This window comes from Daktulosphaira vitifoliae, unplaced genomic scaffold, assembly GCF_025091365.1.
Source record: "Daktulosphaira vitifoliae isolate Bord-2020 unplaced genomic scaffold, ASM2509136v1 Scaffold_1, whole genome shotgun sequence".
Classification (NCBI taxonomy): Eukaryota; Metazoa; Arthropoda; class Insecta; order Hemiptera; family Phylloxeridae; genus Daktulosphaira; species Daktulosphaira vitifoliae.
This window is the reverse complement of record NW_026099572.1, coordinates 25,477,575-25,549,663: the sequence shown is the minus strand read 5'-3', so window position 1 is coordinate 25,549,663 and position 72,089 is coordinate 25,477,575. Positions and strand designations below refer to the sequence as shown.

General features: G+C 25.5%; 5 protein-coding genes across 7 annotated transcripts in view; 3 read left to right on the top strand and 2 right to left on the bottom strand.

The window, feature by feature from the left end:
- LOC126893935 (ralBP1-associated Eps domain-containing protein 1) overlaps window positions 1-1,301 on the top strand; it is a 5,086-nt gene extending 3,785 nt beyond the window's left edge. The window contains exons 8-12 of one of the 2 annotated variants that reach the window (XM_050664498.1): window positions 1-80; window positions 146-213; window positions 300-411; window positions 507-594; window positions 1,027-1,301. The exon at window positions 1-80 is cut by the window's left edge and continues 39 nt beyond it. In XM_050664498.1, the coding sequence (XP_050520455.1) occupies window positions 1-80; window positions 146-213; window positions 300-411; window positions 507-594; window positions 1,027-1,162 (484 nt within the window). In that variant the 3' untranslated portion in view covers window positions 1,163-1,301. The remainder of the gene's footprint in view (window positions 81-145; window positions 214-299; window positions 412-506; window positions 595-1,026) is intronic. The other variant, XM_050664499.1, reaches the window with a different exon arrangement.
- Window positions 1,302-3,312: 2,011 nt separating this feature from the next.
- Window positions 3,313-10,619, top strand: LOC126893940 (protein XRP2-like). Its single transcript, XM_050664504.1, has 8 exons — window positions 3,313-3,894; window positions 3,946-4,155; window positions 4,215-4,387; window positions 7,086-7,224; window positions 7,973-8,108; window positions 8,177-8,329; window positions 8,415-8,541; window positions 8,662-10,619. The coding sequence occupies exons 1-7, from the start codon at window positions 3,833-3,835 to the stop codon at window positions 8,520-8,522; spliced, it is 981 nt and encodes a 326-aa protein (XP_050520461.1). The 5' UTR covers window positions 3,313-3,832; the 3' UTR covers window positions 8,523-8,541; window positions 8,662-10,619.
- Window positions 10,620-14,947: 4,328 nt separating this feature from the next.
- Window positions 14,948-17,278, bottom strand: LOC126893947 (vesicle transport through interaction with t-SNAREs homolog 1A). The gene is made up of 7 exons (XM_050664517.1): window positions 17,139-17,278; window positions 16,647-16,722; window positions 16,494-16,582; window positions 16,361-16,419; window positions 15,678-15,822; window positions 15,412-15,614; window positions 14,948-15,352 (listed from the first exon to the last, which is right to left on the bottom strand). Exons 2-7 carry the CDS (start codon window positions 16,652-16,654, stop codon window positions 15,203-15,205), a joined length of 654 nt encoding a protein of 217 aa, XP_050520474.1. The 5' UTR covers window positions 16,655-16,722; window positions 17,139-17,278; the 3' UTR covers window positions 14,948-15,202.
- A 2,260-nt stretch (window positions 17,279-19,538) lies between these two features.
- Window positions 19,539-57,343, bottom strand: LOC126893932 (tyrosine-protein kinase Dnt-like). 2 transcript variants are annotated; one of them, XM_050664494.1, is made up of 12 exons: window positions 57,126-57,343; window positions 56,821-56,941; window positions 47,311-47,438; window positions 33,659-33,926; window positions 32,243-32,591; window positions 31,667-31,934; window positions 27,353-27,536; window positions 25,009-25,171; window positions 23,887-24,036; window positions 23,659-23,818; window positions 20,239-20,375; window positions 19,539-20,129 (listed from the first exon to the last, which is right to left on the bottom strand). In XM_050664494.1, exons 2-12 carry the CDS (start codon window positions 56,915-56,917, stop codon window positions 20,018-20,020), a joined length of 2,016 nt encoding a protein of 671 aa, XP_050520451.1. In that variant the 5' UTR covers window positions 56,918-56,941; window positions 57,126-57,343; the 3' UTR covers window positions 19,539-20,017. The 2 variants fall into 2 exon arrangements, with proteins under 2 accessions (XP_050520451.1, XP_050520450.1); XM_050664493.1 differs by having other exon boundaries at window positions 19,540-20,129; window positions 56,821-56,939; window positions 57,123-57,343.
- A 14,546-nt stretch (window positions 57,344-71,889) lies between these two features.
- Window positions 71,890-72,089, top strand: part of LOC126893516 (STE20-related kinase adapter protein alpha) — a 4,667-nt gene continuing 4,467 nt past the window's right edge. Inside the window, exon 1 of the mRNA XM_050663808.1 lies at window positions 71,890-71,984. The gene's annotated coding sequence lies outside the window, so the exon portion shown is untranslated. The remainder of the gene's footprint in view (window positions 71,985-72,089) is intronic.

Genomic DNA, 72,089 nt, shown 5'->3' with positions numbered 1-72,089 from the left:
AAAAGAACCTCCTCCTCCACCACCACCACGACCACACCGAGCACATATACGTAGTTCCTCTCTTGATCTCAATAAATTTGGTAGTTTTACAATTATTTATTATTAAAAAGTGTTTCAATTTAAATATTATTCAAATTAAATTCAGGAAAAATTGGAGCAGTTAATCATACTCAAGAACCACCAGTTGTCCCGCCTAGAATAACTCCTAGTCCAGTGAGTAATATGGATTAAATTATAATTAATTGCTTATAAATTTATCATTTTAATCAAGTTTTTTATATAATATTATTACTTTTTAGAACACAAATAGTGAAATAAATGGATTAAGACAAAAAAATGATAAAACAGATTCTGGCCAATTTGCTGACTTTGCTCAGTGTCCTGGAGCTTTTCAAGTTTATAAAAAGCCACGTAAGCTATATAACTCTTATAATAGTTCTTATTTTAGAACATGACTATTATAAAAGTATTAAATTTATTTGTGATTTATTTAAAAACTTTTGTAGTTTCTGAATTTCAAAGTAATGATAATTCATCTACAAATGGATTGGAAGTCTTAGGTTCTCGGACTTTGGAAAATAATATGTTTAACAAGTAATAAATAATATTTATGTCATATAGGTCTATGCATGGTGTTCAAATGTAGAAAAAAGGGTTTCCATTGTACTCAACAGTTTAACGGTTTCATTATTTATTGAACACTCCTTATATTTAGTGTTGAATACAGATATATTTTCTAATATGGGTACCCAAAAACAAATGTTTATGTAGGGTAATGGTAAAATTACCTAGTAGATGGTTATTTAACAATTTAATGCTAATTTTTATGAATTATTATCTGAAATTTTTTGTTAAATTTAAGATAGTAAAAGATAGCATTTATGATAAAAATTAAAAAAAAAAAGCAAATTTATAACCCCTATCATACTTCTTTAGAAAACATATAGTTATCCGTATTTACTGGATCTCTGACATAAACAGATTAATTAGATTGTATTATATTACTAAATATTTCATTTACTGTAGGTTAGAAGAGAGAAATGCACATTTGCGTTTAGTTTGTCAAGAACTACAACAGCAGTTGAACGACCTACGAGAAGAACGTGCTGGATTACAATTACTTTTAGATACAGCTCATAAATCATCACCTCCCTCTTATTAACTGGGTATTTTTATTGCTAGTTAACTGTCAACACAACTTTCTTTGAGTAATTATTAAGATAATTTTCTAATTAAATATGTAATGTAACACCCATCAAAATATTTTTTCATATCATTAAAGATACTCGTTTTATTTATTATTATTGATATTTTATTGTTAAATATTACAAAATATTATTATTTATCAGAATTTGTTGATTGATGTTTACAACATTCAACTATATTTAATTATTTTTATTTTACCATTTCCATTCTATAATATTAGAATTAAAATTGCTGTTGAGTTTTAAATGTGATAGACAAAATTTCTCTATTTTATTTAAAATAGTATTTTATTATTAAATTAAGTTTATCATATAAAATTTTGATTAATTTTATCTTATACCTTAGCAAATATTTAGGGTGTCCAAGTATACTGTTTCTATAAATTTATAATAAAATTGATAAATTGTTATATGAGAGAACCATGAGCTATTATAAAAATAAGAATGGATTTTTAAAAATGAAATTCTCAAAAGTCAATTTATGAAAATAGAATAGGTTAAATTTTTAACAATTGATGCATATGGATTTTCAGAAAAAATGTCTGAAAATTTTTTTTTAATTAAATTTTTCAAACTTTATTATAATAAACTCGAATTTCAAAAAAAAAAAAAAAAATGATTATTTTAATATATTTACTCTTTGGTATAACTGATTCAGTTATATAAGTGGTTAATAAGGTAAAATTATTTTTAAATAGCTGTTAAAATTGTATTACATATTTTTATCAATGTAAAATAAATTTAAAATGTTATTATATATAACTCGCTATTTAACAACATTAAAAAACGTAAGCATATCAATCAATATTAATTAACAAAAATAGTACCATATAATAAAATGAGATAAACATTATATTTTAAATAATATAAGCTATATTTTTAAGTAGTGTAATAAAACTTAAGGGTAAAAGGATAAAAATGTATATAAAAGTTTTATTTTCGTATTATAAATAGTTGCAAAACAATGATTACTGGAAAATAGTTAATAAAATTGTTATTATATTATATTTTATTGGTTTTATTAGACAAAAGTAGTAAATTTAAAATATGTTCATAGGCGTCTACAAGGGAAACAAAGGAGGCAGTTTCATCCCTTGACTGCTTGGTTAATGTTCATAATTGTTGTGTATTGTAATGTTTTGCAAAATAATTTTGTTTTTTCAATTAAAACAAAAAAATTTTATTTTTATTAAATTATATTATGAATTCCAAAATTAAGAGCATCATTTTTATAGATTAAAATGACATGTATGTTTATTTTTTATTTATTTATTTTAGAGACACTTAATTTTATTAATTTATAACTACCAAAAAATCTATAATTTATCTTTTTTTTTTTTGAAATGTCAATGACAATTATTAAAATAACATTTTTGAGGATACTAATTGTATTTTCATTCTACGCTAATAAACACTANAAAATAACATTTTTGAGGATACTAATTGTATTTTCATTCTACGCTAATAAACACTATATATGTATATGACAATTATTGGGGAGCTAATTTGTTAACTGAGGCAGTTCAGATCCTTATTGCTCGATGGATGTCCAATAGAACGCAGTTCATCACTCACTTCAACACTGGGTCTGCTAAGTGTACAGTGAAACCTAAATATTTAAAATAATATATTTTATTTCCCCTTCACAATAAAAAAATTCGGCAGATGCCTTTGAACATATTAGTTACTAATCATTATCATTTAAATAATTTTCCGAAGATATTTAAAACTATTTTATGTAGATAACCCCTAATAATTTCTTGGAAATTGGAATCGTTGCAAGGCCGACGATAAAAACTTTTTTAGGGGATGAGGTGGAAATATTTCCGATTAAAATAACAATTTTTAAGATTATAAAAATTTACATATAATTATATTATATTATATCATTCTTATATTCACATATGAGAATTTTTTTGGAATGTCATGCTTTGGTTAAGATATATGGTGTTCAAATTACTAATTATCAATTTAAAATCTTCTTAATTCAATTTTTAAAAGGTAAATTGATTAGTAAATTTAAAATTATAATACTATCACTATGTAATTAACAAAAAATGTATACATTTTAGATTTAATTTTTGTATGTCAATTGACATATAAAAATTAGTGAACGCTTTTCATAGACATCGAAAAAATCTTTGTAAAATATTAATTTGAAAGTATTATTATTATTTTCTGTACTCGGTATTATTTCATAAAAAATTGAATACAGATGAAGGATCGATACAAATGACGGATTTTCCATAAAATAAAATAAAACCACATAGCCATATTTTTGGTGATTTTCTCATATTAACTTATTGAAAAAACGCTTATTTTTAAATATTTGTATTATACATTAATTAAAAAAATACCTAACCAGTTATTTAAAATATTCAGAATTCTTAGATGCATATATAAAATAAAGGTATTTTTATAGTTATTTTCAAATTGCTCATTTGGCTACCACTCTGTTTATGGTTATAGAGCTATTACAGGCTCACACCACCCTAGTTTAATATATTCCAAGGGTTGTCTAGGCAACTAGTGTTTATAAAAAAATGTTTTGCATTTAGTATCACTAATGTCATTAAACATTTGTGAGTAATGGCTACAAGCTATCTTTTTATTATAAATTTATTATAATGGGATGTTTTTTCTGTAAGACGAAAACTTTCAAAGAACCAAATAAAAAAATGTATTCATGGTAAGTCAATGTTCAATTCATAGAAGAATTTATGTGCAATTTTATTTTTAGGACGGAGCGAAAGCATTTGAATCCAACAGATTACATTATTGAAAATTTATCCGGAGGCACTGTTTGTAAGCCACCTGGTTCGATAGGAGGCCAACAATTTGTTATACGTAATTGTGAAGACACTAATGTATTTTTACTAGATCATTCAGATTCAATAATTGTTGACGACTGTCAAGGATGTACTCTTATACTAGGTCCAACAAAGCAGAGGTTTACAAGAATATTAAGAGTGTATAAATAATTATTTTAGAAATTAAATCATTTTTTAGTGTATTTATTCGGGATACCAGCAATATAAATGTAATTGTCGCCTGTGGACAATTTAGAGTGCGAGATTGCTCATCATTGAAAGTATCATTATTTTGTTCAACCCAGCCAATTATAGAGTCCAGTCATGAAATGAATTTTAGCTGTTACCAGTTATTTTATAATCAATTAGATGGTAAATTTATTGTTAAATTAAAATTGGATGCGTTAGGCAAGAGTTTGGTTGTGTTCAATATTATTGTGCATAAAAGTAATATATGAAACTACCTAACTTGTTCCTAAACACAATATTGAGATAAAGCTATCACAATCTAGATTAGAAAGATTTTTTTGGAGGTCGCATTTTTCAAAACATCCAGGCCTGGATTATACCTATTTGGGGCACCGAGACAAATTTTTTAATTTGAAAAAAAGTTTTCATACAAACTAAACAATGTTTTTATTGTTTGTTTAATACAAATAAAAATTGCAGGTGATACACACATTAATAATATTAATATAAATAACAATTTTTTAAAGTTATTTTACTAATTAGGTGGAATACAGAACTAAATTATTAGCTTCGATGCGAAGCTGAGAAGGTTTTGGTTTTACTATGATGTGTTTTTTTTTTTTTTTTGTGTCTGTTACCACTTTTTCTCAGCTCTCACCGAACGGATTTCTTTCAACGATACGTCAATAGATCACAAATAGTATCTAGTCGATGACATTACCCTTCAAAATTGAAAAAATTTCCCTCGTTCCCCGTAAATGGGGGAAACCTCCAAAAAAATTACAAATTTAAAAATCGCTAATTTTCGAAATTTTTTCAATTTTTTTTACTAAAAACTGCCGTAACTTTTTCAAAAATGAACGTATGAATAAAATTTTTTTTTATAGATGCTTGATGTCTTTACCTATCATTTGGTATATTTTTTTTGTAAATTTGACCTTTTTTCTGCCCACAGGGGGGGATTTAAAATGACAACTTTTTCACAAAAAATTAACTTTTTCAACTTAACTTTTGAAGTGTTCCGGAAGGTCTGACACTTTTATATATATCTTAAATTAAAACTAATGTAATATACTTTAATTTGAAAAAAAAAATTTGATCTCTGGACTTGTCTTCGTGGTGAAAGTTGACATCAAAGTTAATAAAAAATTACGATTTTTGTAAAATAATTTTTTTTTAATTTTTAACTTAATAATTTAATAATTGTGACTGTTGCCACTTTTTCTCAGCTCTCACCGAACCGATTTTTTTTAATGATACGTCAAAAGATCACAAATCGTATCTAGTCGAAGACATTACCCTCAAAAATTGAAAAAATTTCCCTCGTTTCCCCTAAATGGGGGAAATCTTCAAAAAAAATTACAAATTTAAAAATCGCTAATTTTCGAAATTTTTTCAATTTTTTTTACTTAAAACTGCCATAACTTTTTCAAAAATGCACAAATTAATATAATTTTTTTTTATATAAATGCATAATCTTTACCTACCATTTGATGTATTTTTTTTTATAAATTTCACTCTTTACCTGCCCACAGGGAGGGATTCAAAATGACAACTTTTTCACAAAAAATTAACTTTTGAAAGTGTTCCGGAAATACTGACACTTTTATATATATCTTAAATTAAAGCTAATATAATTATGGAAAAAAAAATTTCGAACTTTATTTTGTCTTCATGGTGAAAATGGCTACCAAATGCTATTTTCGTCTGAAAATTCTCAGTTTTTTTTTTTATATTTTTAACTTTATAATGCTATAACTTATTGAAAAGTGTATGGATCAACACAATTTTTTTTATGAGAAATAATATTTTTTAATAAACCCTTTTTCATTCGACATACTTTATCTTAATCGAGATATTAATAAGGAACCAGCAGATCAAGTAGCTTTTGGAATAAAACACCAATTTTTTTAAAATTAAACACTATCTAAAGATTTGCATCGAAGCGTTTATTTTTGATAGTGATTTTAATCACTGTCAGATATCATTATACTTGATCCAACTATACCACGTCACCACTGTGCCGCGACCCCCCTGTGCTGGGTTTTTTTTTTTATTTTTATAATGCTATAACATATTGAAAAGTGTATGGATCAACATAATTTTTTTATGAGAAATAATATTTTTTAATAATCCCTTTTTCATTCGACATACTTTATCTTAATCAGGATTTTAATAAGGAACGAGCAGATCATGTAGCTTTTGGAATAATCCACCAATTTTTTAAAATTATCTAAATTATCTAAAGATTTGCATCGAAGCTTTTTTTTTTTATATTGATTTTAATCACTGTCAGATATAATTATACTTGATCCAACTATGTTACGTCACCACTGTGCCGCCACCCCCCTGTGTTGGGTTTTTTTCTTTGTAGGAACCTATTTCTCGCTGGCATTTTTTTCCACCTGTTTATCTGGGCCTGAAAATCTCCATTCATAATTAATTGTGTAATGTAGGCTGAGATTCAGATTTATTCAAGTCCTTCTTTAAACCAAGTATGGTTTTTGAAGGTGGTTTTTTAAAATAATTTAGTCGATAAGTATAATAAAATAAATAAATACACCACTACTTAACAAATAGAGCTTGTGGTTTAATTTGAATCATTATTTTTTTTAACGCTTCATAAGTCCATTTAGAGCTGCAGCGTCCTCCCCCAAAGAAGGAGATTTCTTAACTTTAATACTCCTGGGTGGGTTGTTAATTTGTCACCGGAAAGAAGGATGGCGATTCCAATAACGGAACTGATCTTTCGCTTGGCAAATGAAGCCACCTTTGACCTAGTTTCGAACCCGAGGCAGTGCGTGTCAAGCATTACCGCAATACCGACTAGGCCAAATCATCTTTCTTAATTTTAATTAATATTTTTATATTGCCAAATTAGATCATTTCAAAAGAGCTAATCTAAATATATGGAATAACTATTGGAGGATGATTTTTGATTATACATGGAATGAAGGAAACAATTGGACAGTCAGTGATATTCCTATTAGTGTGAAATTTCCAGAAGAGTTAATTTGCAAGTAGGTTAACTTAAAATGATTAAGTAATTATCTTGCGATTTTTTATGACGATGGAGGCTTTAAACGAACTTTTTTGTTAATGCCAAATATAATTCGTATAGAATCTTGATAATATCTTTCTATTAATATGAATGATATTGATGTTGAGTGATTTTAATAGTTGTATAATTTAGTTTTTAATAGTATGTCTAATAGTTCATTTTGAAAAATTTATTGCTACGATAATACGCTTCCTTATCATCCAGAGTTGTCCTAAAGTCAAAATTTGAGGAGGGGATGAAACATTTTTTGTTGAAGAAATATTTTTTTTAATTTTTATTTTTGTAGCATCTTTATATAATTAAATATTGCTGACTTATAGAATATTGTTTAGTGAAGGCTCTCATATTATTTACTTGAGACAACTATATAACCATTGATATTATACTTTTTGACAATTCATTAAAAAAATTTAGAAGTATTTATATGTTACACATTTTTTATGCTTTCACCTCTTTAGGTTAAAGTCAATATTACTTTTTGTATCCTTTTTATTTTTTTTTTGTGATATGATTTTAATTTTGTATGGCTGTTAGGGAAAGCCTTAAATATTTTAACTTCCTAAACACGTCATTGAGTATTTATGAATTTTAATTAAAATGTTTCGATTAAAACTACAAAAAAAAAAAAAAGCAATACTATTAATATTTTCTCAGCTATGTATTGAGACTAACAAAAATTTTAATAAAATTAATTTTTTTATACTAAGGTATGGCATTACATGTGAATCATACAGATCAACTGTACCACTTACAAGATGCGAAGTAACTAGCGGAGAGAACTGTTTTATTGCATTTGATCATAGTAACGAAGCGCTACGATTTGTTCAAGCTTTAAAATCACATGTAATTTAACTGTTATAGTTTATCTAATGAATTTAAGCATTATAATTTTAATGCTATATATGCTACAGGAAACAAACTTAGAATTAATTAAATGCAAGTATTGGAATGGAAATGATGCTAAGGAATTTCAAAAGCAAAATAACTTATTTAATAATAGAATAAAAGACGTTTTTATAGGTGTACATATTCAAGGAAAATATGCTACAAGCAAATGTTCTGCAGTAAGTATGAATTACATGAAAAAATTTAATAAAATTAAGTGAAAGATGCATTTATTTATTTTTTAATATGTACTATATGTTATAGATATTACAAAATGATTTTCCTCAATTTTCTTCATACATTAGCAAATCTGAACAAGAAACAGAGAGAATAATAAACAATTTTTTTGTTTTGGCCGATAATGAGTTTTAATATATTTTTATATTTACAAGTACTTTAGTATGATGCTTATACATTAGGGTGGTTCTTAAAATTAATGTAGTAAAATTTAAAAATTATACAATCTCAATTAGTTCCAATACTTATAAAAATGAGGTACGCAATGTTTCAGGTAAATTAGAAAAGATTAACCTGTGCCACAAAAGGCCTAAAGTTTGAAAACTCAAAAATTTTGGATAACCGTTCATTTTTCATTGTTTTTTTAGTTCAGCACGTGAAATAATGTATTCACAACAAAATTGTAAGAACAAAAGTTGTTTAAAATAATATTTTACACAAATTATATTCTGAACAATTTTTTGATTTACATATTGTATATATGAAAAATCAATATATATAATTTTGTTGTTAAAAACTCACAAAATAAAGTGAATGTTCGTTGTAGTTTTTCAACTCGTGGTAATTTTCGTAATTCATCATAACAGAAATGTATAATCTTGAATAAACTATTATCAAACCATCAAGTCACAATTTATTACAAGAATGACTTAAAGGACGATAAAGTCTTAATCAAAACACATTACTAAAATTTGTCCTAACTATACATTTTTCAGGTTATTGTTTTCATTAGTTCTATTGTGTCCGTATGATCATTTTTAGATCGTATACATTTAGTGTTTATAATAATTTTGATATTTTAACAATTTTTGAATACATATTAAAATGGCTTCACGGAAAACTTTACGAAAAGATACATTTATATTTTTGATTGGTTTCCCGTCAAACCAAATTATTGGTAGTAAATTGCCGTCAATAAGACAAGTACTATCGGTTTTTTTTTTTAACATTTGTTTGACATTGCTCAAGTTGATGCCCTTAATTTAATGTCATTACAAGAAGATAGAGATTTTTTATTAATGCAATGATAAAAAAGACATCCTGGTATTATGTTAGGAGTTGATTTGAATATTGCACAAAAAGAAAAAAGAGCCAATGAAAGGTTAAAGATGTCCGAAAAAAAACGTAAAAGAAGTTATAACGAGATACAGTCATTGAGTAAGTTTAATATTATTTTAGAATCATTATTTAATAATTAAGTATGTATTTAAATGCGCAAGTAGAAATGTGTTCATCATCATAGTCTGACGTTGCTGAAAATAATTTTAACAAGCCTGGACCGTCTAAAATGTACGTTAAACAACCAACTAGAGGAAGAATTGATTTTGAAAAGGTACTTGCGTGTTATTAGAAAATTACTTAGAACGTAATATTTTGTACTTACCATGTCGACACCACATCTACGAGCTAGTATTAAAATGTGTTTTTGAAGTTAAATTACGTCTAACATCTGGTCCTGATGTACCAATATTTAAACGCTTTCAACAAAATTGAAGAAATATAGATACTAACAAATTTGAGCCAGATATAATGAACGACATTATAAAAAAAACATTAAATGATGTATGTACTGTTGTAACTATCTTCGCAAATAACTATTTGCTTATTAAACAACTCGGAGAGGATTACAGAGAGTTTTTAGAACTAACAATTATTTTTCTTGGTGGAGTTTCCTTTAGAGTTCCGGGAGCTATCTATCATGTTAGTTGGATGACAAAAGCTTTATATTGCTTAAAAATATTTATATTCCGAAACCAATTTAATTTAACCTAAAAAGAAGAAATGTCAATAGCTAGTATTTGTATATTTATTATTAGATTATACGTAAAGAGCTTGGTTTAATGCACCATACCAAGATTTAAATTTTTTAAAAGATTTGGTAAATTATCAGTCAATAGATAAAAATATATCATAAGTTACAGTTAAAAAAATGTGTGGTCATTTGTGGTATCTATCGCCACAGAATAGGGTATTATCACTTTTTGATACTAATGTTCCATTTGATACAAAGTGAAAAATTATAGCTGCTCAAAAAATCCATACAGATGATGATGTACCAGAAAAATATTTATTGAATACAATAGAAGCTACTGGAATATTAAATAAAAATCTTGAAGATTTTATTTATGGAAAATCAATGCAATTTTTCAAACGTTTTAATATAGATACTAGTTTTCTGATCATTGACCCATCATTATGGAGCACTGATGAAAATTTGAAGATATCGATAGACCATATTAATAGCATTAATGTAGTAAATGATATAGCTGAAAGGGGTGTTAAACTAATGGAGGAGTTTAATACAAAAATAACAAACGATGAAAAACAAAAACAATATTTGCTTCAAGTAATAAATGATTACCGCAGTAAATATCCAGATTTCAAAAAGAGCACTCTTTTAGATAATTAGTTGAATGATTAATTTTTTGTTTTCATGCTTGATGTGTTTTAGTAAATTTTTTAAAAAAAGTTTTTCGTATTTTAAAATTAACATTGAATTCACTTTATTTTGTGAGTTTTTAACAACAAAATTATATATATTGACTTTTTATACATAAACAATATGTAAATCAAAAAATTGTTCAGAATATAATTTGTGTAAAATATTATTTTAAACAACTTTTGTTCTTACAATTTTGTTGTGAATACATTATTTCACGTGCTGAACTAAAAAAACAATGAAAAATGAACGGTTATCCAAAATTTTTGAGTTTTCAAACTTTAGGCCTTTTGTGGCACAGGTTAATCTTTTCTAATTTACCTGAAACATTGCGTACCTCATTTTTATAAGTATTGGAACTAATTGAGATTGTATAATTTTAGAAAAGTTAAGATTTTAAAATAATCCCTATTCACTAAAACCACCCTACTATACATATATATATTTGTTTAAAAAATATGGAATATATTTGTCTTTTTTTTAATAATAATAGTCTTTAAAACTAAGAAATATAAGCCATATGATATGAGACTGAAAAACTTAATATAACTTTAAATTAATTGAAAAATGTGTGTATTTATAATTTACACTTATTATATTTTTAATCACTAGGTCTCCACATTTAGAAGCATGCTCAAGAATAGTGTTTAATACAGAACTAGTAATACTGATCATAATACTGCTACCCGGTACTTTAGAAGAAGGCTAGATCTTCTTTTAATTACTTTTAAGCGTCTATGCGAAGCTGTGACAGTATTAATTTTACTATGTGTTTTTAGCTTCGATGCGAAGCTGAGAAGGTATTGGTTTTACTATGATGTGTTTTTTTTTTTTTTTTTTTTTTTTTGTGTCTGTTACCACTTTTTCTTAGCTCTCACCGAACGGATTTCTTTCAACTATACGTCAATAGATCACAAATCGTATCTAGTCGAAGACATTACCCTTCAAAATTGAAAAAATTTCCCTCGTTCCCTGTAAATGGGGGAAATCTCCAAAAAAATTACAAATTTAAAAATCGCTAATTTTCGAAATTCTTTTTACTTAAAACTGCCATAATTTTTTCAAAAATGACCAAATCAATATAATTTTTTTTATATATGCATGATGTATTTACTTTTCGTTTCGTATATTTTTTTTATAAATCTGACCCTTTACCTGCCCACAGAAGGGGGTTTAAAATGACAATTTTTTACAAAAAATTAACTTAACTTTTGTGTTCCGGAAAGTCTGACACTTCTATATAATATATTATATCTTAAATTAAATCTAATGTAATATACTTTATCATGGAAAAAAAAAATTCGGACTTTATTTTGTCTTTTTGGTGAAAATAGTTACCGAATACTATTTTTGTGTGAAAATTCTCAATTTTATATTTTACACTTTAAACTTTAATAATAAATTATAGCATTAGCTATAACTTATTGAAAAGTGTATGGATCAATACAATTTTTTTATGAGAAATAATATTTATATCCCTTTTTCATTCGACATACTTTTTTTAAAAAATAACACCATTTTCCTTTATATATTATAAATATATATATATTTATTCATATATTACACTTATAAATCATAAAACTTGTAATCAGGATATAAATAAGGAAATAGGAGATCATGTAGCTTTTGGTATAATCTACCATTTTTTTAAAATTAAACATCTACAGATTTGCATCGAAGCGTCTTTTATGATAGTGATTTTAATCACTGTCAGATATCATTATACTTGACCCGACTATGGCACGTCACAACTGTGCCGCACCCCCCTGTGCTGTGATTTTTATTTAGTTATCATTAGAGAATAAAAAATTTTTCGAGTCTAGTTTTTGGTCTGATAAATTTTTACTAGGAGGTACACTTTTTTTTTTTTATATAAGTTTATATGAAATTTTCTAAAACTTCTTTTTTATAAATTAAAATGAAACTCTTAAAAATTGTCACCCTAAAAAGGGGCGACTAGTGTAAAATTTGTACACGATCTTACAGTTTTATAAATAGGCACACTTCTAACGTTATTTCTAACAATTAGAAAAATAAAATCTACATTCGAATTGGATAGTTGAACTCAGTTTCTACAAATATTTTTTGAATATTTCTTTGTCCATATTTTCATTGAAACAGTTTATGATAGTAATGTTAATTTTTGTCAGATTTCAATCTACTTTGGTTCTATTTCCTCGCCCTCAATATTTCGAAAAACAAAAATAATTTTGATGAAAAGTAATAATTGTTTAGTTGATTATCTGCACTAAATAGTCTAATAAGTCCAATTACTGAACTGATCTTTCGTGCACCAAATAAAGATATCCGTTACCGGGTCACGAACACATAACAGTGGACGTCAGGAATTAGTATGTCACCGATTATGATATTCTGTCATTCTTATATATACAGAGTAATTATTTAAGGATATGACATTCATTTTCTCAGAAACTATTGATAATTTTTAATTCTTGTAAAGGAAAATATTGTTCGAGTCAAAAAACTTTACAGTAATTTGTAGTTAAATAATTTTTTTTTTATCATTTAATTCCTTTTGAAGGGTCCGTTGATATTTTAATATTTATTTGTTCTTGGAACAACGCTCGAATAGAGCTGAACTAACCTTAGTGTATGTAGTTAAAACGGAATATGGCGGAGATGGAAGGTGATAGAAGTTAAATAACTCGAACACTTGACTTTTTTATAAATACTAAAATGTTGATATTTTATAGTTGTAGAATAAAAAATATAATTAAGATATATATAGTAAATAGAAAAACTTTCATTATTATTACAAATTAAATTACAATATAGATTACTAGACTCCCAACTTTACAATAATAAACACTACTAGACTTAAGTTTTTATTTTTCAATGTACATCGCTAGACTGAATTTATATTAAAAAATAAAATATCCTCCCGTAATCTCACTCACATATATGTTACATGTGGAAGCGCTTATCAATAAAACATTATAATATACATTAATTCTATAAAGCTTATAGTGGTGACTATAACATCTTTTTTATTTCTATGGCTTCTCAATTTTTTTCATAGAATCCATAGAAATACAAAAAAAATGAGAAGCCATAGAGATGCAAAAAATTAAGAATCCATAGAAATGCAAAAAAAATGAGAATCCATAGAAATGTAAAAAAAAAAAAAAAATGAGAAACCATAAAAATGCAAAAAATTGAGAAGCATAGAAATACAAAATATTGAGAAGTCATAGAAATACGAAGAAAGGATTCCTGAAACGAGTTCTTGTATAAACTACTTTTTTAAAGAAAGGAACAAAAAATCTGAACGAATTCCTTTCATTATAATCATAATTAAAATTTACAATTTCTGTAAATTTTAGAGTTTCTAAATTTTTTTTCGTAATTTCTAGTTGTTATAAATTATAATGTACTTTTATGTTAATAGTTATCATTTCTTTTTAAATTAAAATCTGATGACCCTAATTATATATATTATTATATAATTTTATTAACAATTTCTAATTTTAATATAATTACTCTAATATTAATAAAGTTTTCAATGATATTAACTTATGAATACGATATCATCATAGGGTTGATTTTTAAATACTCTGTTTAAAATACCAAAAATATCAAATGTTACATTATGGACGTTTAAAAAGGTTTTTTTAAAACATGTTTCTCAACAACCCCGATTATTCTTGTATAATATTTGATTACTTTTTTTTTTCGTATAGCCTGTAGTTACATCATAAAATAGCTAAATTATAGTACGCTATTATGATTTTTGCTTTAAAATTTATCATAATAACTTAATTAATATTTTAGGATGGTAACGCGCAGTCATATATACTTAATTGATAACATAGTCAATAATTGATTTTAAGAACCAAGTTTTAGTACTTCATTTTCTTCGTCAGAAATAGGCCTGAACCCCGGTTCTTAAAAAGGTGTCGTAAATTTTAAAAACTAGTTCAATAGAACCAGAATTCCTAATTCAAATACATAGGGCGGGAACATGGGTCTTATCAAAAATACAGATCACTTTTATTTTTTGTGTGCTTGTGTAATCAATAACTTAAGTTAAAAATTTAAATAAATAACAATATATTCTATTAATATTATAAATAAAAACATGATTTTACAATAAATCAGATACAACATAAAATTACACATCACATTTCTTTACAGTGTTTAACTGTAAATTTCTAAATATTATTCATTGTTTCATTTTTTTTTTTTAATATTATAATAATTTCATAGGGATATTGAGTTAGCATAAATAATTAACATCAACAGGCAAATTATTTGTAAAAAGACACATATAAAATTTAAAAACACATACAAATCATTTGTAAAACAAATTGGTAAACGAGTATGCAATTAAAATTTAATATTAAATAGGAATGTATTAAAGGAATGAATGGTAAAAGGCGAAAATTATAAGGCAGCAAAATGTAGCCATAACACTAAACAGTATTATTTTATGTTGTCTAGAACGGACTATTATGGCATTTATCAAGCGAGTGCTTCTTCCTAGCTCAGCATTTGCACCTCTAAGCTGTATTACATAAAACATATCATAGTGATGTTAAATAATAATAAAATAAAATCATATACCCTATTAAAAGAATTTTGTAAAGTTTCTCTTTGATGTCCCAAATCTGATAATATGTGAGTTCCAATTTCTTCGGTTTCTAAAGTCAAACGATAAGTGTTATCTAACTGTATACCTGCACGGTTTAAACGTTCTGATGTGTATAATAGTCTTTGTTTTTGTTCAGAAGAAATATCTCCATTTTCAATAAAATTATTTTCATCTTCTAAAATGAGTAAAAACATTTTAAAAATATATTTAAAAAAAATTGATGATTTGTATTAAGTACCTAGATCAACATTAACAACACATTTAGCCCTTGCAAAATCCTTTGCAAGTCTATGAAGTTCAGCTCTGTAACTTGCTACCCTATTGTGTAATTTAACTCGAACTGATACATCAGACTCTTTAACAGATAAGTCCATTTGCTCCAACTGTTAAAATATAATCATTGAAGATAATGTAATAATAACAAATACAGTATACAATGTGTCTTAAATCTAACTGACAGCTCTTATAACTTTTAATTCAATTGTCATTTTGATGAGATTATTTTTAAATAGTTATTGCCTTCTTAGACAATATTTAAAGCATATATTTTTATTATTTATCAGAAAAAAATGTATTCTTTTAATTTTAAATAGCCAATTTTTAGCCCTATTCTTACAAATAATTTTGATAGGCTGTTAAGAATTCTAGAATAAGTGCTCATTGGGTACAAACATTTTAATACAAAGAGTAAGTATATTGTGAGGGTAAGTGCAACTCGTACTAGTATACATATACTTCACCCGTATCTACTCGATATATTTAAATTGCTATCGTTCTATTAAATATTTTTGTAAGAAAAGGGCTTTTGCAAAATTAAAAAAATATATATTAACAGTATGATAATTATACAAAAGCTATAAATATCATTAATTGGATATATAATCCAACTTAATCTTATAAAGGGCAAAAGTTTTTACTTACTAAATCATGGACTTCATCTAAATTACGTTCAATTTCTTTAATAAAGTTATTTTTATCAACTATCAAAAACAAGTAAAAAAAATTCAACAGGTTTGTATAATGACAACTATGAAATAATAAATAATTTACTTACTACCAGAAATGTGACTAAGTCTACTTATTTTAGAAGTAATCTCAGCGCTTGTCACACCAAATTGTTGTTCATAATCAGCTAATAAATTACTAGAAATTAAAATTATAAAAATTATAAATCTATAAACATTTGGTAAAATATACAATTATATACTTTTCCATATTTAATGTTTTAATCCAGTTTTCTCCTTATTAAACCATATTCATAAATTTTGAAGAATTTGAGTTACCTTTAAAAATTATAATAATTTAAACTTATTTATTTATACAGACATATAAATAATTGTATCACATTGATATTATTATTTAATTATTAAATTTGCAATAGAATGTTATAAATATTTTTTCTTTTAATAATACATTTTTATAAGAATAGGGTATGCGAAATTAATTAGCTTAATATTAAACAGTACTTGAACAGTTTTACTTTAAAATATTTCATATATTTTATTAAGTTAAAAGATTAAGTAAAATAGCTGTGAGAACAATAAATAAATATTTATCATTTAATTATTATGAGGGTCAAAAGTTAATTTTCCCAAGAAAATATTAGCTATTTTTATTTTTAGGAAATCATTGAGATAAATATAAGGAAAAATACTCAATAAATGACAATTAATAAAAATACTAAATGAATTTAACATACTTAAATTTACAAAAAAATATTAATACATCTTAATTTTATTTATCAGTATATTATGAATAAAATTTAGTCACTAACAGAAGTCAGCGACAAGACAGCTGCTTCACAAGTTTTAAAAGCTTACATTATAACTAAACACATAATAATTAATGATAACAACAATTTAGTAAATGACTGTAAAGAATATGATAAGGTACAGAATATTGACGATGACCGAATTTTCGATACATAGACGCTATCTAGTTATAAAAAAATAAACAATTGGTGAAATTTATTTCAAAAATGGGTAAAATTAACTTTTTATTTTAATTTTATGGTTAAAATAATTTTTTTCATCGGTTCTTCAATATTAGGAACAAATGCATTTTACCACCTCATCGAGTTTTTTCATTTTTTTTTTTTTAAAACGTATTTTTCAATGCTTTTTTCAAAAGTGTGAAAAAATTGGTTCAAAAGTTATAGCTTTTTAAAGTTGAAACGTTAAAAACTAAAAATAGCTCAAAAATTGTTTTTTTTTTGTTAATTTTTGGGATTTTTTCTCATGATACTATTGTGAAACTATAATGACGTAATTATTACATAATATCCTCATTCTAAAAATCCTAAAACCAGAATTATCTTTAAAAATAAGGATTTTCCATATTTTTTTTTCAAAACTACGCACATCAAATTTACGCAATACGAAATAAAAATAACAAGAAACTCAATTAATTCAATTTGAGCAAAAAAAAAAAAAAAAGACCACGATGTGGTGTTTTACATAGAATTGTTAATTCAATAAAATAAAAGTTTTTACTGTTTATTATGTACACCAATTAACACTTGTTGTAAACAAAAAAAAAATACTATTACATTAGATATTGTTGATATTAGTTAAGTTGTTGAGGTATCAAAATATACTTACTAATATCTTAATGTTATAATGTTGAGTTATACAAACCCATTTAAATATAAGTTGTGGTCACCTACGCCTGCCGGCTCCGGTGACCGATTCGAGCTCCTACGGGACTCTCGTGGGATGGGTGCTCACGCCCCCAAACCCCCAGAGGATAGAAGTCAAGCCCAAACCCAACCTATTTAAACCCATTCGACTGAAATTCTCAGTGACCCAACAAGTATAAAACCTTGATGTTAAAATGGTGATATAATATTGAAAAAATAGATCAAAAAAAATTAAATTTATTTACTTCAACACTACCTTAACACGTTTAATGTACTCATAAATACTCTTAAATTTACTATTCCTCGGTAACTACATCATCGAGAATACTTTTTATAGTTAATTAATGAAAATTATCAAAAAAAAACAGCAGTATATAACAAAATTTGTATATGATTATTGAAATCTTTGAAAGCTCATAACTTTTAAACTAGACTTCGCCGACAAAAAAATTTTATATATTCTTAGTCGGTATGAAAAACTAAATAGATTTAAAAAAAAAAAATTGAAAAATCTCGATGGGGTGGTAAAATGCATTTAAGCCCAATATTATATATTATAGATAATTACGTTTAATTTTATTGTGTTAGCTTTATTTTCTATTTTTAGGTAAATTGAAAATGTATACATTGAAAAAGGGACATTGAGAGTAAATGATTTTCCTCTATCTCATTATTAATTGAAAAGATCAAATATTAAGTGCAGAGGTAATTTTTGTAAACACAGATCGACATATTAAACACAGTAATTATAGTTGAAAAATGTCTTATATCTTGTATCAATCTTAAATTAATTAGATCAACATACTTTGAGGAGATCTTATTAAGGTTGGGTTTGACTTACCCCCAATTTTTAAAATGTTAACTTAGCAATTTTTTTAGTTAGTCGGTAAATATTATAAATTTTAAGATTTTTTAAGCGAAGAGTAAAAATAAAGGTTTTCCATAAATGAATTATTATTAAATCAAGCATTGCTTCATAAATATTCGCTCAATAATTGCTGATACTAAAATATATATTTCATTGAGTAACATTATCAAAGTTTTATCGTTGATAGGTTAAACAAAAATAATTCACTTTCGTTTTGTAGGAGCTCTGTTACCATCATTGTTATAGACACGTCCGCATTTTTTGATAAAATTCTAAATTACAATGTCGCGCCAAAATTTTATACCAGGCATAATGTATTTTATAACACACAATAAGTATTATAGAACTTATTTTTTTACAAATACCAAATTTTAATACAAGGAATTCATAAGGATAGATGTGTGTGATCTTACGTTTGTTTTCGAAAGGTGTCCAGCGACTTATCACCTTTGTAATTTCAGGGCGTTATTTATACAGTCATATATACATATATTATATATTTTTGTGAATATTTTTTATTTATCGATTTAAATAGATATATAAATATAAATATATATATATAGATAACAAAAGTTAACAAAAAAAACACAAACGTATCGACCAGTTAAGGCGAACGTCGGAAACGGAACAGAACGCATCATTAGTAATTCATAGTCGGCGGCGATCTTGTCATGGTGTCAAGGGCAGGGAGACACCCGATGACACCATTTGTCATATTAAAATAAGTGGACGGCTGATATCGGCTGTGTCAATGTTAACGAAGAAAAAAATTGTTTCTAGCTCCTTCTTTAAAATGCATATAATAATAAGCTATGTTTTGAAAACATAATTATTCAATTATAAAAAATTAATAATATTTTAGAGACAAAAAACATTAAACGTAAGAATATAATAACTATTAAATATTGAATAACATTACTACGTTATGTATTTTACATATCCATATTTCATGCAAGATTTTATTAATTCACTGTATGAAATAAATATGGTTATATTATAAATGTATAATAAATAAATTAAATAATCATAACAGATATAAAATATTAAGGAAATACAATATTCCTTAATGAATTCATATAAATTGATTAAGAGTTTTATGAAAATCTTGCAAATACGTCAATACTTGAGCGGAGGACGGCCTTTCTTCTGGATTAGGTAACCAACAGCAAGTCATCATGCCAAATCTATAACATTATTAATTAATACAATTATAATAATATTTTTTTATATTTGACACAAAGTCAAGGTTTTTCATAAATATTTGCATAAATTTTTGTTGGCTTATTAACTTACAGATCATCTGGGCAGTTTATTGGTTGAGAAAGTCTATAACCTTCTTGAAGGTAATGACTGAGATCATACGGATCAATATCACCATATGGCTGAGTTCCGAGACATACGAGTTCCCAAAGTAGAACACCAAATGACCACTAAAATATTTTACACAAAATTTTCAATAAATCAAATTACAATTTAAATTACTAATAATAAACGGGAATGTCATTTGTTGTATGAATAAGAGAGTGCATCAGTAAAATTTTTGATAACACATGGTGACAACATTCGTTTTCTATATAAACTGTATTTTCAAATAGTCCACGATAATCAAAAGTGATAACACTACTTTGATAATTGAGGATGTCTAATGAAATTATCAACATGCATTTTTCAAGGGAGTCAAATCCCCCGACAAATTACGGCATTGATTGGTATTGTTTAGGACGAATAGATTTCCTAATTATTGTTATTATTTTTTGTTTTACATCCTCTTGTAAACTATGCTTGTACTAGAGAGGACGGGAATACCTACATAGCTCAGCACAACAGAAATGAACCCCAGGTTAATACCCAGGTTTGTACAAAGTGCCACATTACGATATATACTATTCGATAGTTTAAAATATTCAAAAATACCTATCACTACTACAGAGTCTAAAGACTCAGAAATGTTAATATATAAAAATACCAGTTAATTTGAGCAAGACAATAAAATTTGAAATATAGAAAATTCAAGTGCTAAATAACTGCTAAAAATTTTAAGAAGATTTATTTATTTTGAGCTTTAGCATAATATACAGTGTGAATACATCATATTAATGAACAAGCAAGTGCGTGATAAACTCCATTAATTCATTTATGTGTAATAACATACAAGTTAAAGTAAAAACATTCGTGTTTTGTGTAATATTCAGAAATTAAAATAATTTCTGTTAGCGTGCACACAAAACAGAGTTTTACAATTTATTATACAGAGTTTTTTGTATTATATTAAATTAATGACGTATTTGAAAATATAACATTTACCATAAAATATCATTAAGTATGTTTGATAATGTAACGTAAAAAATATTAGCTTGAATTTAAATCGTCTTTAAATTCATTATCTACATTGTTAATTAAAAAAATGAGTTAAAAATATACATAGTGTTCAATAAGTAAGAAAACAAGTAAATTGTTACAAACAATGAGAACAATTAAAACCCGTTCCCTTACTTACTGAACACTCTATATACTATTTTAAAAAGGTATAATTTATAATTATTAGTTTTATTTTGTTAGCTTATTAATTATAATTAAAGGGCTTGATATATACTTATAAATAATTTTAAATGTTCGGAATTTGCATAATGTATAACAACTCGGACTTGAAATTTAACTAATCTATAGCAATAGACGTGTAGGGTATTCAGTATTAAGTAAAAAAGGTTAATATTGTTACCATTGTTTGTATGAATAGACCTGTTTCCTTATTTTTGAAATACTATGTATATTAATCAAATATATAAAAATTAATGAATTTTCTAATAAATAAATATGCTAAATTATTTATTATAATATAAATAGGGGTAGTCAATTTTTTTGAGAGGGCTAAATTTAATCTTCCCTCCCAAAAAATAATTTTTATATAATTAATATAGCTTACATATGGTAATTTATTTCAGAAATAAGTGAAATATTCGTAATGTAAGAATAATTTGTAAATTTGTTTAACTTTTATTTCATATAATACTTTATTTATAAAAACTAAAACATTTTTTGTGTCCACTCCCTTCTTCTTCTTCTTCTTCCTCGCCTTAATCCCAGCTACGTGGGGTCTGCCACCCTTATCCTAAACTTCCACTTGACACGATCTCCCACATAATTTACGCTCACATTAGCTGTCCTCAAATCGCATTCGACAGCATCCCTCCATCTCTTTTTTGGTCTTCCTCTACCTCTTCTTCCTTCAACATTTATTTCTATAACTGTTCTTACAGTTTCTGATTCTTCTCTCCTCATAACATGACCAAACCATCTAAGTCTATTTTCTCTCATCTTATCCACGATTAACCCTACACATATAATCCATCTTATATGTTCGTTCCTTATACTATCTTTTCTAGTCACTCCACTCATCCATCTAAGTATTCTCATCTCCGCTACAATCATTCTCTGCTCTACTTTCTTGTCGACCGCCCAACACGCTGAACCATACATCATAGCTGGTCTCAATACATTCTTGTAGAATTTACCTTTCAACCTCATTGGAATTCTTTTATCGCATACGACGCCAGACGCTTCTCTCCACTTCAATCACCCGCACTTAATTCTGTGTCTTACATCTTCGTCAATACCACCACACCAAATTTTCATACTATGACACATAAGCTTTATGCCTCTATAATTTACACACTCCTGTATGTCTCCTTTACCTTTAAATATCGGCACCATAATACTATTCCTCTATTAATTTGGTATTTTCTCTTCTAATAAGATTTTATTTAAAAGTTCCTTCAACCACCTTATGCCAACACAGCCTAATATTTTCTATACTTCTACTGGCACTTCATCTGGTCCTACTGCTTTAATCTTTTTCATTGATGCCACAGCCTCCCATACCTCTTTCTCACTAATTAAATCTACCAGTCCCTCATTCTACGAGATATACTCTAATGTCTCTTTTGGGTACTCCTCATTCAATCATTTTTCAAAATACTCTTTCCACCTTTTTTCACATCATCATCACTCGAGAGTACCTTATATCAACACTTTTTATACACCTTATATAATGATAATCTTTAGACCTTTTCTCTCTTATCTTTGCAAGTCTATAGATTTCTTTCTCGCCTTCCTTTGTTCCTTGCATATCATACAACTCATCATACCTCTTAAACTTCGCCTTATTTACTGCACACTTGGCTTCTTTACACAAACGTTTATACTCCATCCAGTCTTCTCTCCTTTTGCTCTTCTGTCATACTTTGAACTGCTTTTTCTTACTTTCTATGATTTTTTGAAGGTCCTCATCTCACCACCAGGTTTCCTTGTTTCCTGGCATTCTACTCCTACTCTTACCAACAATGTTCTTTGCAGTATTTTTTACACAACTAGCAAATCTTGCTAGTGTTGGGAAATCTTTTTGTGTCCACTCCCAACTAGAAAACTTTGACTACGTGTATTTCCGTTTATACATTTTACTTTACAGCCAAGGGTAGCAAATAAGTAAGGTTATTTAACAAATAAGTTAAAAGAATAAGGACAAAGCCCTGTAAGGTCTTATTCTGCTTTACTAATTTGTAGATAACAAATTTAAATGAGAGGCAAAAATCTAATCTTGGTCAATTGAAAACTACAAACATTTTAAATATAAATTAATAATGATAATTTTTATTTTTAAGTATTTCTCAGCTGTGTTTCTACTCCAACCTAAATATAAAAATAATCATAACTTACAACATCTGACGCTCCGTTGTATGTGCGTAATAAGATACTTTCTAATGCCATCCATTTAATAGGTCGATTTTCATTATCGTCCAAACATGAGTAGTCTTCTGGAAATAAGTCTCTTGATAAACCACTATCAGAAAGCTTAACTCTTAATTTTTCGTCAACTCTAGAGCGTAAAATATATTTTGGTAAGTAAAAATATTTTAATACGACATGACATATTTTTGTACATACACACAATTTCTGGCAGATATGTCTCTATGGCATATCCCTTGGCTGTGTAAGTATACACAACCTAAACAAAGTTGAACTCCCATATCAACGATATCTTGAGTGGTAAGACTATAATAATCATTAGATTTTCTTTTACAGTCATAAAGAAATCTAATATGTAATAAAAAAAACATATTAAAAACAATTTTTTAAATTATTTATACATTTAGTTTAGTAAATCTAAACATAGCATAGACAATTTTTATGTAAAATAAAATAATACTTTAAGGGGTTAAGGATAGTCAGAGGCATGAAAAAATGAGTATTTTAAGTAGGATTTTTTGACAGTAGTTTAATTTATTTTGTATAACAAATAATACAAAGTTGTTATAATCTTTTAACTTTATTTGATAAAAATCAAAAAAAAATTATTTTTAATTATTATTAAGTAATGACTAATATTAAAAGAAATTATTTAAAATACTCATTTTTCAGTCTTTTGACTATGTTTAACACATTAAAAGATTTCGTGTTCTTAGATCCTCCTATAAACACAAATAACGTACTAATTTAAAAGATTGCTATAACAATCTAATAACTCATATTATGTAATATGAGAAAATTTGAACATTTACTTTAGTATCGGTAATTACATGAAAAACTTATTTCACATAGAGTTATAACAAGAGCCGGTGCTTGGAGTCTTAGAGCTAGATGTAAAATTCGTTTATGTTTATTTTAAATTTTTATTGAAAGAGCAGTTTATTGACTTTTATAGCAAGTCTTTCAATTGTATTTAAAACAATTTTTTAAACATAAAAAATGGGTATCGTCAAATGGAGCAACATGAGATGATGGTTAAACTTGGGCCAGTTCAATTTACTAACACTGTAGGTGTTAGTAAAATGATTACAAGTGTTGTTAAGAAACACAAAATATTTATTCACAAAAATTAAGTTATGCCATCTGTAAAATATTTAACTGGACACAAGTTATCCCACTTGATGGTATTAAATATTAATAAGAACAACTAAAACCTATTTTTATTTTGTACTTGAAAAAGTAAGAATTCTACATTTTACAAAATAAGCAATTACTACGTTTCAGTTTGAGTCTACAAAATAAACATTTACTGAAACTTACTTTTTTAAGTTTCCTTTATTACTGAAGGGATACAATACTGAAGGAGGTTTATCAGCAAATTGACAAACGGCAATTGGCTGTAAGATGTTTAAATGTCCAGATATACCATGTAACATCAAACTTTCAGATAGGAATATAGTCACTTGTTGAGATGCAGCATCACCTACATTATAAAGATAATAGTTTAAAGTTTTTAAGTAAATATTTTTTAGGAGATCTACCTAGCTCAGTCGTTAACGCGTTATGTCTCGATACGAACTGAGATTTGATTCTATTGCGCTGGGTTATGTAGATTTTCCCGTCCTCTCTGGCGCAAGCAATAACTTTTAGAGAGGACGTTAAATACGATTAAACATGATTTAATTTTAAAATTTAAATCCCATATATAATATTTTTTATAAATCATAAAACGTGTAAAATCAAAATAATCCATAGTTTCCATAATTAGTTATCTAGATTTCCATAATATCAAGTTGTTAAATATTTTGGATGTAAATTAGGTCAGACAAATTCTACCCGGTTCATATACAAAGTGTTTAATAACTAAGGTAACAGGTAATGTTACATTAATAATGGAAAAAACAAAACATTTTTATTTATCTTTAAACATTCTGTATAATATTATTATTATCTTATTTCAATGTTTTATTATCTTATTGCATAATAAAACATAAAAAAATTACTTAACGATGTTCGATTTTCGTTTTTTTTTTGTCAATGAAAAACTTGATGACATTATTGTGGTAAAATAATTTTTGATGATGAGAAAAACATTTTTAGTACTTTGAGAGCGTTTAAAAATGATAGAAAAAACGATAATTGCCACCAGCGTTCTTTAATTTAAAATCTAAAATTTGTATCTGGCTTGCCCGCAGACATTCTAAAGATATCCTGAAATCTGTGGGATTTTATTCGAGATTTTTTTTTAAGCCCATTCACATATTTTTTGTTTGGACATTATTTTTTGTAGCGTATCCCAATATTTGTGATATATATTTTTAATAAACACAAAATTATTTTAAACATTTTATTTGTATATCTGTTTTGCTAAAGAGTGAATCCATGTCAAATTATCCAAAAGTGGTTGCATATTTGATTTTTTTTTCTTCAGGGTTTATTCTTTATATTTTATTTATATGAATATAAAAAATGTATAAATATAAAAATTTTTAAAAACAGTCACAACGTTAAAAAAAACACAGTTTATTCAATATTAATTTAAATTTTAGAATTGACCTTATTATAACTAAAAGTTTATAGGAGCATTATTTCTGTTGGGGGACCTAATTTCAAAAATTTTTTTTTTTAATTTTTTAGTTATATATTTATTTAATCCACTATAAAAATTTGAAGTTTGAGCAAAAATCTAACATGTAAATACAGCGTTAAAAAATCAGAAAAAAGCCGCTAAAACTCAAAAAACTTAATGATAGTTATTTGAAGTTTTCAAACCATGTTTTTTATATTATTATATATTTAATATATTACAATACAATGTAATTATTATATATATTATAATTATTCAATACAATATTATAGTTGCAAAATAAAAAATTGATTAATTAGATTGTTATGACAATATTATAAAACATTGTAATGAATAATATTAGTTTTATCTAGTAGTTATAATATTATATATTCATAAATATCAGTTAATGATGTTTTAAAGCTTCTTTTGGTATTATTATTAATTGGTACAAATCTGGATTTTTCATGTAGAGTAACTCATTTTCACCATAAAACATAATAAAGTTCAACATTTTTTTTTTTTATTGAAGTATATTGCATGTGCTTTATTTTAAGATATATATAAAAATCAATATTACCGGAACATTTTCAAAAAATTAAGTTTTAAAAGTTCTAGTTTCTATTCGCATGTTTATAGTTTTAACATCCCCTGTATAAAAGGAAACGGTCGGATTCCAAAAAAAAGTATTTCGGTTGAAAGGTGTATATAAAAAGTATTTATAAAAAAACCTAGCTCAGTGGGGACGTGGCGTAGTTGGATCCAGTATAGATGATACCTGACAGTGATTAAAATCACTATCATAAAAAGCGCTTCGTTGTAAATCTGTAAATAGTGTTTAATTTAAAAAAATTAATGGATTATTGCTACATGATGTCCTATTTCCTTATTATATTATTTATAATATATAAATATATAAAGGGAAATGGTCCGATTTAAAAAAAAAGTATGTCGAATAAAAGAGGTATATATTAAAAATCATCAACTATTAAACAAGACCCTAACAATTGGAAAAATAAGTTTTGTTGAAATTTAGTTCTTCAATAAGAATAATCTTATATCAGTTATTCGTATTATTAACATGACATAAATATTTACCAGTAACTGTTTTGACAAATACTTCTTGAGAACAACCTTTATCGATTTGATAAGTTCCTTGGTACACCTTACTAAATGCACCTTCTAATAATAGTTTTTCTAATTTAACTGGAGCACTATGTGAACTTAATGACAAAATTCGTTCCTCTAAGTTATCACATATTCTACGGTCATTAACTGCCATCTAAAAATAATACATTTTAATTAAAAAAATATTAAATATAACTCATCATATCAAATTTAATTTAAGAAATTTTGCTAATTCTTCTTTTATCGCCGTTCATATATCGCATTCAATAATTTTTTTTGTATTCCTTTGAGCTCAAACATGGTTTATATTTATTAGTTTTATATGTATCTACATTTATGTAATAACATTCCTCCATCTCTTTTTTGGTCTTTCTCTACCTCTTTTTGCCACAACATTCATTTTAGCTTCGATGCGAAGCTAAGAAGGTATTGGTTTTACTAAGATGTGTTTTTTTTTTTTTTTTTTTTCTGTTACCACTTTTTCTCAGCTCTCACCGAACCAATTTCTTTCAAGGATACGTCATAAGATCACAAATCGTATCTAGTCGAAGACATTACCTAAAAATTTAAAAAAATTTCCCTCGTTCCCCGTAAATGGGGAAATCTCCAAAAAAATTACAAATTTAAAAATCGCTAACTTTTGAAATTCTTTTTACTTAAAACTGCCATAATTTTTTCAAAATTGACCAAATCAATATAATTTTTTTTATATATGCATGATGTGTTTACCTTTCGTTTCGTATATTTCTTTTATAAATCTGACCCTTTACCTGCCCACAGAGGGGGATTTAAAATGACAACTTTTTCACAAAAAATTAATTTTTTCAACATAAATTTTGAAAGTGTTCCGGAAAGTCTGGCACTTTTATATATATCTTAAATTAAAGTTAATGTAATTTACTTTATTATGCGAAAAAAAATGTCTGACTTTATTTTGTCTTCACGGTGAAAATGTCTACCGGATGCTATTATTGTGTGAAAATTCTCGATTTTATTTTTTACATTTTTAACTTTATAATGCTATAACATATTGAAAAGTGTATGGATCAACATAATTTTTTTATGAGAAATAATATTTTTTAATAATCCCTTTTTCATTTGATTTAATCAGGATATTAATAAGGAACTAGCAGATCATGTAGCTTTTGGAATAATCCACCAATTTTCTAAAATTAAACACTATCTAAAGATTTGCATCGAAGCGTTTTTTTTTGATAGTGATTTTAATCACTGTCAGATATCATTATACTTGATCCAACTATGCCACGTCACCACTGTGCCGCGACTCCCCTGTGCTGGGGTCTTTTTAGAATAAATTGAATGTATATTAATAACGTTAAAATTTTAAAAACAAGCTTAATTTAACATATACAAATTATTAATACTAATTTTAGAAATAATTTCATTACTAAACAAAATCGAGTATTAATAATCAGCTTAAAACTTAAGACATAATTTTATACAAAAATATTTGAAATTAAATTTAAGTAAAATAAATATTTCATCTCTTTGAAATATTTCAAGTATTCTTTTTCTTTTATTCAATCATAAGATTGGTTTGTAGAAATTGTTAACTTATTTTCTATTTCTATAAGTGATCACACGTTTAACTTTTAAGTACACCTGTAGATTAAGTTACTTAGTGCTTATGCAGAGGCTTAATTGTAACAGGTGTTTTGATTTTATTATTATAAAATACAGTTTACAATATGTGTATATATATATTTTTTTTTTCTAATTCTTTCTTTNTTCGTTAAATTATAGTTTTAATCTGCCATTTTCACTTATTATGTTTTACAAGTATGCAAAATCTTCTATCTTTTCTATTTCTTGATTATTTTTAGATGTATTCATACTCTAATATTATCGTTCCTGCTTTATACTAGAAATGAAGTCTCTAATAGATTTACTTATAGGTATAGTTCAATAATTTGTTTTTTCCCATTCAATTTAGTATCGTTTGCAATTCTTCTTCATTTCAGTATACATAGTACAACACTTTTTCTTTGTCAAAAATAAACAATATGTGTATATATATATATTTTTTTTCTAATTCTTTCTTTATTAAACTTCAAAGTCAAAATCTTTATTAATTCAAGGTCAAAACTTTAGAAAAGAATAAACATTACTTTAGTGTTTAAAAAAATTTTAGTCCAAGATAACACAAAGTCTATGAATACTAGTTTTTCAAACTTCATTTTTAGAAAGTTAAACATATGTTTATATATTAAAATACCGGTAAATTTCTTGGTATAGGAAATTTATTAAACACATTTAAATACACTATAATAGAATAAAATTTAACACTATCTAAAGATTTGCATCGAAGCGTTTTTTTTTATAGTGATTTTAATCACTGTCAGATATCATTATACTAAACTCAACCAACTATGCCACGTCACCACTGTGCTGCGACCCCCTGTGCTGGGTTTTTTATAACTGTTCTTACAGCGTTCTATTCCTCTTTTCTGTGTATATGACCAAACCATTTAAGTCTATTATCTCTCATCATATCCATTATTGACACTAAACCTATTCTCTCTCTTATATGTTCATCCCTTATCCTATTTTACTCCAGTCATACACTATTTTCTTGTCAACCGCTCAAACACTTTGAACTATTAACATAGCTGGCCTCACTACAGTCTTGTAGAACTTACCTTTCAGCCTAATTGAAATTCTCTTATCGTATAACACACCAGACGTTTCTTTCCACTTAAATTTATTTAGTCAAAAATCACATATACGTATTCAGACAATTATGTTACCTTCATCAAAGCTAAACACATAAATTCATTAAATATTAACTTAGATTATTTTTATTGATTCACTAACCTGCATAATACTTTTTACAAAATAATAATATTTTATATTCAAAAATTGTATAATACCCAATCACTTTTTATATGATGTTATGAATCGCGTGATTTGCCAATCAGTCTATTGTCAGTGTTTTGACTCATAGGGTTCATATATAATATAAATATCAAAATACTACGTGTAGAAGTCTTATATAAGGCATGTCAATGTGTATATTTTTTAAGATTATTGAAGATTAATTAAAACATTACGCATAACATAATCTTTTTTAAATGGCAAAATACATTAGGAGTATAGTATAATGTCGCTGTTTGATTTTTATTAATAAAATAATAGACACAAAAAGAAAAAGTATTCAAACAAACAAAAGCTTTATTATAAATTTATTTTAACTAACTGACAGGTAATCGTAGAGATATTTGGGGTGTCCCGCAACGTTCATAATAAATCTGTCATATTACAACATTGAACAGGAAATTGGCATCCAACACATAATTTATCACAGGTTTATACGGTGATAGTTAGGGTGTTTAGGCAGGTTTCAACATTGATACTATTAGTAAAGCAGGGATAATGTAATGTTTTATAATTCTTATTCATTATTTACGAGTTGATTTTTATGCCAGACACCATTAACAGGTTTTTTTTAACTTTTTCCTCAATAGCTTTTTTTAAGTGTGTATTCACAAAGTGAACAAACAAAATATTTTTGATGATGTATTGAAATTCTTGCTATTTTCTTTATAGTATCTTGATGACTTGTCACAAAAAAAAAGAAAAATTGATTGATTGAAGGATACAAGTCCGTTGACTTGCAATATTTAATGACCCTAATAAACGTGACGATAGATGAAAACCTTTTATTTTATCCACATTACTTGATTTTACTGTTTGGCAAAGTTCCACTCTTAAAGTTCGGCTAAACACAAAAAAAAATGTACCAAGACATTGATTCCAAACATTACCAATTGAGGGGTAGTCATGTTTCTAATCTGATTAAATGGCTCGATGCCCATTTTATGGGTGGGAATCGATTACGGTCTTTGTAGATGATTTATCTGTGGTAATGTTCTTAAATCACGTGAAACGATTTTGCGTAATGATTGTGTCGTTCATGAAATTATGAGCTTCCAGCTAATATAACCACTGCAGTTTATTATTGATTTTTGGCTTAACACGATTCGATAATGTAGGCGGACGTAGAATGGTTGTGGACGGTACAATTGAAGAGGGTGTTGTAAGGTCGCAGAATTAATTTACATGTCTGATTACAGCTTAGAGGGTAATTAACAACAAAATCTAAATCTCCGGAACCGGAATTGTAAATTAAATTACGATTAACTGTGAATTACAATTTGTTGGTAGATTACAATTCATAAAAATATTTTAATTATAGTAATTAACTATTTTTTTAGTATAATTTTCTAATATTCAGTAAGTATTAGATGATTTAAAAGTTCTCACCAGTGGTGTACATGCATAATACGATATCTTTGAAGGTGTTGGTGATGTTGGTTTTGAATAAACATGATAAATGTTCCCAGCAGAGGCTACGTAACTTGTAGCATATGGCGATACATGACTATTGTTGGAGCTCATAGTTTTCACCGTAGTACAGTTTCCTTTTTTGACACTTTGAATAGTTGCATAAGTATCATTAGTGCTTGATACTGAATTGGTACGGACTAACATATTTGGATTAGCTATATATGCTGCACTGGTGTAGCTTGTACTGAAAAAAGAATAACATTTTTTATACATTTGGTACAAAAGTCTAATGTTATTACAATATTGGCAATTAATTCAAAGAAAATGATTTACTTCGAAAGAGCGAAATTTTTATGCGGTTGTGCATTTTGAACATAATAACAAGAAAATATATTAAAAATTATAAAAAAAAAGTAAGGGTGGGGCAAATTGATAAATCTTAGCTTAAATTAGGTTATTTTTAAACAATATATTATATATATATTCTTTATTTAACTTCTGAATTAGTTTTTAAATATATTTGATAGTATTGTAAGCAAAAACAAAACTTACTGGAATGATTCTTTTGATTTAGGTCTTAATAATAATTTGTTCGAGTGTCTGTAAATTAATCCAGAAGTAACTGCTATTAGTGTTATGATTAGTGCGGAACCACAACCTAAAGCAAAGTAAAAAGCTCCATTAGTTGAAATTAATTCTTCGGGAGTTTCACGCTCTTGGAGCTTTATAGTATTTCTTGTTGTTAAAGAAGATATTCCAGCTGCATAATGTGATAAATTTGAGTTGGTTGAAGAGGATGTAACTATATGCTGTTTTTGACCAAAAGAAATGTGTTTATGTTGTTGGTCATGTTTTGAGGGTATATAATCGACACGATTTGTATCCAATGATTCATCTTTACCTTAAATTAATATTTCAAAATAGATTTCAAATATTTCTTATAAAATAGGGTGACTTTACCAATAAATGAACAGTAAAGAGGTTTTCATCTTTTTAAGTTTTTTTTTTTATATCTTGAACTTAAATCGTTCATAAATATTTGTTCACTAGAAAATTCACTATAGTAATAATATAAAAATATTTAAAGTTAATTAACATAAACATTTAAACTAATTATATTGAAAATTGGAATTTTCCAGTGAATAAATATTTAATGGGCTTAAATGGAATTAATTTAAATATTTCTTTGTAATAAACACTACTAACAACAATTACTATGATAACATTAGACAACTTTTAAGTTAATAAATCAGTGGTGTTCATTTATCCATAATATTTATTCATTGATAATGTTACCCTAGAATTGATTTGGTGAACCTTCATGATTAACCTATCTCAAAGAACTATACAATAATTGTAAAAAAGTTAAATTAATTGTATATAGTCAATCGGTGTGAGTTTTGTTGAAAATTAAAATGAAATTTTAAACGTAAAAAAAAAATGCTTTCAGTGTTGTAACAAGAATATTTTCCGGGGTTTGGCTGCAGCCCCTTAGAATGGTTACGTTACTGACATTATATGATATAAAATAGTTTTATTTGGTTTATATAAATCTAATAGTTTATTAGAATAAATAGAATAACATTAGATTTATGTAATTAAACCTTAAATAATCCTAAAACTTTTAGTGATACTAATTTTTATGATTTATGCTTTCAAAGTTACTTAAAATAAAATGAACGAGTTCAAACACGGATGTTCAAACTCTTGTAATTAATTCGTTAAAATTTCGTTGATCATATATAAAGTATGAAAGGGTGGATTAATTATTAACGAACAAAATGCTCGTGTACTTTGCTAGTCTAACTATTATCATCAGTAAATATATATACATCAAAGGTATGTTCAAGGCATGTTAATTTGAAATGCAAATCGGTTGAAAGTGCATTTATAATATGAATTGGGACTGTATTTGATATGAAAAGAGAATCAATTAGAACTTAAACTATATTATAGTATATGAAGTACCGATAAAAGTATCTAACAGCATATCATTGGTTTTCAAACAAATTTTCACACGCTTAAAGATTAAAGAGACGTCATTGTGTTTTGGATTAACTGCAGTAATGTTAATAACAAGTTGAATGCGGACTTCTGCGCTTACTACACCAGTACACAACAATTTAAGATGAAATGACTCAACGTGTGAAGGCACCCAACCTGACTGTGGGATATCTAATTCTGGTTTCTTCATTGCAATACCATTATTGGATTCTACGTCCCAAGAATATGGTAGCTGAAAAAATAAAGTTTCTAAAATAAGAAGTATTATAGTAATGAAAAAAATTATTAATAAATATGATTAATAATAATTTAATATAATACATTAAATTGCACCTAGTCGTTTATCTAGCTCATAACTACAAAAACAGAAGCTATATGGAGGCTGACCATCCACTTTAATTTTTTAGAGGTCACAAAATAGGTAAATTTTCAATAAAGTTTCGATTTTTTTTTCAAAACATAATATATGTTTATAAAAAAAATTAAACTACAAAATTTTAAGTAGCCCTTTATCTAAAAATACAAAGTATATAGTAGTTTGTTTTCAGTTCATCCACTTCAAAAAAATGAAATGATACTTCAATACAAAAACTAGAAAAATTATTATGTTTTATAGTCTGGCCTTTATTTAAAAATTGACACAGGAAGCAATTGCTTCTGGTAGCATTATTTTAGGAATGGTAGAATTTAAATGGTCAATAATGTAAACATACTTGCAAAAAACAATAAGTGAAATGAAAAATAAAAAATTGTTAACATGTTTTTATTTAACTTTTTAATTAATATTAAAAAACAGTTGAATTTACTATTTTTAATTTTTTTTATATTTCATTGAAATTAATTTTTAATCTTAATTATATTCATCAGCGTTACATGAGATAATTATGATAGATATGTGCGTAGTTGATGAGATCTTAAAAAAAATTAGCTGAAATAAAAAATTCAATAAAATAATAATATAATATAAACAAAATTTTAGGGAGGGGCTAAAGCAATATCCTCCCACTTTTTTTAACTCCACCTGTAGTGTACGAGAATTGTAAATGTTGCCAGTTGGTACATTTTATAAATATGCGTCTGCTTGTAGTGAGACACCTATAACACCGAGATCCATAGGATGCAACATAATTTTTTTAATGAATCATCATATCTTATTACTGTTTTCAAGTATAATAATTTTATAAATTTCTGTTTAAAATTTCAAATTTGAATTATAAAACATTCTCTTTTAGATAATAATAATCCCCAAACAAAGATTTGTTCCGTGATATCTTGTTTTAATAAATAAAGATGAATGAAATATCTGTCAATATTCATTGCAATAGTGAATTTTTCCGCGTAAAACTAATGTAAAAAAAAAAAAATTAGAATAAATAAGGCAATAACTATCTGTTTACAATAATTAGAGTAATTTTTTTAAGGAAAAATAAGCGTCAGTTATCTTTAATAAGAAAAAAATATTTTTTAACAATTTTTTTTTTTTTATTAAAAGGTAAACTAATTGTTTTTTATACACGTCACCGATTTTAATAAAATGAAATCATATAGAACACTATTTACTATTAAATAATAGTGTATTCAGAATTTATCATAGGATGAGGGGCTATAATCAATTTTGATAATTTTCTATCTAAAATTTCCTAATATTACCATAGAAGCCTTTTTAGCCCCCGAAATGGAAATAATTTATAACGAATAAACAAATTAAAAAAAATTATTTATTAAACATTAATATTTTTTAAAAACTGAAAATGATAATTTCGTTTTATCTATTTGTGAATATTTTAGTCGTAATAAATAGAATAAGCTTTTTGTAAGTTATTTCTTTATAACTAATTTATTGACGAATACATAGCGATATTTATTGAAATTATGAAATGTGTATCACATCTGCGTATAATTTATAATACATGTATATTAACATGTATATTAACATGTATAGACACCACGTTATTGTATATTATTATTATCAATAGGTAGTGGAAACCATCTGAATCTGGTACATCAAGATTTTTTTATCCAAAACTAATACCCTAGCTAATAGCGATTACAAAAAGCTTCGTAGCTTCATAAACTCTGAATTGTGGGTCCATATATTTATTTGTATATATTTGTGCGTACTGAGATTTCCGACCCTGTTTTTGACACATATGTCACACTACACAAACAGGAGTCGGCAAATCCTGGGCTTATAACCTCCCTTTGATACAACAATCACTCTATACTCCTAATACCACCTTGATGCCTAACTATATATTTCACATTTGAAATATTTCCCTCACCTTTTTCAAAACAAACCTTTATGTAAATAAAATTCAGTTTCTTGCATTGGCCATACAAATCTTATTTCACAGTTACACTTAAAACAATACTAACTCTCTTACTCAAAATCATTACTGGTATTATTTTAAAGAAATAAGTTTCAATTTTATATATTCTTTCAAAGATTAGTTATAAATAATATCATATTTTAAAATTTTATTTTTTATTTTTTAAATATTCAAAAAATTATTATTTGATTGATAATATATTTCTTCTCGTAATCAAAAATTATGTTAATGAAAACTTTTCATGATATGTGGTAAATGTAACTTTAGTAGTATTGATAAAAATATAAATAAGCTACTGATAATTCTTTTGAATAACTAAAACTATTTAAAAACTAGAGGATAAATCTCAAGAGATTTAAGTAGTAAAAGAACTGACCGATAACCTTAACAACAATATCGAAGAGGAAAATTAACATTCAACTAAAATTTTCCAAATAACTTATATTGAATAATTCTGTTAAACTAGGTTGATATACTTGTAACTAGTATTGTGTTATTTTTGAAGTTTGGATCAAACGAAAAAAAAAATTAAATTATAAAAATTTTAATTAATAACACTGGGTTATGACATTAGTTATTAATATTAAAGAGTTTTTGAAAGTTATGTTAAGTAAAATTAATATAACACGTTAATTATCTATTAAAAATTCAAAAATATATATATTAACTCAAAAAGTTGTTAAGAAAACTAAAGTATATTTTTCTGGACACTAAAAATGAACTCTTTAATGTGTTTTTTATATATTATTTCTTTGGCGTAGAGTAGAATAAATTTGGAGGTGAATACGAAGCCTCAACTTAAGATAGTTTAGAATTTTAATTGTGTATTTGAGAAAAACCTTTACATTATACTTAGCATTATTTAATCAAGAAGTATATAAAAATAAAATACTCAACGAATTACAATTGTCGATTGATTATTTAAATATATCTATTGTTCATTGAAATTATTGAGGTTTTGTATGTAATTAATTGGATGCTTAGAGTTATGTTTGCCAAAGTCAATAGTATACTTGAGCGGTTACTACGAAACAGATTGTTTCTCTGGGCTCTTAACGCTTATTCTGTTAACATGGTTTTCTACTCATGGTTTTTGCCGTCATTTCTTATCTTGTTTTACACTGTCACCCGAGGCTATTGTATCAACTTTTCTGTATTGTGAAGTGTAGACATTATAAGGGGTAAAATGTTCTTATTTGAAGGATAGGCGATAGAGTTTCCAATGTAAAATTAGTAGTCAGTAACGACAGTAGTGTAGCATTTTCCGACCGCAGTTCAAAGGCGGGTTAATGGCATTAAATTACCTGGCTGCAAAATTGCGGTTTTAGGCTTATAGAAACGAGAACGGGTGGTATGTTTCTAAGGCATATCAGAGGGAGCTTAACCAGGTAATAATAGACGTGAAAGTTATTTTTTCTGCGTTAAAGTTGTCACGCGATTCATCGTGATTTTTGGCAATTCGACAAAATTTAATTGACTACCACTACTCTTCCGACGGTTCGTATTTGTAATAAAAATTCAGTTTTTATACAACCCATATAATCATAACCGGAACCGGATGTAGTACAACTAATTAGTTTCATAATTGTGCACCTGTTGTTATTGCTATTATTACACAAAACATACCGATGTATATTCGTATTGTAAGTATTAAACATTCATTGACACATTATTTTACAATTAGCGTTTTTAAATTTATAATAACTTGTGTAAAGATCTAGAGTTGGGGATGGAGTCAAACTACTTATTTGTGGATAGTAGTTTAGTGTTTAGTGTAATTTAATTTGTTTTATGTGAAATTTCATTATAATTTTTATGTCTACATCGCCTGTAAATGTAAGCTGAGTCTTTATTTGTAATAGCTTAACTAATAACTTAGAGAAAAAAACCAGTATGTGTTACGAGAACGCGCGAATAAAGTGAAACTTCTTTCAAAGTCTTCAACTGATTAAATATTAGGTTTATATTGGAATAAAATCAAAAAATACATCTAAAAATTTTATTTTCAATTGTCATTAATTTAATTATAATTTTTTTATTTCATTTTTACGAAAGATGTAGCAAGCTTATGATAATTGAAATAACTAAGATTTCGATTGGACGTTAAGAAGATATAACATAAAAATTGCATCTATTGTTGTTTTTTACATTTTTTTACATGCAATCAAAATTATTTAAAACTAATTTTTTAAATACATTTTAAATAAGTTTACTTTAATTTTCGAAAATACAGTGTTAAATTACAATATAAAATATAATTCATTACTTACTATTATTAATTTGATTCATAGCAATTACTTATATTATATATATTTAACTATTTATTTATATAAAAAAATCAAATATCCATAAATTTAATTTTAATATATATTAATAATAATAAATATAAAAATAAATCAATAAAATCAAATGACAATATAAAATATAATTTATTATTTATAATATTACTACTATAAATATAAGTAATATTTATATTAATCCTTAATTATTTTTACTTTTTATTTAAATAATATTAATATTAAAATAAGTAAACAATCAATAACAAATAATTAATAAAAATAATGATCAAATATATATTTTATATCACTTTATATATAAATAATAAATATTATTTAGATAAATTATTTATTTAAATATAAATATAATTGAGAATAAATAAAGTATATATAATAAATATTTTTTATATTTGATAATTATTTTTGTTAATTATTTGTTATTGACAAATTCCTTATTTCATAATTAATATAAATTTTTATTTATAATATAGTATTATAAATAATAAATAATAAATTATATTTTTTATTTTTGTTTAATTATATTTATTTAATTTTTAATCTATTCTAATTATAAAATATTGTCACGTTTATGACGGTCGATTATGATGTCTGTGATGCTGACCATAAAGTGCCCTATGTAAAGTTTTATTTAAAAAAAAACCCAGGACAGTGGGATCGCGGCACAGTGGGGACGGGACATAATTGGCTCAAGAATAATGATATCTTGCAGTTATTAAAATCACTATCATAAAAAACGCTTCCATACAAATGTGTAGATAATATTTAATTTTAAAAAAATTTATGGATTATTCCAAAAGTTATATGATCTCCTATTTCCTTATTTTAAGTTTTATGATTTATAAATGTAATATATGTTTTATTTAAAAAAAAAAGTATGTTAAATAAAAGAGGTTTATAAATAGTATTTATTATAAAAAATTGTATTGATCCATATATATATGTATTTTTAAAAAGTTAGAACATTATAAAATCAAAAATATAAAATAGAATTTTTTTACAAAAATTGTTTTTTTTTATTAACTTTGATGTCCGTTTTCATCATGAAAACAAAATAAAGTCTGAAAATTTTTTTTTCCCATAATAAAATATATAACATAAGCTTTAATTTAAGATATATATAAAAGTGTCAGTATTTCCAGAACACTTTCAAAAATTAAGTTCAAAAAGTTCTACGTTCTTTATGCATTTTTAAGTTTTGAAACCCCTCTGTATTAAGGGAAATGGTCTAATTTAAAAAAAAAGGATGTCGAATAAAAGAAGTATATAAATAATACTTCTCATGATAAATTGTATTGATCCATACATTTTTGAAAGAGTTATGGCAGTTTTAAGTAAAAAAATGAAAAAAATTAGCGATTTTTAAATTTGTTTTTTTTTTGGAAATTTCCCCCATTTACAGGGAACTAGGGAAATTTTTTCAATGTTTGAGGGTAATGTCTTCGACTAGATATGATTTGTGATCTTTTGACGTATTGTTGAATGAAATCGGTTCGGTGAGAGCTGAGATAAAGTGATAACAGACACAAAAATAAACACATCATAGTAAAATTAATACCTTCTCATAGCATCGAAGCTAAAAAAAATCCATAAAATTTTCAAAAAACTATATAAATATAAAGTCGAAAACTTTAACCGAGAAATAGCATATTTGTCCATTGTGTGGCAGATGAAGTTTCAGTTTTATAAAAAAATTATATTTAATGTATCTATTAAAAAATTTTTTGTTCTTATTTATATATTTTTCCAAAAGTTATGGCAGTTTTAAGTAAAAAAGTTGAAAAAACGTGGAAAATTATCGATTTTTAAATTTGTTATTTTTTGAGGATTCCCCTCTTTTACAGAGAACGAAGAAATTTTTATCAATTTTTGAGGGTTATGTCTTCGACTAGATACGATTTGTGATCATTTGAAATATTGTTTACCAAAATCGGTCTAGTAAGAAAAAGTTGCAAAATTATAAATAAGAGCCATTGCAATGGTATTCTAAGTAAATAACAGGAAAATATTTTTATGTGGCTTAAAGATAGTTACACAATAAATTAACATTAGAGATAGTTTATCAAAGTGTAAGGGTTGTATGTAAATGGTATGATAAGGGTAGGCTTTGAACTAAAACTATTGATACACGTTGTTGTAAAACGTGTTCAACATTGTATGAGCATCCACAAATAATTAAATATATATATATATATATAATTAAATTACAATATAAATATAATTGTAACTCAAATTAGCATAAAGTATTATATTATGACAATACATGCAAATTCATTGATGTTGCAATCATGACGTTTGCTATAAAATATGTTATACTAATCCAATTTTTAATCAAAAGGTTGTTATTTATTCGATTATTTTAAATATATATGAATATTCCATAATTATAAGCACAGGCATAATTAAGTGTAATAAGGTGCCTCATTCTCATAAAATTTAGAAAATTATACATTTTGTTAAATAAAAAAAAAGTAGAGGAGGGGAAAAGTTAGTTAGAATCTTCAAAATTTCTTTTCTAGTTGCGTCTATGATTGTAAGGAATTTTTAAGATTATTGTATTTATTTGTATAATAAATTCATAAACTAGACTAAATTTTCAAAAACAATCTGTAATACCAATCAACTTTGAATAAATACAAATTAAAAAAAAATATTTTGATTATTGCTTAAGAAGTAAAATTACTTTCCAATAATGATTTTCTTTAATATTTAAAATATTAGCTTGGCCTTTAATGCTTTAGGTTACTGTTCAAAGTATTGAATAATATATCTGAATGATTTTGAACTTTAGCACATAAACTTTATAATTTTCAAATAATTTTATCAAATTAAAAAATGATTTAAAAATATTAGAATCATATTTTTTATTATATCTTTTTATTAATAAAAAAAATTTGATTTTAACTTAGTTTAAAAACGCATAAATTATTTTAAAAATTTACAACGAAATATAAATGTATCAAAAGTTATAAAGTTTCCAGATAGATCTGTTCCACTGTGTATATTAGTTTAACTTAACTCAATTTAATTAATTCATTTGTTTAGTTTTATAATGACTTATATTATAACTAACTTATTAAATTTTTATAAATCCAAATATTCCAGTCCAATTATCAAAACTATTAAATTTTCCCATATAGTGAAAAATGAAAATATTAAAACTGTTTATTTTTCTAATGTGTATAGATTATTTTGATTAAAAATAATGCAATCTTTATAATGCTAATCAAAAATAAATAAATACACAAGTACTGTTGAGGATTCTCCCAGCGTTAACATTTTCGTTTTTTCACACTCAAACTACAAAATAATTATATTCTGAATCGTTTATTACAAAAAGTAATCCTCTTTCAATTTATATGGTCCAACAGGCATACACAATACAATCAAATTATTTTTCTTTCTTTTTTCTCCCTGTCTGTTTATCTCTAGATATAAGTACAAATGATAATAGTTATTCTCTTTTTAGGGTCCCACTTTTTATAGTTAAGAGTTTTTATCTTTATTATTTTTTTTTTTTTTGAATCTCCAGTTCAAAAAATAACGGTTATATAAAAGTAGTCTGGACAAATTAATATCGACGTGCGAATGAAAGGGAGATTGTCTGTCTGGCTTGGGTGTTTCGGTTGCTTTCAGAAAATTTAATCTGTTTTTATATAAATGTTACTTCAATTGAATGTAATCTTCACTGACTTAGGCATCAAAGAGATCTTTTTTAATGAGAATTAATTAAAATACACTAACAAAATACACGAGTTCGCAGTACTAAATTTTGTCAAAAAATGTACCTAAGCCCAGTTAAATTTCATTGTACAATGATACTCTCTTAAATAGGTGTATATGAAGGTGTTTCTTCACATGATTGTTTTTTATTGCAAATAAAAGACTGGTATTTTACTCACATAAATGGTTAGAAGGTATTCTAGAAATGCCTTTATCCCTTTTAGGGCCTAAAGCATCATTGGAAATACGGAATGCGGCTGTAGAAGCTGATATTTTTCAATTTTGAAGTTATAAACGGGTATATTGAAAGGGATACGATGTAAATTGGCTGTTGTAGTTCAATGAAATATCAAGCGATAGTTTATCCAGACGAGAAATTCCAAAAATGCTGAAGGGTCCAAACTTCTAGTCAACATTTTATTGAGAGAAAAAACTCACTCTTTAATTTGAAATCGTAACAAAAATGTCAAATAAATAGTGTACACAGTCTTTTGGCTAAGGATTTTAGATAGACAAAAAATATCTACGCTATAATTTTCTTGATTTATCAAGAAAATCAATTAATTTATGGCCCACTGAAAGAGATTATTGCTATCTTCGGTATTATTAAAACCAAATTAATGATGAATTTGTATTTTAAAACCAAATCTTTAAACAATTTTAAAGTCAAAACAGTTGATCGGATAAAAAAATTGTAAGAACAAAATTGTTTTTTCTATCATATCATCAAATGAAAAATAGAAGTTTCCATTAAAAAAAAATTTTATCCTTTAAGGATGGAAAACAAATTATTTAACTACAAATTATTGTGGAGTTATTTGATTCAAGCAATATTTTTCTTTATAAAAATTTTAAATGTTCAATATTTTCAGATAATGAATGTTTTATCTTTAATGAATCTCTCTGTGTATATATTGATTTTTAGTTCATGTTATGGATGAAAGATAATTGTTTTCTCTAAAGAGTTTCGAGTTTTTGGCACTTCGGTCAACTGCACTTGCCAAATTCCGATTACAATAAAAGTTTTTACTTTATTTTAGTTTGTTTAAAATACACACGCCCTTTATTACTTTAAATAATATCTGTGTTAGGTTGTCACAAAAAGCAAAATTTTTATGAAATATTCTATAAATTAGAGATTCAATCATTGGAAAATTTAAATTTTCCTACAATCATAAATGATTCACATTTTTTTCGTATATTTTAAAAATATTTTAAAGAAATAAATTGAATTGTAATTAAAGTTTTCTGTTACTTTTATGATTAAGTGTAAAGTGGATCAAATCAATCGGATTTCAGAGACCAGCAACTAGTCTTTGACTAAAAAATTTTACTTTACAATTAATAATAAAATATTTTTATGTAGTTTTAAAAATTTGTCTTATTTTATTTTAAAGCTGATTTATTAAAAAACACTTATTCCTGTTTTAAGTAATCATTATATACTTCAAAGCCGATGGAAGGGCAAACTCACCTATGCACTTGCGTTTAATAGCATCACACAAGCGTAAATGAAAAAAGGTCTTTATTACTAAAAAAAATTAAAAAAGACTCAACAAGAACGTTATTGCATTGAGCTCCATAATATCTAGTACTGGCAATCTATAGTTAAATAAAATGACTATTTAAACTGTTAAAGCTCCGCAGGATAGAGTAGTGTATAAATACAGCGTATTTGTAAATTGATTATGGAGAAATTACAAAAAAAAAATTTAACAGATAAGATGTCATAAAAAATTTATATTTTTTCCTATTATTTAATCAAAAAAAAAAAAACAATTTTATATTAAAACTATAACAAAAATTTTCTACTCAAAAAGCCACGAAAAAAATACTAAAAAATTCCGGATACGTATTTCGGGAACAATGTTACCATTATCAACGCTAAACATATACACAAAATCGAATTAAATATTTTAGTTTAATTTCTAAATTAATTTTTTTTTGTAAATTACCCAAAAATTGAGATTTTGATTTGAACTTAAATTTATATTGTTTAGAATAATTTATTTTGAAGGTTTATTTCAAGTTCAAAAATAGTTTTCGTTGCATTAATAATAATAATATTGATAAATAAAGAAATGAAAGGCGGTACCCAAACCGACTGTTTTTTGGTCAAAATAACTTTTCAAGATTATGTGTCCAACAGTATGACAAAACTATTGATGTGATAAGAATTTTGATAAAGATCTAAATTCAGCATCATGTCATTAAAGTATCATTCGGGGCACTCTTTTGAAATTTAAATTATTTTGACCCTGATAGTATCGATTACATTTATCAATATTTACAATTTATGCAAAAAAATGTATTCATATTTTTTGGTGGTCTTGAAATGTGTGGCGCCTTAAGGCACTTACTCCTGATGACCCCACTAGTCCCACAAGGTAAGTGTGTTATCTGCATTTGCTATTTTTAGTTCGGGCACAAGTTCGGGGCGTCCGAGCCCGTTGCTCCAGGCCCTGTGTTTCAAGAGGCCCCATACATAACAGTTACGTAGTTGAGATTTTGTCTCCGAGGATGATATACAAAAGAAAATGTTGACTACCTCTACAAAATACTAAAAACTGATCTTCACTATGAAATCATTTTTATTGGAGAAATCTACTAAACTTCAACCCATGCCCTCTGGCACAAGTGGTTTAATTATGATTTACCTAACCTAACGCAGGCATTGTCTATTTTTTATTGGCCATCGAATTGCGTAAGGCGATACCGACTGCTAAAAATAGTTACAGATGAAATATATATTTGATATTGTGACTATATTTAATATTTGCTTTTGTCTAATGACTGATAAGCATTTCAAGTTTCAGTCGGTGTTTTACTTTTAAATAAAGTAACCAATCATAATTTGCAATATGTTTTATGCAATATTTGTGACTTTTTCTTTAGGATTATTTGAATAACTAAGAAACTAAATGTCATATGACAAATTTTCTAACTCTATTGTTTTAAATGTAAAAAAATTCAAAATGCTGTTAATATTTTTTTTCAAACTCGTAAAAAATTATACTAAAAACAATGTATAAAAGTAAACTGGGGATATTTCATTTTTTTGCCTTCATGCATTTTTTTCATTGTTATACTCATGTCTGTTGTTTTTTATGTAAAAAATATCATAAAATTGATATTTTTTAATTTCTTACAAAATCATCAACTTAGTGTTAGTGACATACATTAAGTCGTATTTCACTACTCATAAGTAATGATTGAAAAGAGTTTTGTATGAAATAAACTTAATGCACTCTTATATGAGTATATTATATATATATATATATATATTACTTACTCTTATATATATATTACTCAAAAATAAATTTTTTTCTCACAAATCACTCATTAAAAATAAATTCTAATATAAAGATCACTGTTTGCATTTTTTACAGACTATATTGAACATTAGTATTTCATCCAAATATTACAACAAATATAAATATTTCTTTATATTCAATAATTGACTGCAATGAGAATTCAATATTTTCATTGACAAAAACAATGTAAATTATTAGTATTAACGAGTTATTAACGAAGTTATTATTTATTACTATTTTTTAACGACGAACTATGAATCAGTATTGTTACGAGGGATATTATATTTTACTTTATTAAATTTATATAGATAGTTCTTTTTTGTAAACCATCCATCTCTTCATTTTCGCAATAGCATAATTTTAAAAGTATGATAATGTGGAAATGCTTTCCCTTCCAAGTATATATATAAAATCAATGGCGATTGTGGCGTCACATAGAGCACGAGGGGTGTCTGTAGGCGCCAGAAAACCCTGTGTTCGATAATACGAAACTACTCTTGTCCACATCTCCCCCATTGTCGTTCAACATCTGAACTAGTGCGGACAAGAGTGTTTTGCTGGTGTGTGTAATAAATCTTTTATTCAACCGGCAATGACTAGGACCCTAGATTTAGTCATAGAATATTTTTCTAAGGGCGTCTTCTTTATTCAGGATGACTGGTCAGAAACTAAATACTTGTTTTCTAAAACCTCGTTTAGTTACACAGTCATCATCTTTTATGAAAAAAAAAAAATTATGCACCGATGAAAGCGTTATTAATTGAAGTAAAATAAAGTTAACTTAACATGATATGTTAATTCGATACAATGATGATAAAACTTGTCATTGTTTTTTTTTTTTACTTAAAATTTTAACAGTTTTAAGGAATGAATTAATAAATCATAAAACTAGTAAAAAGGATATAATTAAGGAAATAGGAGTTGATGTTGTTGTTGGTATAATCCAACAATTCTTTCCAAAAATTAAACACAAGATATCTATTATATTCTAGATGACGTTTTCCATAAAAGTAACGAAACATACAATTACTTTATTTTACTAATTTGTCCATAAAAATTACAAAACTAAATTATTAAATTTCATACTATATTTGATTGCTATAATAAATACTTATTCATATGTTATACTAATAAATTATACAACTTGTAAACAGGGTATAAATAAGGAAATTGGAGATCATATTACTTTTGGAATATCCACCAATTTCTTAAAATTAAACACTATATACTGATTTGCATCGAAGTATTTTTTATGATAGTAATTTTAATCAATGTCAGATATTATCAATACTTATCTTAACTATACTATAACCCCAGTATGCAATTTTTTTCATTTTTATGTTTACACTAATATTATTATTATAATTATTTAAATAATGTTTTTTAAAAAAAATATCTAATCAGATGTTGCATTAAATTACAAATGAAGCTATTTAACTGTCAAATAAAAAAAATATTCATAAAAATTAGAGCAGCAAACGTTAAAACAGTAATAATGTAATGTCATGGACGAAAATAAAGTGTTGTCGTCACTTAGGTACGCTTCAATGCAAATTTACAAACTTCCAGTAGTCATATGACAGTTTGCGTTTAAACGGTAAAGTGAAAGGATCGAATGAACGGGTCTTCCCTTCAAGAGAAAAGTTTTTGGGTTTTGCTTGTTGAACGCGCTACGTGATTTTCATGTCAAAATAATACCGATTATCCTACCCTCTCTTGTTTCTCAAGATTTAGTTTAACGTCACGCCCAATTACTTGTGTAGTCACCTACATGAAATAACACCTACTGATAAAATTTGAAGACTTATTCAAACTTAACCTTTTATACATACTTTAAAATAATTAAATTTAAATAATGCAAGTATAATATTAGTAATGCGTCGAAAAAATTGAGTACAAAGCTGTATAATGAATGCTAGAAATCAAAATAAAGAAACATTTTTAAAATAACTCACTGAGTGTCGAGTAAGTGATTGCCAACAAAACTCGAGTTCATTAATACTAGCTGATACAGGCACTTCAAAATTCATAGCATAAGTATTAACTACCCCATCACGTACATAATATAACTCTGCTGATAAACCTGGAAGTAAAAAAATATATTATATAGAAATTCAATTATAAACCCGAAAAATATTATACTAATCATAAAATATTGAAAACATAATATCGCACTATGGTACTTTAAAATTAAACATATAATGTGAGTAGGTTCGAACAATGATGTTCTATCTCGAAAGAAATCTGAAGTCTAAATATGTTACTTAATATCCAAGGTTCATTGTTCGCCTAATATATCGCACTGTAAGTACTCTGTATAATAAATCAAAATGTAACATACTAATCATGGAACGAATTTCTAATTTTTTGTTTTTGATAAATGGTATTATTTAGTATTATGGATTCAATTTTATAGATACGGCATAATGTGCTATTGATTTATAAGGAGCGTTATTTTTATCATAAGAAAACATATTAATTAACATGTATAATAAGTATATCAAAATTTGTCAATTTTGAGTTACTACACTAGAGTACTCACAGTGTGATGTGTGCACTCATCATGACTTACTCGATAAATGTATACAATTTAATTAAAAATTATAAGCAATGTACTAAATATTTCTTGTTAAGAAAGTTTTTTTCTGTCATCGTTTTATAAAATAAATTAAATAACTAACATATTTCAAAAAAGGATTACAGTTTTCGTATTGATTTTGAAATGTCAATTATTATCAGAGAAATCGTATCAGCAAAATTATAAAACAATTATCACAATTTTTTTTGTTAATTATTAATTATAAAATAAAAATAATAGTTTATTTTTTATATTTATATATTATACATAAATGTAGATACACAAATAAAAATTTATGGAACATAACTGATAATTGAAATTATTTCTAGTTATAGAAAAAGGTTTCAAGTTATTTACAAAAACTTAAACACTGTTTTTTATACAAGCGTAACTAAACCAAATTTTCTATTATATTAAAAATATTAATTTATATTAAATTTTTAACACATAGATGTCTGTGATTATCCGGCAAAATACAACTTTTTTTATATTATTCTAAAATTTACTATTTTTTAACAATGATATAAAATATAAATTAAATCAATATTTGTATGACTGAGCTAAGAAATGTGTTTTCATTTTTTGCCGGAAATAATTTTGAATTAGAGAGTGCTAAAGCCCTTTTAACACCTACTGAGTTGTGCCTATAAGTAAGAAATATAATATGAACTCAAGTAAAATAAAGTATAATGTGAACTATTTAAAGCAATGAAGATAAGATACATAATTGTATGTAACTAATCATTTATCATAGTGATTTTCTATTTAAATTAAATTTCTGATCGCTGATTTAATATAATTAAGTCTTAACTGCTCTTATTTAATTTAAATTAATGATTCTAGAACTCAGGTGGCTTTTAGGGATTCCCCTCGGAATCTAAATCGACATGGCTGGTATCATTAATCTTTGTCACTTATTTATGTATAAAAAAATAATTGTAATAGTACACATGATTTTAAAATAATTTTTAATTAAGTTTGTAAAAGACTACAGTGTTCCCAATAAACAATGGTATAGTAAGAGGGTAGATAAAAGGACATAGTTCCTTTCAAAACTTTAAGTAACTTCAAAAAGATTGTTATGATAATAGCTTATGAAAATTGTCTTAAATTATAATATTTAACTAATTTTAAAGTGTTATAAATATTTTATTAATTTACAACTCAAAATAAGTATGCTAAACTTAAAATGATTCCAATAAACCTCTATTTGTAAAAAAATATCATCAGACTGCTTTCCCGGAAATATTTTCTGGCTACATTAATCATAGAATCTACTCAATTTTTACTAACGATATGTTATTATATATAAATTACTTGTCAATATTTTTTCATCAAAATATAGAATGAATTCAGTTTGAATTGTAATTTTCCACAATTGTATTATTGAAAAGGTTTTATTCATTATTAATGAAAGGTAATGTAGGTTATTATAACTCTTTTACAATATTATATTATAAATAAATACTTTTTTTTTTTATAAATGTTTTTCTTTCTTTGAAGTCAAAATCATTTAAAGACTATTAGTTGTAGCTGAATTAAAATAAACAAAAAAATTCTATTTGATAAAATTCCACGTATACAAAGAATCTAAATAGTTACAAATGGAAAAACTGAACAAAGAGGAGTTTATTCCGAATACACAAAATTATAAAACGTTATATTTTTGTGATTTTAGAATTTATATTATTAATACAAAAGCTTTAGAAGTTATTGTATATAGCACAAAATAAAGGTCTTTTGCAATTACTGTGGTTTACCAAATTAATTATATTTCCCAGATACGACTGAAACAGCAAGGGGTCGATTTTTTTGCAGCAATGATGAATTTGTCGTGTTTTTAATGGCTTCTGTGGACCACTGTTTTTAATTGCACCACCAACTGTTTTACTTTAGTCCCTATTATTTTCCCAAATTTTAATATAACCGATACAGGTTTAAAATAACAATCACACTACAAGTAGAGCAGTAATAAAAGTATTTAAAACTCATTATTATAATGATAAAATCGAATTTTTAAATGATTTATGCTTAAAATGATATTTTACTTTAGAAGTATTTTTTGACTATAAATTTGATCAACCCGCTCAGATGATGCACCAGAACAAAGTTAGAGGAAAATTATGTCTAGAAATTTTCCCCAGCAAATTAATAAAAAATAGACAAGACATCATAAAGCTATAAAATGTTTGTAATTTTTTATCATTATGCTTGTTAACATATTTTACTGTTCAAATCATATAATAAAATCAGGATATAAATTCATTAAATAAATTAATCAAATTGACTACAAGAGAAGTAATTAAATTTAATCATAGTAGAATTACGTATATCTAGTTTTCTTGATTTTATATTGTAATTATTTCTAAGAATGAGAACGTTATAGTGCGATTATTTTATAGTATTTATTCTCCTACAGATTGTTTTAATATTTATATAATATGATAAATAGTTTAACAACCATTAAAAGATGTTTAGTTAAGAAAGTGTTAATGCAAGGTAAGTAATTTAATGATTTATACATCTAATATATAGATATTCACAAGTTTAATTATACGTTTTTCACAAATATTTCTTTATTTGTTGTTTTTCGTGGTATTAGTACATAGATTATTTCTATAAAAACGTAAATTATAGAAGTACTAGCAGTTAAACAATATTAATAAAACGAATAACCCCTCCAGTGACTATTGCAACAATGCCATGTCGATATTTCATTTGGATGGTCTAACGATCTTTATTTTTGGCTGAACATATCACAATTTATAGTTCTTACACACATAGGATATTATGGTAGTTTTATTTTTTATTCCTTCGTATTGTAAAGAATTCTATAATCGCTATTCGATTACAAAGAGTGTCTCGCCATAATTTGTCATCTTTAATAACTTGACCCATCAAATATTTTGCGCTACTTTTTTTGGAAAATAATTTTTAAAGATTTAACTATATTAAAAGCATATAATGTATGTAATATATAACTTGCATTTAATAAGAAAAACATTAAAATAATTTTTTTTTTCAAATATTCAAATTAGCTATTTTTTAACATTTTATTTTCTTATTAAAATATGATGTTTCGATGACAACTTTAGAATAATTACTTATTAATGAGTATATATAGGTATGGATATGATATCAAACTTAATTCATCAATAAATACTTTGAAAACATTAAAAATGAATGATTTTAATTGTCAATATTGAGAATATGGAATAACTAACTGTTTAATTAATAAATTAGAATTTTTTTTTAATTTTTGAGGGTGATATCTTCAACTAGATTGAAAATATCCTAGTTTCAATACGCATGTTTAAAGTTTTGATCCCTCTTGTATAAAGGGGTATGATCCGATTTACACTAAAAGCGTGTCAGATGAAAGGGGTATAGAAAAATGTATTATAAAAAAATAATAATATTGATCTATACATTTTTCCAAAAGTTATAGCAATATAAATTTAATAATATAAAATATAAAATCGAGAATTTTTTCACGGAAATCGTACGTTTTTCTTTAACTTTGATGTCCGTTTTCACCACGAAGAATTTCAAAAGTTAAGTTGAAAAGTTCTATTTTCTATATGCATTTTTAAAGGTTCAAACCCACCCTGTATAAAGGAAATGGTTCGATTTAAAAAAAAAGTATGTCGAATGAAAGAAGTATATATAAAGTATTTATCATTAAAGAATAGAATTGATTCATGCATATTTTAAAAAAAAGTTATAGCAACATGATGTTAAAAAATGTAAAATATAATATCAATAATTTTTTCACAAGAATAGCATATTTTTGCATACGGTAGTCATTTTCACCATGAAGACAAGTCCAGAGGTAAAATTTTTTTTTTTCAAATTAAAGTATATTACATTAGCTTTAATTTAAGGTATATATAAAATTGTCAGTCTTTCCGGAACATTTTCAAAAGTTAAGTTGAAAAAGTTAATTTTTTGTAAAAAAGTTACCATTTTGAAACCCCATCCTTTGGGCTGTTAAAGGNTATAAAAAAGTTACCATTTTGAAACCCTTTCTGTGGGCTGGTAAAGGATCAAAGTTCACAAAAATATATAAAATGATAGTTAAATACCTAAGGTATCTATAAAAAAAATATATATATAACCATTCGGTTATTTTTAAAAAAGTTATGGCAATTTTAAGTAAAAAAATGTCGAAAAATAGCGATTTTTAAATTTGTAATTTTTTGGGGGATTTCCCCAATTTACGGGGAACGAGGGAATTTTTTCAATTTTTGAGGGTGATGTCTTTGACTAGATACGATTTGGGATCTTTTGACGTATTGTTCATCAAAATCGGTCCAGCGAGAGCTGAGATTGAGCGTTCACAGACACAAAAAAAAAATAAAAAAAAAACACATCATAGTAAAATTAATACCTTTTCAGCTTCGCATCGAAAGTAAAAGTAAGGCAAAATGTTCGCTGGATTAAAAATGATTAATAATGTCAAAACTTGGCGGAACAACTGAAAAAACAGCAATATTTTTTTCAATTTTAAAATTCTATAAAACCTCAATTATTCAAAAATTATAAATACCAGAACTCTTAGATTGAATTAGGTATGGATTATTAATGAGTTAAACAAACAAGTAAGCGATAACATATATATTAAGAATTTATTAGTTTAATATTTTACTACCCATTATAAACGTGATCACGGATTCAGGTCGGGGGCAACAAAAATGTGTACCAGCCCATAACCTTTTCTATACCTCTCATATATTATGAAGGATATAAAGACTTGCAAAGTGTTCAATATTAAAAACTCATCTTGCTTACTCAGTTTAATATAGTAGAACAGTTCCCTCTAAAATTCTTTGTAGTTTCCCGTTTTCTTTATTGAGTTACTATTATAATCGGCCCAGTTTGATAAATTCGACTAGTGGTGGGCAGTGAAAGCAATTGTGATAATTCATGATAATTCATGATAATTTTAATTCTGCACGTTTTCCTCGTTTAATTACAGCTAAATTAATACATTAAATGAATAAAAACAACAATGGTAAATAAAACACGGCAAAATAATAAATGTTTTATTCGCATTGTTCTAGAATGTTAAAATGCCACAAAAATAAAGAGAAGCTAAGGTGAAGATGGAGGTTCTTTCGAAGGGTTAATATTTAATGTTAGCTAGTCTACATTGAAAAGGCGGAAGCGGTGGCATACAAAAATTAATTCCTTCGGGGCTAAAGGCTTTTTAACATTTAATACGCTGTTATTCTTTTGTTACTCTCAACTCCATAAGCACTTGTTCACTTTATCCCATGTTGAAGTATTTTGTGTATTTTCTCAACTGTGCTAGTTTACGTTTCTCTCGAAAAAGTGCCAGGAGCCTATAATTTTTTTTTCAGTATATATACTTGTGTGTATTTTGATTTTACACAAAGAAAAAATTCACAAAATTCCTTTCAATTTAAATTGACAAAAATATGAATAAAATATATTTTTAAATATCAATTCATTATACTTATAATTTTTACTAAACTTATTAAAAAATATAAATACAAATTGTGTAGAAAATAATTATTAAGTTTGTAAAATTTATCTATTAAGATAAAGTTCTTACTAACTTTTACAGATTTTTTACATTAGCTATGTACTGTATTATAATATATAACTTGATATACATTTTACAACCCAATCATGTATATGTTATGTTAATTTGTTTTATTAACTCTACAGAGTAGTTACTTCTTAGTGAATAACAATTAAGGAGGTTAATTAAAATATTGGCAATCGTGACGATTTAGGGTATTGTAGAGTAAATTAATTCACCGAGTTAGTTGTGTCATTGAACATATTATATAGAACAATAGGTTTTTTAGTTTTTATATAACTTTAGCCAATTAAATTTATTCTAGTTACGACTTTGGTTCCTTTTGCACCATATAATGTAAGATCTTGGGTTAGTCTATGTCATCAGATTTGGACAAGCTCACTATGCAACTGTGCTGTAGTACATTACCCCTGCGCCTTATCCTTGGGCCTCTTAATCTAAAGTATAATTTTTTTCTTTTTAGATATAACCAGTATATCCTACACACTTAAATTTATATAAAAAATATTCCCCCTCATTCTCCCATAAAATTGTATCATCTTTAGTTTTTTAAGTGAAAATATGCATATTTAACTTTCTTAAAAATATGAAAATTACTGGACTTTTTTATTTGAAATGGATCATTTCTATACCAAGGCGAAATGAGAAGTATGGTTCATAAATGCCTAAAGATCAAAGTAAACAAAACCACGCTTTAGTATTTTTATTAGTGTTAATAAGATCAAAAATACTGATTTAATAATTGTTATCGACCATATTATATTACCATATTATATATCATATTAAAATATTATTAATAATTATCTTATTTGCAAGCAAGTTAGACATGGGTGTTTCCGTTTAAACAACAAAGATGATACAATTTTAAGGGCAAGGAATAAGACTATATTTTTGTGGTTTGATTTTAGTACGTAGGATATAAAGAACTTATGAAAAGAAAAAGTTATTTTTTAACTTATACTTTTGATAATATTGCGTGAGACATAGTTAATGGATGCATTTAAATTTTGTTATTAAAAATACATCATTTTTAATCAGAAATATTTTTTGTCACTTGAAGGAAAATAATTTATTTATTTTTCAAATTGTGAAATAATAAGTAAATATATTTCTTTATATTAATATAATTTTTTTCGTACAAATATATATATATATATATATATTTGGATACTTCCTAAAAAAAAAAAAAACTTTTCTTTTAAATTATACATTTGATAAGCAAAAAAAGAATATAGAGTTCAATATAATAGACTGAACACTTTAGTCCGCCATCATCAATCATGGGGTGATTTATTATACTATAAATTAAAATATTATATAATACATAAAATGTATGTTTTTAATTTAATTTAAAACATGATTTAGTTAAAACTTCAAAAATAATAATAATTAATAGAACATTTAAAATAACAACAAATATTAATATACCCATTAAATTATAACTCAAACATTTACTTTTTTCAGTCTATCTTATTTAATTGACTGACTATTGCTAAATAAATAAATAAATATGTATAAAAAATAATTTTAACAAACTCTCATAAAAGATTATAACGTTGAAATATTTTAGAATTTACATAAATAAAATTTGAAATATCTTAATTAATATACTAGAATTTTAATAAATTATTAATAGGCAAGTTGAAATATTTACGGTTAGGTAAAACAGGTGTATATAAAGTCCTCAATAATATGAAATAGAAATCTACATTATACAATTCTTCTTTAACATAAATCAAATGTTCAGTTTTATTTTGTGTTCGATTTATTATAAAAAAAAATGTTTTGTTTGATCTATAGTAAAATGGATTTCAAATAAAATTATTATGAAAAGAACTAAAATATTATTTAATTATTCAAGCGTTTATTCAGTGTATTTCATGGCATTGTAAAATACAATAAAAAATAAATACTTTAGTTTAAATTGAAACCATTTTAAAACTTAATAAAAAAATCCTTTAGCCTTTTTAAAAACAAGTACTTAAAAATCATATACTCTACTTTGATGTTTATACTCAAGAGCATTAATTTTTGTTGGCAAATGTCATATTTAAAATTTAATGATAATTTCGAAGAAAAGTGAAATTAATTTTTACAGCGTATAGTAAACTATTGCTTATTTTTGAAGTACAGCTATATCTATAAGAAAACCTTTATAAGAAAAAACTAATGAATTTAACTCGTTGAAACACACAAAGTGCGCATTTAATATTAAAATTAAATAAATTTTTGAAATGAAAAATTACAAATTTTTTCAAATAATATGAGTAAAAAAGAACTTGACCCTTTACAATCCCTATACATTATATTATTACAAGTACCAACATTTGACAACACAAAAACTTAATTTATTTCTACCTATAGAACTTTAATATGAATAAATATGTATAAATACAACTAAATGCGTACGTATGATATAAATGAATCTTCAATTATACTGACTAGTTTAAAACAATGCAAAGTTTACAATGAACAATTAGAAATATAAGATAAGTTTATATAAATATTGTAATAAAATTTTTTCGATATCAGATATTATTATGTAATACAACATTATAGCGTCTACAATACTTTATTCTGACTACTTAAATTCGAAGGCATATTTATAAATTCATTGGAGAGTACAAATAAAATTTTACAATTTATAAGCTACTATAGATAATTTTTTCTCAATTTAAATGAATTATGGGCAAATAAAAAATGACAACAAGCATTATTTTATCAATATAGCATAGTTAATAGGGGGTTTATCTCCTTAAACCCCTATTTATATGGCACTTCGTATATCTTTGACTGTCAAAAATAAATTGAAATAAGTTTTATGAATCATATTTTTCAGTTTATTCTATGTTGATTAAAAGTAAATAATAAAACCAAATCAATTTAAAATGTAATAATTGACAAGTTATTTTGTGAGTTTGATTCTATAAAATTGAAAATTAAAATTACTTTCTAAACATTTTAGTTAACTAATAATAAATATGTTGGTGAGGTAAGATAAAAGAAAGAAAAAGTTCAAAGACTGATAAAAAAGTACTACAAAAAATATGTTAATTACTAATAGAATTCTTTTGGTTTGCAAATGAATAATTACAATGAACTTAGTTAAAGATCATTTATCTTTAATCAAAGAACTTAATTTATTCAAATTATGAACACTGAAGTCTTAACAACGCCGAAATTAGTGTTATCGAATGTATTTTTCATTGAAATATAATAATTAATTTCAGTTTTGTTAAAAGATAAATTTTTTAAAAATTCGTAAAATACTTATACAATGTTTTACTGTTTAGAAGAACTAAAGAGTTATTAACTTACCCATAATTTTTTTCACTTCTTTTTGGCTAATGAATACATTTAGGTGACAGGTTATACTTGAAAAATATAGTAGAATCAAATAAATAATGAATATCATATTACATTAATGGATTTTATTCCTGTAACATAAATTTAAAAATCTTCTATTAAATTTGGAAATTGTAGTTCAAATAATTGCAAATAGTATTATAAAAAATATTGCAATTTTTTATTTTTGTTTTTACTTTTGCTTTTAAGATTTTTTTTAAATAGCTACTTTTATTAACCTATTAACAATAATAATATATATTTAATGTAATTACCTTTTTTTTTAACATGTATCAATTTATGTTTAACCGAGTGTAAGTTTAGCGTATTACCTAAGTTCAGTATTGTTCAAGTATTATATAATGTTTTAATTATTGACCTGATCTTTAAAGACCAATTTGGTGAGCACATATTTGATCGTATAAATTGAACCGAAATTGCTAAAAGTAACATAACAACGGCACTGCATGACGGCGAATTTTAAACTGAGTGCACGTGGTGGTACATATATAAACACTACCAACGTTGGTAGCGTAGATGTCGTTATAATCGTCGCTGTAGCGACCAACAATATGAAATACATTTCAATTGTACCTTAAACGATTTTCCCAGCTTCTTTACCTACATCATTTATTTGATCATTAAATATTCATTCTACTGTCTACTCATACATACACTTATTTTTTAGTTTTTGCCACTCATACTTATCAGACACTTGTTTATAAACGACAAATAGATTCACCAAAACGACCGTCTCATGTCAACATTTTTTTTTTTGTCTCCTGGGAAATCCACGAAAAACGTTCAAGTAATAAAACTTTCTTTAATTTAGAAATAATATTTTTTCAGATGAGTTATCTGATCAACTAAGTCTTCTGATCTCAGAAAACAAACAATTATTTTTTCAACTTTTAAACATAAATGGATGGGATTCAAATTAATAAGCCAAAGAATTTTAAGTACAGTATTTTATAACTCTTCTCACTTTATGAACCGCTTTTTAATATACGACTTATATACAATATATCGGTATATTTTATACAATCATGATGATCATCCATGGAGGAGGGTTTAAAAATAAATATTAAGTCTCTTATCCTATCTAAAATGAAATATTAAAAATGATCAAATTTTTTTTGTTATAAATCGTATATAACTACAATTACTTAATGCTCAGTGATATTTGGTCAATAATATCTAGGAAAATAAATGTTGCATCGAATTTGCTAAATAAACTATTAATAAATAGTTCATAAATAACAGTGTATAATTTTATATAAACTATTTATAGCTACAATAGGATTTTTCGCTGTTATTTAAGAATGATTAAGCAAATTTACAGCTAAGTGACCCTTCTTTTTAATATGAAGGTATTGAGTGCATCATGCCTCAATTTACAATACTTGTTTATTTCTATTTGGGTCATTAATCATTAAAAGAAAGTTGAAAATAAAATAAAAAATATTTTTTTTAATTTTAAAAACTTTAAATATCATAGAATTAATGAAAATTAGGCAAAATGTATTATTAAATATTCTATAAAATTTTTTATTTTAAAATAAATAGATTGAAATATATTTATTTTACAATAATTATATATAAATATAATATCTCATTAATTTTATCGTCAATCAATTAGGTTATAGTTACTATCAAATAATTTATCGTCAATTTTTTTAAATGTTTTAAACTCAAAAAATATTAAATATTTCTAAGTGTCGTACTTTATTACAACATTAAATTGTTAAAAAAATATAACAGTATATTGTGCTTTTAGAGGATTTTTAATATGCTTTTTAGTAAAAATATGAAATGTGATATTGTAAACGACAAAGTACATAATCAAGTAACCAACGAAGTAATTAAAAAAAATTGCAAAAAACTATAGTAACCCCTAGACATTTGAGAAGAAAGCAAGTGTTTTGAAAGAGATTCCTTTAAAGTCACAAGTCAAAATGCAAAAGTATTTAGAAAAAAATTACGGGGTAATACGCATTTCCATTTAATCCCAATAATTTTTTTGTTCATTGCTTAATATAATAAATCGCCAATGATTATGTCAATAAAATAATTTAAAGATGCTATACTATATTATTTAGTTATTAATTATCTAATTTTAATTTTTTTGTGAATTATGGTCTTTCATCAAATCGACAAAAATTGAAATATTTATTAACAACAGTCGCACATAACGCGTAATTTGTACAATCAATTTGTATTGTATTAGTTTAACACAAAGCGACTCTGCAGCATTGTAAATAATTGGCAGGTATCAAAATTTATGGGTTTGCCTACACTCTTGTCGTCTACTTTTTCCTTCACCACACGTGATTACGATGACAAAAACAAACGCTTTTATTTTCGGCCGATAAATTTTCTCTTTCCACACTTGCACACAAGTTTTCAATTTACTTTCCGATTTCTAATATAAATTTACCCCCGCCTTCGCAATAGATTCCTACGTTTTCCGTTCCCACGTATATTTTTACACTTCTTAGCCCAACAATAAATTTATGACAGTATTGCTATATGTATACGTGTAAAGGGTGTGATACAGCTATGCAATAAATCAGTAAAATACTTGTTTGTGTTAAAATCCGATACAAGCAGCATGTAAGCTGTAGATCACGCGACGAAGGGTTGCAGCAAGACACATAACCCTGATGAAGGATTGCATCGCGATTGTTACCCTGACGTTGACGAATACCATCCACCTATTATATAACATGCAAACGCTAGTGAGTGTACGATTTTTCTTTTTTATGTGTTGTGGCTATGTTTTTTTGTGTGAAACAATATGTATTTGTCAAATTCTAAAAGTCTATGAATTTAACAATAATAACATTAAACTATATTATACATATTATATACAATATACTCAAAGCTGCATTTTACATGAAAAATATTATATTATATTTTCTTTCATTTTTTTTTTTTTAAGAAATCATTAGTGGACACGATTAATAAATTTTGTAAATACTAAGGTAATAATTGTTTTCAACTAATATAAAATAGGTGGAAAAACGTACACATACATGAATACTAATTTATTTTAATTATAGATAAAATTGTTTAGATTGTATACAAATAAAATCTTCAATTAACTTTATTCATCTTTAGTTACCCTTAAAGTATTTTTATTTTATAAAGAAAAACGTATAATAATTTTAATCAAAATTAAAATAAAAACACATTTTTTTCGTGTATATTTTTGTTATGTGTTACACACTTTCGAGGATAACTCTTTACAATTTAAGGAGCTGTTAAAAAATTCTAGTGGGTGTCTCCAGATAAACTCTAACGTCTTATAACTTTTAAATATAATAACTTTGAAGTTTCATTCTAATTTTATGACGGAATTAGCTCTTGTATAACTAAAAGTATACATTTGGAATATATATCTAAAATAAAAATTTATTAATAAATTTTAGCTTCGATGTGAAGCTGAGAAGGTATTATTTTACTATGTGTTTTTTTTTTTTTGTGTCTGTTACCACTCTTTCTCAGCTCTCACCGAACGGATTTCTTTCAACGATACGTCAAAAGATCACAAATCGTATTTAGTCGAAGACATTACCCTCAAAAATTGAAAAAATTTACGTCGTTCCTCGTAAATGGGGGAAACTTCCAAAAAAATTACAAATTTAAAAATCGCTAATTTTCGAAATTTTTTCAATTTTTTTTACTAAAAACTGCCGTAACTTTTTCNAATAATCCCTTTTTCATTTGATTTAATCAGGATATTAATAAGGAACTAGCAGATCATGTAGCTTTTGGAATAATCCACCAATTTTCTAAAATTAAACACTATCTAAAGATTTGCATCGAAGCGTTTTTTTTTGATAGTGATTTTAATCACTGTCAGATATCATTATACTTGATCCAACTATGCCACGTCACCACTGTGCCGCGTCTCCCCTGTGCTGGGGTCTTTTTAGAATAAATTGAATGTATATTAATAACGTTAAAATTTTAAAAACAAGCTTAACTTAACATATACAAATTATTAATACTAATTTTAGAAATAATTTCATTACTAAACAAAATCGAGTATTAATAATCAGCTTAAAACTTAAGACATAATTTTATACAAAAATATTTGAAATTAAATTTAAGTAAAATAAATATTTCATCTCTTTGAAATATTTCAAGTATTCTTTTTCTTTTATTCAATCTTAAGATTGGTTTGTAGAAGTTGTTAACTTATTTTCTATTTCTATAAGTGATCACACGTTTAACTTTTAAGTACACCTGTAGATTAAGTTACTTAGTGCTTATGCAGAGGCTTAATTGTAACAGGTGTTTTGATTTTATTATTATAAAATACAGTTTACAATATGTGTATATATATATTTTTTTTTTCTAATTCTTTCTTTATTAAACTTCAAAGTCAAAATCTTTATTAATTCAAGGTCAAAACTTTAGAAAAGAATAAACATTACTTTAGTGTTTAAAAAAATTTTAGTCCAAGATAACACAAAGTCTATGAATACTAGTTTTTCAAACTTCATTTTTAGAAAGTTAAACATATGTTTATATATTAAAATACCGGTAAATTTCTTGGTATAGGAAATTTATTAAACACATTTAAATACATTATAATAGAATAAAATTAAAAAATCAGATTTTTCTTCTAGGGTTTCAACAATATAAAATAATTAATTTAATAAATGTGATTCGAATAATATCTAATGTTTTATTAATTATTTTATTTAAAAAATCGAAATAAGAAGTTTACACAACATTACATGTAGGTTAAAATGTTCAATACAACGTGACAGAATCATTTATATAAACATTCAATAGACGATAACTTAGTAATTTAAAAGGGGTTAGGACTGTAGGCCATAGGAAACCTTCTATTAAATTTATTTCCTTTCATTTATTCCCTTGAGTTTTTAAGTGTCATGGTACTTAATTTCAAACTATTAACAAGTTTGTTGAAAACTGGAATTTTATTTAAGTTTACTGTTGATAAATAATTTGTAACAAAAACTTGACGAATTATATATATTTATCGGTGTACGAATGAAATTATAGTAATTATTATAAATATATTTTTAGTCAAAAAAATTCTACAAACAATTTTCGATCGTTTATCATAATAAAACATATAAACTACTTTATTTTGAAATATATTATTGGCGCTATATTTTAACATGTTCAAAGTAAAGAAGAAACGCCATTCTACTAAAAAAAATGTATACTCAAAAGGAAAAATCAAACGAAGCCTGAAAATCCCTATAAAACGACTTCTAAATCTCCAAGGGCTCACTTCATCAAACCATCGCACCGCCGTAAACATAATTCGTCGAATAGTGAATCCTTTTTAACATATTGTTAAATACTGATTTATAGTTTAAGTTACCTGGACTAAATGTCTGAACTATGAACTTTAATGACAGTCTGATAATAGTAATCATATATGATTTTTTTTTTTTTTGGCTTAATAATTAGGGGTTTTCTATTTTGGGAGATTGTGGTTGTACTCCCATTTGTCAGAAGTTTAACAGAATTCATTTTATTGTCTCTTCTTAAAAAAACCTGAAAAAACCGCTGTCAATAATAATAATAATAATGAGGATGTAAATAATAATGTAACATTTATAAAAGGTGTTAGGAATGAATTTAATTTCGACAGTGATTCCTTCGTGCATGCATTGGCGCGTGTTGCCCCGTGTGTAGACAACCCTCTCTTCACTATCTCAGTCTCGTCAGAGGAGATACACAGCTAGTCATCGGGAGAGTAGCGGTGAATAATAAACAACGTTGCATAAAGCGTTTCGGTTGAAAAAACACGGCGCGCGAAGCCCGGCTGACGTTAAGGCGTCCCGGCAGTTTCCATAGTAACAATATAGCGACAGGGCCAATCTCTCTTCGTACTGAGGCATAAAACACGCGTTATTATACTCCTACAAACACACAAATATATATATATATATATACTGTTAAGCACATTTATCGTAGACGTCGCATTTATGTGCGCTCCGAATGATCTGACAATGACGGCGGTGCGGGTATATATCAATTATAACAGTTCGGTGGATCCGGTAAACTTTTTTTTAATAAAAGACTTAATAAATTTTCACCTTGTTCAAAACAACTTTATTAATTTTCTTTTTCCTTTCATGTCTTTAACGGCTGTTAAGCTTTGGCATTGCGAGAAATTCCTAATTGGTTCTAAATTTACAAATAAAGAGCCAAACATTAATTTATCTATTATTATGTAAATATATTTTAGTATATTATTTTGATGTTTCATATTAACGTGAACAACGATCACGAATCCAATGATGCTTTGAAAAATATATATATTTTTATTGCAATCGCCATTTTGTGCATAATTTTTGTGGAACTGCACTTATTCAGTTTAAAGGCTCAACACAATGATCTATTTAAATTAATATTAATGAAAATCGATATAATTTTGACCACGACTTGACAAAATAGTTGTTAACTTAATAAAACCGGCATAGACGAATTATGAAGATCTAAATTAGCCTTAGACCCCCTAAAGCTTTAAAGAGGAGAGAAATAAAGTTAGATCCCTCAAACGTTTTGTTCAAATTACGCCTTAAAAAACTTGTAATTCACCAATTCCAAAAATCATCCAAATTTATAATAACTATTAGCAAATGATACGTGAAAAAACGTTTTTAACATATATGTCCCTCCATAAACTTAATTTAATTTTATAAAAATATATAAAACAACATTTAGTATGGATTCCAAAAACTTGTACCAATTTTTTATGCTAAAATAATATTTTTATTTATTAAGAAAAATAATGGTTTAACACACTAAAGTTGTGTTACTAAACAACTATTTACATGTATCTAATTTAACTTTTGTACTACTCTTGTTTGTTTAATACTAAAGTAAGTATAAAAATTGGATTTTCAATATTTTTATATTTACTTACTTAAAACTAATTTCCGACTATACTCCGGAAGTTTGTTCTGCTTACAATGCTACAACGTCCAGGATATTGAATTTTTAAAATTTAATATATCATAGTCATTTAAGTTAAGATTTTAGGACTGTTTATTATTTAATATATTAAATTGTCTAAACCACAAATGTTAATAATTTTAATGTTTTATTAGATTACTTAAGAATTGAAAATATGCCAATTTTACATACATCCTATTTGGTTGAAATACATTGAATATTTTTTATTTTTTATATAAATTAATATACATCAGTTATATATGGATAAATAAATAAAAATTGATACATACTATCAATATAAAAAAAACTGAAGGATTAAATTTTGTAATAATATTTTGAAACTTTATTTACAAAATAAAACTGTATTTTAAATACAGTTATCAAGTACGAAATAAAGAACACTTAAATGAAGACCGCTTTTATGTTCATATGATGAATGCATTTTTTTACATTTTTTTATCCAATTTCCGTTTACATTTCCCTTGTGTATGATTCCCTTCATTATCACTAATGCTATGTATAATAACTTTATATATTGCAAGCGCATACACAGGAAGTGAACAAAAATGTCCCCCACTTTTCAACCAACCCTTTATTAAATGTTAAACTATATGAGACCAGCAATTTTTAACTCAAAGACAGTGCAGATATTACAGTAATTGTTTTATTAATTTTGATTTTAGTAAAACAAAATGTTTTACTAAAATCATCAATCTTTTACATGACGAATTAAAATAATATCCATAAAGTATAAAATAAAACTACTTGACAATTTTATAAAAATATTATCTACGATTTAAATTTGAGAAGTTTTGTTTTTATTTTTAATTTGATAAATTTTATTTATTTATATTTGATATGCAACTTTTATACCAAACAACTATTAAATATTTTCCTTACATTTTTTTAAGTAAACGGAAGAAACAGCTCATAACACAGCTTCCTAGTTGAAGCTCCATTATAAACCGGAAGAAAACACACTTGAATGTTTTTCTTTCTTTTTATAATTTATGATTGACTTCCTTATTTTTAAGTGCACATAAATATATTTCTTAAAAAATGATTATTTCACCAAAAATTTTGAGAATTTTAATTTTCATTCAGATGGACTTTATTTTTAATTTAAATTAAAATTTTAAGTTTTTGTTTAGGAATTGTTTAGAGTATACATAAGAACATCTTAATGTAAATTATGAAGGTAATAATGAAGGTGCAAAAATTAATAGGACATTAGAATTTATTTATTTATTTCAGCCAAATCTATTACCATATCTTAATACACTAGATTCTTTATAGTAGCTGATCGTATATTAACTGAGCTATGCTCGTATCTCATATACGGAGTACATGCATATCAATGTTAAGTTGCTACATTAATTTTTAACAAATCTAAAAAATTCTTATATGTGCATAGGCATAATCTAGGGGAAGGAGTTACGAGGAATTTCATATCCAGACTTATAATATTCAATGATCTATGAGCTAAGAGGGTCCAACATAAATTTCACTAGTCTGACATGATTAATGACATATAGTTTTCCTGATTTTATTTTATAACATCATTTAATAGTAGTAGTATTTTCCATATGGGGGTGTTCACCTCAAGGTACCACCATGGGGCCCCTATATATCTTAATTCGGTCCTGGTCGTAGATCTGTAAAAATAGTTCTGTGAATTTGATGTAGAACCAATTTTTTAGAAGAGGAGAAATTAATTCTCTCAAAAATTTAATTAAAATTTCTCTTATAAAGAAATGAAACTTACAAAGATTTTCAGTACCAAAAAGATAGAAAGTTTATTTAAGAACAATGTCATAATATATAAACGGGAAAAAAATTCTTGAATACGATACTGTAATTAAAACAAAAAATTAATGTATAAAATATATAACGCATAACTGCTTTCTAAAAATGTCTTCATTGGACTTATAATATTAATACAATGTGATTTTTTAAGAATGCCTTCCATTTTTTTGTTAATAAGTGATTTTTTTTTATAAAAATGTACAAATTAATTTTCAATAATCAATGTAAATGGGTACATATTGTTTTTTTTTACTATTTGATGATGAATGGTCTCTATAAAATGTTGTTCTATTGATAGCCAGTTTTATATTATTACTTTTTGAATAAATGAATTTTTAGTTATGGTAAGAGGTATGTACAATGTTGAAAAATTTTTATCAATGCTCTTCATTTTTTCTATATATTTAAATGTTAATATATGAAAAAGTAATATTATAAAACTGGTTATTGACCAGTCAACATTTTATTTAGACCATTTTTCATTTAATAATCAAAAAATAATTCCATTTAACTTTAAAAAGTTTTTAACCTTAAGTTTTTTAAGTTTTTTAACCTTCAAAATATGTTAGTTTTATAATAAAATTAAGATATACTATTTTTTTTTAAATAAATTAAATTTTAATTTGTACCTTATTATGAAAAAAAAATTGTTTAACAAAAAATTTGGGGGGTGTCATTATTAAAAAGCCACTTTGTGTAATATATTCACAACTAAAATGAAATGATGAGAAAAAAAATAACTCGACTTATTTTAATAAGAAATCCAAAGATACAGCGTTAATTTTAGTAAACAATGATTTTTACTATTTGTATTAATACAAAATACAAAATCATCAAAAAAATGTTTCCTTTTTTTAATAATACTCAAACATATTTAAATTACATGTGTTAAAAAATAAAATGAGAGGATTAAAAAATGTACAACAAGTTCAATAAACAAAAAAAAACAATGAAATCTTTTTTCTTACTTTTTTAACATCCTATAAAGACTTCAATTATTGCATCATTTATTTTCCTATTTTTTTTTTTTTAATGAAGTTCAAAATTATACAAAATGTTATAGTTATGTAATGTTTTAATACTTTGTTAAGTATACAAAGCCTAATAAGTTTTTAACTATCTTTGGTACTCTCAAATTAATATTACTATCAATTGTTTGTACTTTTACACATTAAGTATGCCATACTTAGGGTGCATTATAAGATCTGACATAATTATTAAGGGGACTCCTGTGAGTCATGAAATAGTGTATTTTATTTAGATGGGGGGTGGGTGAAAATCGCTTCTTGAACGTTCGACCGGATTTTCGTTCTCTAGGGGTTTAAATAGAAAGACTAAAATTTTGTTAGGTAGAGTATACCTTGTTGGGGACAGAAAATCATTTTATACAGAGTATTCAACGAGGGTATTATTCAACAGGACGACTTTTTTCCCAGAGGGTATACAGTGTTCATGATTTGATATTTTCCCTCGTTTTCACCATTGTGATCGTATTCTCTGAAGTACACTTTGCAAAAACAGGCGTCTACCCCATTTTTCACGTCTTGTACACCCACAATAGGGCGTTACAAAAGAATTGACGATGATAATCGCCCGCGGATAGAGGAAGAGTAAATAGGGCACCAATTAGATTAAATTTGTTATCATTTTTCTTCCTTTCAAATATTTTTATTGGAAAGGTAAATTAGTTACTTTGTCATTTCTGAGTAAAATGAAAAATTCATCTTTACTCAGTAAAATATACTACTTAAATTACATGTACTAATAAAATGCAAATCTATGTATCATGACAAGAAAACCAAAAAGTTCTGTCATTTATAAAATGTCCATATAAGTTTATTTTCATATTGTGGTATTTTAAAAAACGTATAAACTAAAAGCTATATAATAAAGTGTCACATAATTAATTGTTATGATAATAACAATTTCTCGTATAAACTTTATGTTTATAATTTTAGTGATCCTAAAAGGTTCAATAGATAAAAAACAAAAAAGTATTACTTCCTAGAATTCATATATAATTTCGACAGTAAACATTTTTACTGTAATTAAATGCAAAATATATTATTAAAAATAGAGAAAATACAAATGTTTCAGTAAAAATATTAAAATAATCAAAAACATAAAGAACTTTTTAGAAATATGATCCAGCGTGGAAAATAAAATTTTTTCTTCTACACGCAAACAAAATGTTGTTTAAATTAAAAAGGAAAATGATACTACTGACGAAGTAACCTACGTGATTTGTATAGGGTGGATATTAACACTAAACTAACAGATTGTAGAAACATGATATTTACCCTTGTTTATTGAGTCTGGATGTAAGCATAATATGCGACAAAAAATTCTCTTTTGAAATAAGAAAAACAAAAAAACCTTTTTTCTTATTTGTTTTACTTTATTGATTCACTTAGCTCCATACATTTAACAAAAAATAATAGGGTGAAAAAATGAAGAAAAATAGTACAAACATCTCAAAAAAAAAACATGAATAATACATGATTTCCTACTGAGAAAGTATACTTTTGAAAGCGCAAACAAATATTTGCCTTTTAACTGATTCGTAGGTTCTCTGCACACTATTAATTGATATTGCAAAAAACTAGTTGCTGTTTTATTAAGTATCATCGTTTTGGCTTAGGTGTTTTAAGATATGTATAAAGTATTATTTAAATGTATATAAAGGGTGGCCCACCACTCACTGACAACTTAAATAACTTTTGATCCAGTTAATATTTTTAGCTGATTTTTTTTTTAAATATTAGTTAGACGTTAGGTCTATAGCTATATCTCAATAATTACTTTTTTTACATTTTATTAAAAATATTAATTATTTTTAAATTTTAAATAAAATGTAAAAAAAAAATCTAAGATAGCTATTTTGTAGAGTAGAATTTAAGAAAAATTTTAGTAAAAAAATATCTTATTAATATTCAGTAGTAAATATTCTGTAGCGTTTTGAAGTTTGTGAAAATTTGAATTTTCATGTACTATTTTACGGTATTAAACATTGAAATACGTATTGAGAAAAGGACAGAAGAAAACGCTATCTTTTCAATATACTTTTGAATGAGAGTGATAAGTAATAATTGCCTTATCTAATTTCTTATCATGGTATTTATGCCAAGTTTGTAATGTATACACACTATCATCATATGTATACACAGTAATCATGAAAAGATAGCGTTTTCTTCTGTCCTTTTCTCAATACGTATTTCAATGTTTAATACCGTAAAATAGTACATGAAAATTCAAATTTTCACAAACTTCAAAACGCTACAGAATATTTACTACTGAATATTAATAAGATATTTTTTTACTAAAATTTTTCTTAAATTCTACTCTACAAAATAGCTATCTTAGATTTTTTTTTTTACATTTTATTTAAAATTTAAAAATAATTAATATTTTTAATAAAATGTAAAAAAAGTAATTATTGAGATATAGCTATAGACCTAACGTATAACTATTATTTAAAAAAAAAATCAACTAAAAATATTAACTGGATAAAAAGTTATTTAAGTTGTCAGTGAGTGGTGGGCCACCCTATATAAGCCAAAGCGTATTCATTTGAAAGGTTAAAAAAACGACAAATAGTAGTTTTTAAATAAAATTTTAATAAAATGTCTTATAAAGCGCAGAGAACCTTTAAGTTTCAGTGATTATAATTGTAAACCACTATCTTCAATCATTGTACTATGAATGGCACGAGTGTGGATATAATATCACATTGTGAGTACTCCAATGTAATCACATAATATAACAAATTTAGAGTTCCATATTTATACCTGTTAATTAACATGTTTTCTTATGATAACAATAACGCCTGTTGCAATGCAATGCATATTATGTCGTTAAATTAAATCCGTAACACTAAATAATACTATTTATCAAAAACAAAAAATTATAAATTCGTTCCATGATTAGTATGTTATATTTTGATTTATTATACAGAGTACTTACAGTGCGATATAATAGGCGAACAATGAACCTTGGATATTAAGTAACATATTTAGACTTAAGATTTTTTTTGAGATAGAACATCATTGTTCGAACCTACTCACATTATACGTTTAATTTTCGGCAAACTATGGACTGATGTTCTAGACATTGAAACATCCGAAGGATTGTCTTGAATTGTTTTATTTATATTTAATCATATAAACACCCTTTACACAATTTCTATCGTATAATTAATCAATAATTAATCGAAAAATTATAAAGCAATCTTTCTAAATAATAGCACAACAATTATTGAACGAATATATGTAAATATAGACAACATAAGTTACATTAAAACAAATATAAATGTTGTTTGATAAAGATCAACTACCATTCATCAAAATCCCCTTTGTATCCGAAAACCAAACAGATGACTCAATCAGAAATACGCTATAACGTTACTAATACCAAGAACATTATTTATTGCACTTTATGATCGGTTTTTTTTTCAATAGATGAGAGGGAAGTAGAATCCAATAATTTCAAGTGCATTGTGTAGAAACACCCTCAATGATAACTAGCAACTTCATTAACGCAATAAAAAGCAAAAGGCAATTTAGTGTTTACATTCTATAATAAGACAGAATAGAACAGACAAATAGTGATCATAAATCAAAATTTTTAAAAAATGTATACTTAAGCCGTAACTAATAACTAAAATAGTGATATAATTGATCATCTTGTCTTTATTTTGTCATTTACTTTATGGCTTGTGATTGTTGAAATTTTTCAGAATTTAAGAACGTGGAGAAAAAGTAATTTCACGATGTTTAATTTTTAAGTAAAGGGTATAGTATTAAGATAAAATAATTTTTTTATGTGCTCAATGTTATTTAAAAAAACAGTAGCATAGTGGAGTCGTGGCATAGTTGGGACAAGTTTAGATATCTGACAGTGATTTTTATCACTATCATAAGAAACGCTTCAATGCAAATTTGTAGATAGTGTTTATTTTTAAGAAATTGGTAGATTATTCCAAAAGCAAAAATAACTCCTATTTTTTGTTCTGCTTGGCTGCCATTTGCATAGAAAATAGGTCGTCAGTACAAATTTTTATTTTTTAACTTCTAGTACATAAAATAAGCTTTATTTTAACATATATTTAAAAGACGCAGTATTTGTGGAAAATTTTAAAAAGTTGAAAAAGTAACTACATTTTATACAAGTTTTCAAAAATTCAAAAAAGCTTTTCTTAACTTAAAAGAGCCAAAATAATTAAAATAAGTATAAATTTATATTTAATGTAAGATAGATTCATGTAAATTTTAAATTTATTGATGGACTCATTAATATGCCAAACTCTTATAAAGTATTCGAAAATAAATAAACAAAAATACAATTTGAACACAAAAATACCATGTTTTTTAACGACAGCCGAAATTTTTTTTTTAATTTATAGTAAGTAACATAAGCTTTAATTTGACATATGTTTAAAGAATACAGTATTTCCGGAACATTTTTAAAAGTTATGTTGAAAAAGTTCTACTTTTCATACGTATATTTCAAGTTTTGAACCCTCTGTATAAGGGGAAAATACCTGATTTAAAAAAAAAGTGTGTCGGATGAAAGGAAATTATTTAAGGTTTCAATATAAAAATAAATATTTTTGATTTGTTTATTTTCCAATTAGTTATGGCAATTTTTTGAAAAAAAATGTCAAAATTTAACGATTTTAAAAATCGTAATTTATGGGGGGATTTTCATCATTTATGAAGAACAAGGGAACATTTTTAATTTTTGAGGGTACTGTCTTAAATTAGATACGATTTGTGATCTTTTGTCGTATTGTTGAAAAAAATCGGTCCAGTGATAGCTGAGAAAAAGTAGTGATAGCCACAAAAAAATAAACACATCATAGTAAAAGTAATACCTTTTCAGCTTCGCTTCGAAGCTAAAATGTACAGCAAGACTAATGACTAAACGACACTACGTCCTCTTGTGGATCAAATATCTTATAATATCAATTATTTTTAAATATTGTTACTAATTATAAAATACATGATTTTATTTATATTGAATTATATTATGAGCAATTTATAGTAAATTTGTCTGTTTATTTGGTAATTGTATTAAATATATAATTGGATTTTGTGTACATTTTGGTGAAACTAGTACACTTTCCAATTTTGTTTTTGATAAAAAATTACACATCTGATAAACTAAAATATAAACTTACATGTAAACTAATAATTTCAGTATCAATAGCTATCACCTGTTAAGGTTTTACTAGGTTTGCTGTATTTTAAAATTTTAATTTAATTATGGTACTTTTTCAATTTTTAAAATATAATTTATTCATTTAATAATTTTCTAAATTTTACACACTCTGTGCTATTTTTATTTATTTAGTATCATGTAATTTTAAGTTTATTACAAAAGTAAATCGCTTTGACTAATATTTATAAGTTATTATTTCATTTATTTTATAAACAAATATTAAGCATGAATTTTGAACCGGACTTAAAACAATATACCATGTGTTC

Coding starts and splice junctions, on each gene's coding strand:
- LOC126893940 (XM_050664504.1), top strand. CDS start 3,833: ATGGGATGTTTTTTCTGTAAGACGAAAACTTTCAAAGAACCAAATAAA. Junction 3,895..3,945: donor AATAAAAAAATGTATTCATG/GTAAGTCAATGT, acceptor TTTTATTTTTAG/GACGGAGCGAAAGCATTTGA. Junction 4,156..4,214: donor CTAGGTCCAACAAAGCAGAG/GTTTACAAGAAT, acceptor ATCATTTTTTAG/TGTATTTATTCGGGATACCA.
- LOC126893947 (XM_050664517.1), bottom strand. Junction 16,420..16,493: donor ACTTAGTCACATTTCTGGTA/GTAAGTAAATTA, acceptor TGTTTTTGATAG/TTGATAAAAATAACTTTATT. Junction 15,353..15,411: donor TACAAAATTCTTTTAATAGG/GTATATGATTTT, acceptor TATGTAATACAG/CTTAGAGGTGCAAATGCTGA.
- LOC126893932 (XM_050664494.1), bottom strand. CDS start 56,917: ATGATATTCATTATTTATTTGATTCTACTATATTTTTCAAGTATAACC. Junction 31,935..32,242: donor AAATCAAAAGAATCATTCCA/GTAAGTTTTGTT, acceptor TTCTTTTTTCAG/TACAAGCTACACCAGTGCAG. Junction 24,037..25,008: donor AATAAAGGAAACTTAAAAAA/GTAAGTTTCAGT, acceptor ATTACATATTAG/ATTTCTTTATGACTGTAAAA.